Source organism: Momordica charantia (assembly GCF_013281855.1).
Source record: "Momordica charantia cultivar OHB3-1 chromosome 4 unlocalized genomic scaffold, Mcharantia_2.0 BLBB01000004.1, whole genome shotgun sequence".
Classification (NCBI taxonomy): domain Eukaryota; kingdom Viridiplantae; phylum Streptophyta; class Magnoliopsida; order Cucurbitales; family Cucurbitaceae; genus Momordica; species Momordica charantia.
In genome coordinates, this window is record NW_028275162.1 from 9,396,743 (window position 1) to 9,468,831 (window position 72,089).

A 72,089-nucleotide genomic window follows, 5' to 3' on the forward strand; every position below is an offset into this window, starting at 1 on the left:
CCTGGCTCAGATAAGTCTCTGCTAAAGAAAGGTATTTTTGGAGCCTGTGTTCTCAACCCGAGCTTTACAAGTTCGATCTTCAGCTTCTCAATCATCTTTGTCCCCTCGCGTTACGGTTAAAGCTGACTTTTTGTTACGTATCCATAATCGATGTGCGCAAGTGTATACTATTCTTGTCGACTGTAGTATAAATAAGGTCGAAATCTACAGGGACTAAGGATATTACTCTAAGCATATTTAAGAATGCCAAAAAAATTCAAATAAAAGATAATTAGTGTTTCTGTAACTAAAGCTAAATGAAGTAATATAAAAACACAGAGAAAAACTCTAAGAGAGAAAATATTGTAATTCAAAGATGCTGGGGTAGAGAAATGCTTTAGCAAGACGAATAGAACGGGGAAACAAATAATGAGATGGAAACAAGGGAGATCGTTATATGCCTTCACTCACTCATAGAAGACGCTGTAGTATAAAATCGCATGTTGATGCTTAACCCGACTAAAGAAAAGTAATCTAACCACAAATAAAGCCAAAGACGATACATATACACCCTTTCGAGTTATACAAGAGCAAATAAACTGATAAATGCCGCTGACAAAGATCAATAAGATGAAAATATTATAACGACTCTATTTAATAGCAGCAAAAATATGCTAGAAAGCTTCTGTTCACAAATTACAACAAGGGATCCCTCGAAATGGGGTTTAATTCATGGAAAATGAGGAAAATACAATAGGTAAAGAAAATAAACAACCCATTTCATGAAAGAGCGCTTTTAAACCCGCTGAAATCTCTAGCTCAATGAAGAAATCAACAACTCAAGTTTCCAATTGATAACTCTCCATAAGAGAGTGTTTTGAGGTCTAATTTAGGTGATATATGTGCGAAAATGTGAGGGTCATTGTTGAAATATCATGGAAAATAGTAGAAATCATCTAGCTAGGGTCCTGAGCTGTAAGAATTCTCGATTTTCTTAATTTGAATGAATTATGCTTAATTATTGATGTTTTGAATAGGAATTGTAGTGGTTGGAGAGGACAAGTTGAGTGTTTCCAAGTCTGTTAAGGGTGTTGCTGGAGTGTGGCTGGAGTGTGGCTGGATGAGCGTTTATGTTGGAGCTCAAGGCCGTTCGGATGCCCTAGTGCTTGTGACTGCGTAGTAACTCATCCTATCAATTTTTAACCGTGTTCGTACAGCTTCCAGGTGCTACCCTAGTTTTAAGGGTCCGATATATAAGGAAAATATACCCTAGCCGCAAAGGGGGGGGGGGGGGGGAGGGGGACAACACATAGAACAAAAGAGAGCATTGATTTCAGAGAACATTCCCCATCTTATCATCATCTTTCATTGATAAAGGAGCTGAAGGTGTGGCTGATTTTGCTTGACGTCATCATCGTGCTGCCAAAGAAGTCTTTATTTCCCTACTGTCTCCTTCACCGATGAAACCCATTTCACTTTCACCCACTGTTTTCTTTTCTTTTATTATGAACTAAACTTCACCTTCGTGGTGGAGGAGAGGGAGGGATGAGCTTGCTGTAGCTTTTTGTTGACTGTGCTTTAGTAGCCTTAAATATTGTTTTAATATAAGTATTTTTATTCTTTCATCTCACTGATTCGGTTTGACCAACTCTATTGGTGTGTTACCTTGCTTGAGGCTTGAGAGAGTCCTTGTTCAGCGTGATTACTCAAGGATGAGACTCACCCTATTTTGCCTATAAACTGCTTTTATTGCTTTCTTTCATTACAACGAGAGTTGGGTTTAAACATGTTTTGGTATCTTGAGAGAGAACCACGTTGGTTTGGACATTCAGTATTCTGGGTCTGCTAAACCATAGTTAAGAAAGGGTGAAAGCATCAGAGCGAATCCCCCGTGATTTACATTACAATCATTTCTTCTTCGCAATCTGTTTGTTGTCTTCTTTTATCGAAATATTCGGCACTTGTTTTCTTCTACTGTTTACAATTTATTTTCATCGCATTCACAATACTTCAATCAAATTCTTTTTATTTTACCTTTTGGAATTCTAAATTGTTAAGTCAAAATATAGCAACAATCTTTGTGGAAACGACCCTGTTTTGTACTACAATCGATTATTTAGTGTATATTTGCACTAATTTTCTCTTAGTTGTGACGAAGTGAACACCTATCATCAGCTTCCTCCTAAAAAATGGGTTATGCTCTCCTTGTCTTCAGCATCGAATTTTGAATAATTTATCTCTTGGGATCTATTCCCCCCTTGGGGATTGATAATGAGACAACCCACATTTTGATGCTTTTATAGCTCCCCAAAAATTAAGCAAAATCTGATAAAACGCGTATATTACAAACATTAGTAAAAATCCCACTTAAAACTTATTACTGCGATGCTCAGGAATTTCTACAGCAAGTGAAGCTCCAGTATTGTGGGGCTCTAGCATTTGAAAGTCTTAGCACCCTTCTGCTTCTATAGCTCTATTTCCAATACTTCTAAATCTTGTAAAATCAACCCAAAAACAGTAGAGATGAGCTCATACTTCTACAAAATTAAAAAAGCAAGGAATTCATATTTGACTTTTCTATTTCTCACTTAATTATTCATTTTGATAAGCTTCTATAGCTAGGATTCTCTCATTTGCACTCAATCTTGCCCAATATAATACCACAATAACTCTCTTTTTTAGAGTTATCACCTTCCTCGCCTCAACTCTTTACTGATGATGAACCTTGTTTTTCAAGATTTAAAGAGAGGTTTAATTTTTATGCATACTTTAGGGTTTAAATGATCCCTTCCGATCCATAAACTGCATATATTGAGTACATAATGTTAATAGTTGGCTAAGACACATCACTAATGCATGAGAATGGAAATTGAACAATGTGTGGAGCATATAGCACAAACTTAAGTTTTTCATTACGCAAGTCAAAAAACGTCTCGTGCTTCTTTACGACTTTTTTGTAAAACACTTCGTTTCGACTAGAGGGCAACAAGGTCATTTCCGAAGTCAACATATCCAGTCAAGTCAACGTTGTTGGGGTCAGTTTGAGTTCGGCTAAACAAAATCCCACCATTTTAGCACAATTCCTCCTATTTTGATAGTTAGTTGCAACCACACAAGCTCTTATAAATTCAAAGATTGTCTGAGTAGTGGACAATCTTGTTTTCAGCTTTGAATCGTTCTTTTCATTATTCTTCTTTAGTTTTAGGGTTTTAGGGTTCTTAGTTTTGCAATTTTTTAGCTTTATTTACTTTAAGTCTTGTCTTAGGTTTCTTTATATGCTTTCCTCTACGTTTTCTTCCTTGTATTTCTTTTATTTCAATTCTAAACGTTTTCTAGCTAGTTTTATCTCTCTTTAAGCTCGAAAGAGAAGAAGGTTAAGCTAGGGCTCGTTGTTACTTTGTTAAATTCCATTTCTTATCAGTGGCAAGTATTTCTTTAATTTCCATGAGTATTTTCTACACTTTAATCATACACTAAATTAGTTTCCAACCTCAGTGTGAAATGCCTTAGCAAAATTCATTAAAAATATAACACGATTGAAAAGCTCCAGGTAGCATCTAGCTCTACTAGTTAACTACTCAACATGTTTTCTCAACAGATTTCTTAAGTTGGCCGCTAAGAAGTTTAGCTAAACTGAAGCCTAGTACTGAAAGGGTTAGGTTAAGTATTTAATAGGGAGTTAATATGGGATGTAGCTTAGTCATAAGCACATAAAATATGATCCTAAACTAGGTCCTCTGACCCATAAAAGAAGACGAATTGGTAGTAATTTATAGGTTGTAATCATGTATAGACATATGACCAGTGGTTGTTCTTGGCTCTGTTATAAGAGTAGAACTCAGTTTCTAGTATAAATTAGAAAAGTATTTGGCGCATTTTTCATCTTTGAGTTGTTTGTTTTAAAACTAAGGCATGAAGTAGAGAGAGTCGTCCTTAATTAGAGAAGCTTGATATTTTAAAGCCAAACCATGACTCTCGCAACTATTTTTACCAATAAACCCGATTGCAATTTGGAACTATTCACATCATTTTTTTGAATCAAAGTCCCTGAGGAACAAACTCAGAATACCAATTCCCTATATTACTTGTGGCAGTGTGTGCTTGCACGTAACCTCTTATCAATTAAGGTAGAGGCTCGACAACTGACGATGGCCCTAATGTGAAAGGCGATACAATGAAGCTAGGTGATCTAATGATAAAAAACTGACGTAGTTTCCAGGTTTATCCAAGAATCACCCTCGTTCTGGTTCAACATTTGATTTGTGCTATTTTTGAACACCTTTAAAGTTGATTCTCGAATCATTTCAACATTAAAGCTGAACTTGAAGGAGTAACCTTCAATATGACCATCCTTCTCAGATGGAATGTTGATGGGCTTCAGTGGCGATCGGGATGACACTTCATCTAATCTTTTCCCCTTGTGGTCGAATGAAAACTAACCATTCTTCTGCGACGAGGAGGGAATCGCCAAAATCGTCTAAAGTGACTCAATGTAGAAAGGCCTAGAAGACTCCTCTGAAGCTCGCGGAGTAGAGGTGCAAGTGCTCTCCACTTTTCCTCGTTTAGTCGAGGCATCTTAGCAGCATGTGTCTTAGACAAGCGCTTTCGATTCAGCGAGGTGAAGAGCTTGGAAACCATTTTCTCAAGGCGTGAATATCGATTTGGTTTGAGCTTGACAATTTTACACTTAGTAAGGTTGATATAGTTGAGAAGGCCTTTGAACTAAAGCTCATCAAGATCCAACACGAGGTCGAGAATCTCCCAGGAGTTGTCTCTGATTGGTGGCGGTGGTATTGGAAGAGCTACACATGAAAGATCATAGTTAGTAAATACCAAACAAAGCTAGAAAGAAGACTCTATCCTGAATTGAGCTTACCTACTTCCCCAAACTCACTTGGGACTTGACAGTACGAATCTCCGTCCTTGGTGACGAGCCAATCCCCTTAGAGGAGAAACCACTTATCCCTCTAATGCTTATTCGACAAAGGAGTGTGCCCCACTTTGCCGAACTGTTTCCTAGACGATATATAGTCCTGACCTGGACACTTTTTGTATGGCTTCACTATGTGGGTGGCTAAAAACCAACCTACATCTAAAAGCAGGTTATTGTTGCCCATGTTGAATCCCCACCACATGTACCATAATCTTTGTTTATGCAAGAATTTGCATAACAGATCCAAAGCTCGAACCCGGTCTTCACTCCGACCCGAAAGACGACGGGAAGACCTGTACAAGAGGGCAAAATCTCTGACGCTCAAGTCAGTAAGTAGCTTGGACTCAATATCGAGTTTGAGAAGAAAATCGACACCTGATGGTGAAATGAGACCCTCTATTTATAGGTTTAGGTCTCGATAGGGGTCACGACAGGAGATTACCTTGGTCGAACGTGTCGGGCTCAGGTAGATCGAACTCGGATACTTTCGATGTTGCAATTCTGTTAAAGGTAATGAACTTCCCTCCTCGGAAGGTTCCGAGGAGGAGCTTTGTTGAATGATTCTTTTAAACCACCTCTTCTGAGAGCCAATCTCTATCCTCCACGTGGCAATTGGATATTTTATCCCCGAACAATCTTAGAAATGTGGCTCAACCGTTTGGTGCAAGCTGAGCAGAAGCAATGTTGGTGGTAAAGAGGAATGTACACCGAAAATTTTTATAGGAGTTTGGCAAAACTATCCTACTCTACTCTCCAAATATCTCTTGGGTATTAGATTGAAAATCTGACTCTCTCTCCTCCATAGTAGGTGATAAGAAAACCCTAGCCAATTAGGGGAGTTAAAAAAAACCAACAACTTGAATAACCCGAGCAACTCGACCCAAATAATAATAGTTGGATTGGGTTAATAAAGGCTTGGTTTTAGTTGGGTTACATTTTTCGCGAACCATGTGTGTGTGCATGCGCGCGAGTTGTGTGCAAGTCATGTGTGCGTGAATTGGGTGTGCGTGTGCGTGTGTGTTGATTTGAATCTTGGATTGCTTCAGCCAAGTTCACTGGTAATTTTAACGTTTCTAAAACCAATGTGGGGCATAATCAATTTTAGATAGGATAAATATCATTCGAATAAATGAGGAGGATTTGGAGTCCAAGTTGAATTCGTCGAATGTAAGTTTAACAAAGGTTTTAGTTGCTTAGATTCTTCCATCTCTCTCAATTAGTAGCTACTGTGAATAATAGGAGTAACTCGATGACCCAATGTTTGGCCATTATATTCAGTTCCATCAATTTCCTTATTTGACAAATCCGAATATTAAAAAAACCCCTAATGCTACCCAATCCAATACGTGGATACCACTAAATACAACAATCCTTCCCGAGACTTTGTGAGTAGCTAAGTTGTCTTAAGAATCTCTTATTGCTTGTATGGCCAAAATCAAAATGATAAAACACAATTCAATTCATTTAATTTTATAGGATAATGTGACAGGATTGGTCCATAGACTCTAAAAATTCCCTTTTGTAATAGGGAGACTTGTTAATCAAGTCTGTTAAACCACTCCCTATTTCTATGGGAGGGTGGATTGATTGGTTGAATGGGTAAAACAAAATAATAGAAATAAACTGTTTAAAATACCTAACAAAAGTTGTCAATTTCCAACTGTGGAGAAAGCTTATGGACAACGCTTGAACGTTTGAGTTTATGGTACAAACGGAAACGTGTAAAATACTGGAAGCATTTTTCTTTCCTTCTTCCCCTTTTTCTTTTTTTTTTCCCCTTTTTTTTCTCTCTTCTTCTCCCTGTCGCAAATAATGATGGAAGCATATATATTTATATATATATATATTGCAAATAATAATGGAAGCATTCCATCATAGAGAGGAAGAAAAAAAGCTCAAACAAACCCATTGGAAGAACAGAGAAGATAGAGAAAGTAAAAAGAGAGGAAGTAACATGGAAGAGAAATATAGTAAAAATAAATTTAATTGTTCACTTAAAGAAAATTGGATAGATTTAATTTTTACAGTGGAAGGGTCAGGTGTACAATTTTTTCTTTATCCTTTTTTTTTTTACAATTGAAAATTTATTTCATTAAGAATTTAATTTTTACTATTGAAAGTTTGGAGGTATAATTGTCACAATCATCATACTTTAATGATTTGTACAATTTGTTTAGCAACATATACGTATGAATGTTATTTTTTCCTACTTAGCCTCCCCATAGGATTAGAGACAGTGAAAGTTTGAACCTTTAAACTTTTGTAACAAGTTGAATTTTGTTGACTTTATTTTTATACAAATCTAAACAATGGACTAAACACATGTTTGGGAGTGATTTTGGCTATTTGTCATTGTTAAAATCACTTTCCTCTCCATTGATTATATTTGGTAAATTAAAAAATTGATTTTAAGAAAACTTAAAATCACTCTAAATTGATTTTTAAAGTATTATTTGATACTGATTTTGAAAAATTAATTATCCTTAAATCTATTTTTCTTAAATCACTCATTCAACATCACTCCCAAAACACACCTAAGCCACTTATGTCAATCGTAAGTTCAAATCTCCCCCGAAAAAAAAAACCTTACTTTTAGTTTTGTGAACCATGTTTAAAAGCTTTGTTTCTTTTTATCAAAAAAAGAAAAAAAAAAAGCTTTGTTTCTAAATCTAAACCACCCAAAGTGGTAAACCAACACACGTCTACTCAACACGATGAATCAACAATTCAACATGGTTTCGTTGGCCTTTGTGGGTCAGCGGCCCCCACTAGAACGCACCTGAAGCCATTGCCCTTTATGCTTTCCTTGTCGTCTAGTTCTCATTTTTTTCCCGACAAAAAGCAAAGGTATCCATAATCAGCTACAGCTCAGTCTTCGCCATTTTTATACTGCCCTTCCAACTTCGAATCAATTCCCTTCCTCTCCTGCCCACAGATTGTTGATTCGTCATGGTTCTTGATTCCTCTTCGTGCACAAGCTAGCCCGATTCCTTGCTCCAGCAAACTGGTTGTTGCCCCTTTTTTGTTCGATTCCTCAGCTCCTTTTGACTGATACAGATACATGTATTTACATGCCGTTCAATCCTACGATGAAAGCTCCTCATCCGCACTTCCAACAGTGATTTTCAATGGTCCAATTGTAGAGAGAGGGAGAGAAAACGAGAGGGTCGAGTGTCAATTCGGAGTTGGAGCTGTTGCTGTACAATGGGTATGTGCTGCTATTGCTTTTTTGTGTTTCTAATTTTGAAGTTGACGGAACTTGATGTGGGAGACAGGGAGTGAAAAAGGGGGTCGCTCTTGTTTTTTCTTTTTGTCTTGTGGGTTCTTATGGGGTTCTCTCTCACTCTTTCGATCGTAACTTCTTCGGTTTAGCTTCTAAGAGGTATCTGTTCGTATGTCTCTTGCTGATTCCTGGTTGGTTGATTTCTCCAATTCAGTTTGTACTTCTGTTTATTTCCTGGGCTGTTCTTTTTTTTTTTTTTTTTTTTTCCTTTTTCTTTTGTTTCTTCATGGTGAGTAATGTACATTGAATAGTTCTATGGAAACTTCTGTTTGGAGGACGCTTAAGAATGATGCTTGTCGATTTCTTGTTTTTCCGGTGAATTTGATTACCTGACTTTGTTGTGGTTTCAATATTCCCTTGATTTTTGTTCATGAGAAATTCAATGCTTTTCATTTGATAGCCGAATAATGCTTTAGTTTTATGGTTAATTAATTTCTCTGTTTGTTAGAGATTCTTTTTGTAATGGGGTTCATCACCAATAGAATGTTGGAGAATATGTGTTCATCTCCTATTGCAGTTTGTTGTTTCTTTTGTATTGGAGGCAGGGCTGGACCTTTGATTCGCTACTGCGTGTTTCTATGAGTGACCTTTTCTTAAATGGAAGAATCATTTCTTAACATAAATCTTCTCTACTTTCATTCACTTCCTTTTTTTTTCCCTCCCTATTTCCATCTCTCTCGTCATCAATCTAGAGAAAAAGGTTCTTGAGAGTTCTATATCCATTTTTTTCCTTTGAGGCTAGAAACATTAGCTTCATTGCATTAGCAAAAAGTTACAAAAAATTTCAATGCACCCAAGAAACCACAAAAAACTCAAAAGTGCACACCGAGAGGATGCAGAGGATTTTTCTAGATCCATCCACTCATCCCGATATTAAAATCTTTCCTTAGAAAATTCTCTCATTTCTTTCATACCATAAACCCCATGTGATTGCCTTCTTAAATCTTACCATGAATCTATAGCAGTTTGGCCCTAATCTTGAATCTGTACAGCATAACAATTGAAGGATATTATCCTTGGTTGACTTATCAAGAACCCAAGAACACAACCAAAAGAAAGAAACAAGAATCTCAACGTTTCTGGCTGCTAGAACAATGGAAAAACAGATGTTCTTGGTCCTTCCCTGACTTGAAACAAAGTACAGCAACTTGGACTTAGATCAACGGAAGGGCATCTTCTTTGCAGCCTACTAGCAGTATTCATACCTTCCTACACAAAGGTCTTCAACTTCTTGGGACCATTCATCTCCTAGATCCTATTCATTATAGGTTGTGATTTTGTGAGCTCTCAGAACGGAGAGTTCACAGTAAATATGGCTGATGAACGATGGTTGTAATTTTCGTAGTTTAGGATTTAATTTGAATTAAGGGTCGTGAAAGAAAATTTACAAATTTTGAAAGTCATACATTAAAGAATGCTAATTTGAAAGGTGCGAAAGGCATTTTACAATTGATACCAACCTTGATTATCTCCATATTGCATTCAATAAATTTTTTTAAATTTTTTTGATGAGAAACCAAGCTTTTCCTTGTGACAAATGAAACGAAAAGTATATGAACAAGGCATACAACAAAACAGCCGACCAGGATGGGAAGTTTTGATTTCCACAAAAGAATCTTTTCAAATCCAGCCACCATTTATTCTTGACAAGATTAATTCAACCAATGATGTGGGAAAAAAAAATTTGTGGATTCTATCAATTCGGATGACGAGGAAGATTTAAATTTAAGCATAAGTAGTCAAGATTCCCCATCTTTCTTAGAAAATTAGGACCATATTCAGGAGGAATTTTCGGAGTTTTCATTTGCGGAAGATTTTAATTCTCTCTTTAAGGAAGGCCCATTGCCATCTCCCTCTTTAACAATTCCTGTACACAACATCAAAAAGAAAACGTCTGGCAAAGAAGTAGATTTGATTGACAAAGAGGAAGCTTTGGGTTCTAAAGATCATGGGGTTATGTCTTATTTTGAAGCTGTTAGAATCTCTTTAGTTCCAATCTTACCAAATATGTGAAGATTTTATATTCGGGTAGAAGAGGGGTTTGGCTCTCTTGCTCTTAAGTTTCAGCACTCTGATACCTTTTTAATAACACTCATTTGATTCACATAAGCTTTCCCATAGCCTTGATGGAAGGTTTTTTTTCGAAGAGATCCCTTTGTCTTTCAAGAGTGGAAGTTCTGTGGTTTGTTCTGAAGAGAGGTTTATTTTGGTGCATTGATCCTCAAACTTCATTGTGATTGGTATTGGTTTTTGAGACGCTCGGTTTTGGTGTATTTGGTTTCCAAGGGTTTGTACATGGATGCTGCTGTCAAGTTTTTACTTCAGCTTTCAAAGTTTCTTGTTTGTTTCTTTTGGTTGTGCTCTCTTCAGTTTCAGTCTGCAGCTTGGTATTTGTTTTGGATTATTTTTATGTCAAGTTTTCTCAGGAACTCAAAGATATATTCCCAGAAGATAATATTGGCGATGTCGAAGCTAAAGAATCTTCTCATTGAGTCCTCACATCTTGGTGGATGGTTTTGTTTTGTAGTTAGCTCGATATTGTCGTTGACTTTTATTATTCTTAATGCTCCCTCTTGAGCCTATTCTATGTTTTGTTTTTTCTTTTTTTTCTCCCACTCCTCCGGGAGTTTGTATTCTCGAACGTTTTCTCCTTTTTATATATCAATGAAAAGTTGTTTCTTGTTCAAAAAAAAAAAAGTTTTGTAGCTAAAGCTTATTAGGCCTCTAATTTTTAGTTTTTCGTTTTTGCTTTGGCTTTTGTCTTTTCGGGGTCGTCAATTTGTATTTGATGGTCTTTGTCCTTGGCTCTCTGTACTTGGTGGTTACTTTTCTCTTCGATTCTTTTAGGAAGTTTGTATCTTTGAACAATTTTCTTCCTTTTCATATATCCAATGAAAAGATTGTTAAAAAAAAGAAAAAAAATTACAGAACAACTTTGAAACAGACCCCATAAAGAGACATTAAGTCTAATAAGATCCCAAACAGACTCCTTGTCTCTTTTCACTCCCCTAAAAATTCAATTATTTCTCTCAAGCCAAATCACCGACAAGATAGCTAAGAAACAATTTTATCACAAGAAACTCCCTTTTCCCAAAAGGGAGAAGACATAAGCACTTCCTCCAACATAGCCCTGCACTTCCTATTACGAACCCAAGCCACCTCAAAGGTCTCAAAGAACCGCCCCCAAATGCCCTGAGAGAAAGGACAGTGCCACAACAGATGGTCCAGGTCCTCCTAAGCATTCTTGCAAATAACATACCGTTGTAGCCCCAAGTAAAACGAAGAACTCCTTTGAACACGATACAAGGTACTAATTTTCCCATGTAAGACCTGCCCCATGAAAAGCTTAATTTTCTTTGGAATTTTTACTTTCCAAAGCGAGGTGAACAGTGGGACTAGGGGAAAGAGAAAGGGAGCACAAAAGCTTGAAGAAAGAACAACAAGAAAACCCCTTCGGCAGACTAGGGGACCAAACACGGAAATCCTTTCTACCTCAAAAAATAGGAGCACCTGTGAGCATGAGAAGCAGCTCAACAACTTTCTGAGACTCTTTGTCGGTCAAAGACCGGCCGAGGCCTAGAGAAAGAGACAACCCAACCCCCCCTAGAATCTAACACTATGTACCCTCTTGTCAAATAAATGATAGAGACAAGAGAATAAAGAACAAAGGGGTTTAACACCCAACTAGAGGTCCTCCCACAAGTAGGTATCATGGCTATCCCCAATTGTCAGAATTGGGAGAAAAAAGGGAAGCCAGAGGAGATAGCCTTCTAGGAGCCGTTTGGTTCAAGGTTTTAAAAAGATTACCTGAGAATAACAAGCCTGGGAATGAAAGATACCTGTGTTTGGTTGTGCATGGAAATGATATCAGAATCTACTTTCAACAATTAATTTATATTAACTAATTTTAAATAATTAATTGTTGTTAGACAATTATTTTTTATTAGGCAAATTACTTAAAATAATTTAAAACAATTAGATTTGAAATTTAATTTTCATTCATTAGAATAATTATTGTAAGTAATATATTTTTAATTTTTTGTTTAGCAATAAATCTTAAAATTAAAAAAAAAAGTTATTTAACAATTTTATTTAGGATCTTTTAATTATAATTAATGAGTACAATAATCAAATTGAAGAATTAATAGTCCATGTTATATTTCATAAATAAAATAGAATCTGTATCAAAGTGACCGCTAAATATAAACAAAATTAATCATTTTCCTCATAGTCGTACTATTGCAAGAAGAACAAAAAAAACCCTTCTATTTTCTTTTGTCCGAAAATAACCAAAAGAACAAATGAAGAGAGAACAACATAGAATAAATTTCTTCTCAAATTAAAATAACAAGTACAATAAGAAGAACAGAGGAATAGATTAAAAGAATAACAAAAAAAATAGTAGTTGAAAAATGATTCAGCTTCTTGTTGAGGAAGAAGAAACTAGGGGTGTTCACGGGTTGGGTTGGGTCTGGTCTGGTCGGGTTAGGGGTGTTTTTTGGGACCAACCCGAATTTTTGGATTGGCCATATGTGGGAACGTTGGGTTGAAAAATGATGGCCAACCCAACCCAAAAATTTCGGGTTGGGTTGTCGGGTTGTCTTACCTACTTCAAAAACGGGCGGTGACGATCAACGGGCGGCGGTGGTGAGAGGAGATGGTTAGAGCTTTAAACTTGGTTGAGTGGACAAAAATGGAGGAGAGGGTTTGGTGTTGGGTAACAATGGAGGAGAGGAAGAGATTAAAGAGGAGATTAAAAAATGAGGTAAGGAAGAGAAACCTTAAATGATAAATGGATGGTTGAGATTAAATCTCAACGGACGGCTGAGATTGAACATAAAAAGTAAAGGTATTAATTAATAATTATTATATATATATATATATATATATAAAACAGTATGTCGGGTCGGGTCAACCTGACTTTTTCAAGGGCCAACGCGAGACCCGACCCAACCCAATCGGGTTGGGATTTTTCCAACCCAACCCAACCCAAGGTTTAATCCAACCCAACCTCGTCGGGTTGTCGGGTTTTTTAACACCCCTAGAAGAAATTTTGAATGAAAGTGATGAGAGAAGTGGAAAGTTACGCAACAAATAAGAGAGAGAAATATGATTTCATAAGAGAGAGAGGAGGGTTTTCAATAAACCCACCTTTTTCCACGGGATTTATTGTCCTTCCATTTAGCCTCGTAATGATGCCTGGGAATAATCTTTTCCTAGGCAAACAAATTTTGATCCTCCATTCGAACATGGGCTCCCAATTAACTAAGTGAACTCCACCCCCCCGTGCACTCCTTCCCAAAGGAAGTCTCTCATCATTTTCTCCACACTTTTACTAACTGACAGGGGAACTTTAAAGAGAGAGAGGTAATACAAGAGAATCCCAATTAGCATTGATTGAATAACCGTTAATCTCCCCCCTTTAGAGGAAAGGCCTTTTACTCAAGGACAGGCGTTTCTAAATCTTCTCCAATACCGGGGCCCAAAAGGCAACACTTAGGATTATGATTCAAGGGAAGGCCTAAATAAGAAGAGGGGAGATCCACCACTTCGCAACCTACCATGGAGGCCCAATAGGAAAATTTCGAGGGATCACAATTAATACCCAAAAGCGAACTCTTACCTTTGTTAATCTTGAGCCCTGAAATAGCCTAAAAAAAGACGAGGATATTCAGATTGTTAAAAGCGACTTCCTTCCCCGATCAGAAAAAGAGAGTATCATTAGTAAATTGAAGATGAGATAAACTTGTCCTCCCCCTCTCCCTACCCACAGTAAAGCCCTCCAAAGCTCCTTTATCTACACTTGAAGAGACCAACTTGCTTAGAATATCCACCACCAGAATGAAAAGAAAAGGAGATAGGGGATCTCCTTATCTCCCTAGTGGCTTTAATGTTCCCCCTAGGTCTCCCATTCACCAAGATCGAAAAATTAACCGAACTTGTGCAGTTCCAAATCCAATATCTCCATTTAAAGCCAAAACCCTTCCTCCACAACACTTGGTCCAAGAAGTCCCAATCGACATGATCGTAAACTTTCTCAAAGTCTATCTTAAAAATGACACCCTCCTGCTTCCTCTTCCTATAATCTTCAATAGCCTCATTGGCGATAAGTACCTGATCCAATATTGCATTCAATAAATTATGGAACTCCTAAATGATTGTTGTATTGCCGTTTCTCACTCTGGGCTATGCTTGTGAACTATGGACCATTTTTCTTGATCCAATATTTGACACCAAGATGCAGCCAACCACCAACTCTCAACCTTATATGGTGCTGGACATTAGAAATTACACTGTAAAATTATTGTTGGTACTTGGGGAATTTATGGTGGTGGAGATTAAAGGTATGTTTTTAAAATTTAAAAAAGTTTATGATGTAGAAATTTTAATTAGTTGAATAATTTTTAGAAACAGTTTTAAGGACATAAACAACGGCAACAGCAATAGTATTTCGTGGTTTTCATATATTTTGTTTGATGTTTTTTTTCAATCAATTGTTCAAATATAATCACTAATTGTCATTTAAGTATTACTTGATTTAAATGTTTATATTGAGAAGAAATAAATGAAAACACAATAACAAAGCAGTTTTATAAGATTGGTCTACAAAGCAGTTTCTGGAAACAATTTTTTAAAATACACCCAAACAAGCCTTAGAGACTTTGAATGTAAATGCTTTCTTTTGGTTTTGTATATTACATGTTTGAAGTCTTTATTGCATTCATATGTGATGGTTTTTGATGTATTCCAGAGCTGCCCAAGTGGATGTTATAATCTCGTATGGGTGTTCAAGGTTGGGGTCGGGGAAGACTATTGTTTTGATGAACATAGATGAAAGTCATGGATGTCACGGTTAGAAAAATATGACCTGTGCTCATGGAAGATATTCAAGGGTAATTTTCATCTTTAACTGAGTGAATCTCTCTTCTCCATACACTGTCATTTAGTTGGCTTCTATATATATATTTGAAAGCATTTATTCTTTTCAGGCTTAATGAGAATGTGCTCTCAAATGGAGATGTATATATCGGCAGTTTTAAAGATAGGCTGCCTCATGGGAAAGGAAAGTACATTTGGTTTGAAGGAACAATTTATAATGGTGATTGGGAAGATGGAAACATGACAGGTAAGGGAAGGATCATCTGGCCATCAGGAGCAAAATATGAGGGTGATATCTCTGGTGGTTATCTTCATGGCTTTGGCACCTTCAACTATTCTGACGGATCTATCTATAGTGGAGCTTGGAGGATGAATGTTCACCACGGGATTGGACGAAAACTATATGGTAATTTAGACATTTATGAAGGTTCTTGGAAAGAAGGGATACCTGAAGGTTGTGGTAGATACTTCTGGAGTTCTGGAAATTCTTATGTTGGGAACTGGAAGGGTGGGAAAATGTGTGGTAAAGGGATTATGAAATGGGTAAATGGTGATCATTTCATTGGCTTTTGGTTAAATGGATTTAGACATGGATCTGGAGTCTATCACTTTGCTGATGGTGCATATTACTTTGGATCATGGAGTAGTGGCCTCAAGGATGGAAAAGGAACATTTTATCCATCTGGAAACAAACCACCGTCCCTGGAGAAGTGGCATAACTTTCTTGGTCATGATATTGATGGAAAAGGTTTTATATCTCGGACGCTGTCACTAAATTCAGAGAAAGAGAAAGCCTCAAAGCATGGTCTTAAGCACAGTTATTCAGAGAAGATTTCCATCACTGGAATTCCAAATCCAGGAGGACTATCAAATTGGCCTACATCAATGGATGAAAATTGGGGCTTAAGTGATCATACTCGAGAAGCTTCAGCCGATGAATATTCTTCCATGATGTCCCATGCCTCTGACCAAAGTCAAAGTAATGTGCTGTATAATGATAGAATGGTTTATGAAAGGGAATACATGCAAGGAGTCTTGATACAGGAGAGGATTAAGGACTATGAAGAACTATTGCAGACAAGTAAGGAACAAAAGAAAACTATGGTCAAAGAAGGAAGGAAAGCGAAAGTGTCATGTGTGAATTTCTTTCAAAGTCATCGGAGCTATTATTTAATGCTAAATTTGCAACTTGGTATAAGGTAAATCAGTTACTTTAATGACTATATAGGTTAAGTTTTTTACTTAATATGGTGCTAATCTGGACTAGCTGCCTCACATTTGCCTCAGATAACAAATCTTTTAAGCAATGAAGGTAGAAAGACTTTAGATTGAAAGTATACCTAGGTGAGTTAAATGCCGATGATATTTTAGTAATCAATCTTTAGAAATAGCACAAACTGAACTTTTGTCTATGTTATCAGCCACATTCCCTTTCAATTTTATTTGACAAGAAATTATCTACATGATTTCACAACATTATTTTTCCTTTGTTGATATTGAAAAGAATGAGAAATCTATTATTTATTTTGATAAAAAATGAGAAATCTATTGTTTCCAATCAAGGAAAAAAAAAAGAATGAAAAATCTAGAAAATAGAATCATAAGAGTAGCTTGCAATTTCTAAATTATTACATGATGATTTTTGGGATCGGTAGACTCTTATCTCAATGACAGTATACGAATAAAGTTGGTAGGATCCCCTTTTTATGCGCCCATCTCCCCCTTGTGTGGCAATATGAGGGTGAAAAAAGAAATAAACTCTTACTAAATGAACATATTATTATAGAAATTAATGATTTTTTTGGCAGTGATAAAACACGTGTGTGGGAACAAAATGGGTATTTGTGCGTTCTTATACTTTCTACTATGCCAAGAGGATCAAGAATGTATCCTGTACAATCTAGGAAGCAATAGTAGATATGAATTCCAACATCTTGGATTTAGTTAAATTTTTTTGTAAATATAACTAACTACTATGGTTTGGTTTAGTGGCAACAGGGATGTGAAAAAAGATAAGAGTAAAGGAACCTTAGGGGAATGGGTCCAACCTGTATGACGACTACCTATCTAGGATATTAAAATCCTACGAGTTTCTTGACAACCAAATATTGGGTGTGCTCGAAAAAAAAGAACCAAATATTGGGTGTTAGGCGCTCGAAAAAAAAGAACCAAATATTGGGTGTTAGGCGCTCGAAAAAAAAGAACCAAATATTGGGTGTTAGGCGCTCGAAAAAAAAGATAAACTGATCAAGATATGTTCAAAATCAAGTAACAATCTTATGCAGAAGGGAATAGCAAAAGAGTGTAACCTTAGGAAACAAGGGATATAAGTTCTTGCTGTTCCTCTTGAAGCATTCCAGTATTGAAAGGCTATTGGAGTTTTTCTTTAATAGGATACAAACTTTTCATTGAGGAAGAAAATTTTTCAAAAATACAAACTATCAAAAGAACGATGGAAAAAAGAAAAAATAAAAAACAAAAAACCCTACTAAAAGAAATGAATGCATTCCAAATTGCACAAATAACAGTGGGCTCAAATAATTTTTTTTTTTGAACAAGATACGAACTTCTTATTGATTAATGAAAAGGAACAAAATGTTTAAAGGATACAAACTCCCGTAGGGAGCAAAAAAAGAAAAGATAAGAGAAAGCAGGATTCTAATCAAAGTGATACAACGCAAAAGAGCCGACGAAAAAAAACTACACAGTCCAAAATAGCTGCTGTCTAAAAGAGCCTCCCAATAGCAAGGAATCGTAAATAAAAGCTTCATGAATCTTGATCATCAAGAACATCGGAAAGGTCATCTTCTGGAAAAAGAGCTTTGAATTTCTGAGAATATTTGGCTCGAATATTTCTAACACCTTCAGAAAGCTCTCTTTCTCGCTCAGCTTGAATTTCCATCTTTCTTATAGAGTGTGCGTCAATACAAATATCCCTTTCTTTGCAAATTTTTGCAAGCTCGGACAAAAAGAGAACAATTAATCATCCATTTGAGAGGAAGATAAGCTTAAAATGAGCATGAGGGAAGAAACAATGTCTTCTTTAGAAACTTTCAGGGGAAGATTCATGAAGCCAACAAAAAAGTCCTCACAACAAGCCGAGAATAAGCTTCTGAATTAGAACAAATCAACCATGGAATCCCTACCATTAAATAAGAGAAGCAAAGGCAAAACAATGGAACCCCTACCTTTAAATAAGAGAAGCAAAGGCAAAAGAAGGTTCAACTTCTCAAAACACCAAGGATAATAAAAGAAGGAGATAATTTCTTAGAGAATTGGAACTAGCAGCCTTTGGAAATCCAACAAAGAAGAAATAAATTTTCCAAAAAGGTCTCCTTGAATCCCGCAAAAACCACCAATAAAGACGAACATAAAAGCTGTCAATGGAGAAATGTGAGGAGGCATTTTGGAATAAACGCTTCTTGGAAAATTGAACCATCAAACTGCAAGTATTCAATGAACTAAGATGAAAATTGCCTTCGCCATGAATGAACCTGCTTCTGATCTTCTTCGGCCCCCTCATACCACCTCCCATCCGCACTCACCTTCCTGCCCAATTGGAACTACACAGTTTGGAGATTGAGAGAGACCTTTTCCATCAAGGTGGATGAACACTTTTAGAGGTAGTGCCAGTCATACTTGGATCACTGAGATCGGAAAAGATTCCACCTTCTCTCTCTAACCTGGGCAACCTGGCTTTCCTCCTCCATCACACTCCTCATTGCCTCCCCCCTCACACACAAGTTCTTCAAAGAGCATCGAAGTGATGATTATGTTCTTTGGGTGGAAAAGCTCAACAACAAGAGGGGCTATTGGCTAGAGATTAACAAACTTGATAACAATGGGGGAAAGAATAGGCTGATGGTTCCATCGAGTGCTGACAAAGATGGATGGAAAGCTTTACATAGCCTTGTTGTTGATTACCCTGATTAGAAGGAAAAACAGGGTTGGTTGATACCATAAAAACCCATAAAGGAGACCCCCCTACTCACTGGACCCCAAGCCACCCATTACTCCACCTACAAGTGTTATTAATGATAAGCCACCAACTCGCTCATAGAGCCTTTACAAATCAGTTTTATTTCCTGAGATACTGGCTAGAAGCCGTTGTATACAACGACACTCCCTATACTATGACTGGCATACTATTCTCCAGACATTACAAACAACGTTTAGTGAGTTTTGCTCCTTAAGCCCCATCCTTACTCACAAAGCCCTGCTCATATACAAAAGCAGCGAACAGGTCGAAGCTCTTTGCAACCACACAGATTGGCAGATTCTTGACTCCATCAAGTTGCGTCTCCCCTCCTACGACAGTTGGATAATCATCTGGAACCTTCCCCTCCATCTTTGGAACGATGTTGTGGTTTCATACATCGATGACTAATGCGGTGGTTTTGTGGTTTTGTGGAGGTTGCATGAAAGTCTTCCTAGCTTATGGATCTGATGGAATTAAAGATAGAAATTAAGGAAAACAGAATGTGCTTCATCCCAGCAATGGTCAAACTTCCACCCGCCATAACCAAGGAAGATGCTCTTGTAGTACACATCGACTCTTTCCCATCGCCACCAAACTGACCACACGAAACAAGCTCCATCGCGGCCCATCACGACAACACAATAGTCGGAATAGTTTTCCTGGCAACAGCTACAATAGTCGACGGAGCTCTCCTAGAGTAACGGATGGAATGCCAGCCATTGTCACTTCCAATCCATTAAGATTAGACCCTTCAACTTGTTTTCGGCAATAAAAGGAACATTGGTTTATGTGAGAAGTTCACTTCCAAGGCTGAAGCAATATCTTTCCACTCATCATGTGCTTTGAGTCTTGTCACAACCTTAACATTATCCCACTCTAAATCAAGTACTTCGTGTTCTTTCAAGACCCGAAACAACGTCTTCCTCTCACTATTTTTTGTATTAATTTCAGGATCAATAGCTTTATTGGACAAGAAATCGCTTATCATGTCCTAGAAAACTACCCAACCATTTTTGTTGAACCTATAAAGCACAAAAATAAACTCTCTACGACCCGAAGAGGGCCGTACAACAAGTTCCAGAAGCCAACAAGTTCCAGAAGCCAACAAGTTCCCGAAGAACTTTGAGTGAAGGAGAAGACACAAGCATTCCATTAAAGCACTCTCAACCCAATAGAGTTGGGACACATGAAGAGGAAGATGAACGTTCTTATAATCTTTAGTAAAGTAATGGTCACTTTCTCACCAAACCCAATAAAATTTATTTGCAACATTGCAACTATTCGAATCCATGCTTTCGAAACCTTAAACTCAAACTTAAATTGAACCGACCTTGAAACAAATTTGAAGTGATAGACCAAATTGAAGAAGAAAACAAGCTTTGATCCCTAAAACCGCCTTTCTTATTTCTTCTGGAGAGAAAGGGGCCTCCAACCCTATTCTCTCTCTTGGGTACTAATTGAACCCATCCATGAAAGGGCCGAAACTAATGGAAGGAGAATATTGTTCACACGACATTTTTAGAGAAATTATATTTTTTGGAGTTGAACTTTTATGTTGTTGCGTGTTTGTGTAGTGGATTCAATCTCTAGTCTTTATCTTCCGATTCTCCTCTCAAACTTGATGTGAAGATTGAGATGCTTGTTCTTGAACTTAGATCAAAGTTTTGTGTTATTCGAAAGTCTTCCAGTCTTCAAAGTCTTCACGTTAGTCTTCGAATCTTCAAGTCTTCAATTTGACGTGTGAATTCTCTCAATTCTGGGAAAGAATAAACCCCTGGGGCCGGACGGTTTTTCACCAGAATTCTTTCTTAAATTTTGGAAGTTTTGGAAAGAAGCTTTCACAAGACTTTTTGCTGAATTCTATAGGAATGGACATGTGAATAAATGCCTCCGAGAAAATTTCATTTGTTTGATTCCTAATAAGGATAAAGTGGAAATGGTTAAAGACTTTAGACCCATAAGTCTCACAAATACCACCTATAAGATCTTAGCTAAGGTTTTAGCTGAACGACTTCGACGACATGTTATGCCATACACAATTTCTGTTAATCAGAGTGCGTTCTTGAGTGGTAGGCAAATTCTTGATCCCATCCTTATAGCTAATGAGATAGTGGAGTATTACAAAGTCAAAAAGAAGAGTGGTTGGATTCTTAAACTTGATCTTGAAAATGCTTTTGGCTCAGTTGATTGGGAATTTTTATCGGAGGTGCTTAGTCGAAAAGGCTTTGGAAGTAAATGGGTCTCATGGATTAATGGGTGCATCAAAGACACTAAGTTTTATTGATGGGCGTCTGAGAGGAAGAATCCATGCTTCGAGGGGATTAAGGCATTGATTCCCTCTCTCCATTCCTTTTCCTGCGAGTGAGTGATGTTTTGAGTAGTTTGATGGATCATATCTATTCTAAAGGGGTTTTTGAGGGATTAAAAGTGGGTTGGAATTGGTTGCACATCTCCCATCTACAATTTGCAGATGATACCCTTCTATTTTGGAAGGATAGTGAGTCTATGTTGGCGGTTCTGTTTGATACAGTTAAAGCCTTTGAGTGGCTCTCGAGGTTGAAGGTCAATTGGGAGAAATCTTCTCTAAGTGGCGTGAGCTTAAATTTGCAAAGAATTCAACAGATGGCTTCAAGATTTGGATGCAAAGCTGAAAAATTACTGATTCTTCATTTGGGAATGCCTCTTGGGGGAACCCAAAACATGATAGCTTTTGGAGCCCTATTCAAGAAAAAATATCGAAAAAGTTAGACTGGTGGAAGCGTTATCAATTATCGAGAGGTGGAATATTGACTTTACATCAATTGGTTCTTGAAAATCTCCCTTTATGCCCCGACCCGAATTAACAAGATTTTAGAGAAAAGTATTCGTTGCTTTGTTTGGGGGAATTCTTCCACAGGATCAGTGAATCATCTTGTGCGTTGGGATGTGGTCACTTTAGCTCGTGAAGATGAAGGTCTTGGCATTGGAAATATATCCAAAAGGAATTGCGGCTTGTTAGCCAAATGGGGATGGAGATTTAGTACTGAAACTTCAGCTCCTTGGAGATCGGTGGTGGCCAGTATTTGTGGCTCTGATTATTGCGGTTGGAGGACTTTGCCTAAGATGGTCGGTTCTTGTAGAAGCCCGTGGCATAATATTTTGAAAGCTTGGTATAAGGTGGAGTCGTTTTCCCATATCATAGTGGGAAATGGAAATAGGAGTATTTTGGCACCACTTGTGGATTGGAGATGTTCTGCTCAAAGATAAGGTTTCCTTCACTTTTTAGAATATCTTCTTCTCCTTTCATTTTGGTTGCAGAAGCATGGGATTCTACTGGCTCTTCTTGGAGACCACCTACTAGGAGATCCTTGAAAGATGAGGAAATTGTTGAGTTGGCCAATCTTTTATCACTACTCCCCCCAGTTTCCCTAATTGAGTCTTGAGGATACTAGATCATGAGCCTTGGAGGCATTGGATATCTTTTCGGTTCGTTCTTTAAGCAAGCTAGGGGATTTTGTTTCAAAAATCCCTAAGGAAGCACTTTCTACCTTTTGGAACGCTCACTCCCTGTGGAACGCTCACTGTCCCAAGAGGGTTAACTTGCTGATTTGGATCCTTATTATGGGCAAGGTTAACACAACGGAAACACTTCAAAAGAAAGTGCCTTCTATGTTGCTGCAGCCGTCGATTTGTTTGTTGTGCTGTAGAAAAGGAGAATCTCAAAGACGTGTTTTTTGCCTGCACTTATGCGGCCGATTGTTAGAGGCGGTTTTTCTTGATGTTCAACATCTGTTGGGTTTGGGACTTAATGTTTCCCACATAATCCTCCAGCTTCTTTGTGGATTGCATGCTCATTCAAAAGCTAATCTTTTATGGGTCCACAGTTTTAAAGCTCTCATCTCTTAATTGTGGTTTGAAAGGAATCAAAGAGTCTTTGAAGGCAAAAGTCATTCTTCAGTGGATTGTTTTTCAATAGCTAAGTTCAAGGCTTCACAATATTGTGTTCGCTCTGATCTCTTCTCCTCTTATTCTCCCAGCATGCTTTGTATGAATTCGGAGGCATTCATAACTCCCCAGTAGTGTTGTTTTTATTTTTTCTTTGTTGTCTTTACCTTTTTATCGCTTCTTCTATTTTTTCTCACTCCTTTTGGAGTTTTTATCTTTGAACAATTTTGTTCCTTTTCATTTATTGATAAAAAGTTCGTATCTTGTTTGGGAAAAAAAAAACTCTCAATTCTGAAATTCTGAACTCCTGAAAATGAGGAGGCCTCTCTATTTATAGAGGTTTCCACAGGCTTAATGGACTTTGAGCTTGGGTAATTTTGGACCCAACCTATGGATTTGGGCTCTATTTGGGTTACGAGCTCAATTTAATTTCGAAAGATTTAGGCTTGGGTGATTTTGGATCCAACCCAATTCTTTAAATGGATCTAGATTTATTTAAATTTAAATATCAATCCACCGTAATGGTCTTATGTTAATTTGGGGTTCAGGCCAAAATACCATCCAATAGATTTGTGAACTAAATTGATTTTGGTCCCAATTTTGTATGACCCAATTCAACCAATTAAATCCAATCCAAAGGGTCCAATTGCCATTTTTTGTTTTAATTTTAATTTAGAGATAATTTATAATTACCCTAAATAAAATATAGTTTTGTCAATAATGACGTGACCATTTATGATTGGCCCAAATTTATGGTTCTGCAAATACAACGATTTGAAAAAAAGACAATATCCTCTTCAACCTCTTTATCTCCCTCAATCATCCCCCGTCATCTATAACATTGTTATTCCTCTTCCCATTAGCAACCATGTGAAAAAAGGGATTGTCACAATCACTATTTATCCCATCTTACTCTAGCCTTTTGTCTCCAACTTTTATGGTCTCCTTCCTGATTAATTCTTCAAAATCCTCTCACCTTTAAATGTTCCTCCCACGACACCTTTAAATGGGACCAGCGCCATATTACGCGTTACTCTTAAGCTCGCTCTCTCCATCTCTTTGAATAGACCTTTGACCTCTATGTGAAGCTCTCAGAAGAGATTCTACATTAGGAACAGAAATGGGGCTGCCTTTTGCAAAGCTTTTTAGTCTCCTTTTTGCCAAAAAGGAGATGAGAATTATGATGGTTGCTCTTGATGCTGCTGGTAAGACACCATTCTCTATAAACTCAAGCTTGGAGAGATCGTCACAACTATTCCTACCATTGGATTTAACATGGAGACTGGAATATAAGAACATTAGCTTCACTGAGATTCGTCCATTGTGGAGGCACTACTTCCAAAACACTCAAGGTCTTATATTTGTTGTGGATAGTAATGATAGAGACCGAGTTGTTGAGGCAAGGGATGAATTGCATAGAATGCTGAATGAGGATGAGCTTCGGGATGTAGTATTACTTGTGTTTGCTAACATACAAGATCTCCCCAATGTAATGAATGCTGCTGAGATTACTGATAAGCTTGGTCTTTACACTCTTCGGCAGCGCCATTGGTATATCAAGAGCACTTGTGCAACCTTTGGGGAAGGGCTTTGTGAGGGATTTGATTGGCTCTCAAACAACATTGCTAACAAGGCATAAAAGCAGTTGAGAGTTGTCTTGTAGACCGGCGATCCTGGATGCAGGGGTGAATGTTATCTATCTTTTCTTGTTTTTCGAGTAATAGTCTCTCCTGCCTTTTCTTTAGGGATTGATCTTCCATAGTATCAGTCTGTCTATGGTTATATATTGTAATGGTTGTTCGTGTACTCTTAACTCATCTGGGCTTTTGTGTGTTTAATGAGATGGTGTAATTAAAACTTATCCCATCAAAAAAAAAAAATGTGTGGTGGGACAAAAAATTGATTATATCATTTCCTTCCCTTCACTTATATATGACCAGTGTTTTTGAGGCGCAAGGCGCACCGCAAGGCGACAAGCCCTTTGATCGTCTTGAGGCAAGAGGCGATACAGTCTTAATAAATAAGTAAAAATTATATATATAGTGCATAAATTACCATAAAAAATCAATACCAAAATGGTAAATGTCAACAATACAAAAAATCAATACCAAAATACCAAAAATACTTTAGGTGAAAATATTTGGTGGAAATAAATTTTAACTTAAATAATTAAGAAAAATTAAAAATTTAAATTTAAAAAGAAATTAATAAAATTAGTGGTTAAGTAGAATACTAAAATTAAATCATAAATTAACTTAAATAAAAAAAAATTATTTCCATCTTTCCCTTTTGCTTCCAGATGGCAAGATAAAATTGCATGCAATTAGTGTGCATGCCTTGAAAACGTAAAAGGAATAGGAAAAGTCTCAACCAAGCATCAAATCCCGATATCTTTTATTCTATTTTTTAATTCTTCTTCTACTTCTACTTTTCCAATTCCTCTTCTTCTTCATCTCTAATTCTTCTTTCCTAATTCTTCTTCTTCATCTCTAATTCTTCCTTTTCGAGCACCTACGTTGCCCTGAATACACATTCATAGGTGAAACTAAATATTTTGATTGTCTACGAGGAAGGAGAAGGAAGGCATGATGGCTTTATATCGTGCAATGAGTGGGGGCAAAGGCGGTAGCAACGGCAGCAGCAAAGGATGAAGTGGCGGTGAAAGAGGAAGACTTTCGGGTGGGTGTTTCGATTTTTGGGTGTGGGTTTTCATCTGTTTGGGCTTCTTTTGTGGGTTTTCTAAAATTATAACAAAAAAAAAGGAGTCACCCCGCTTCAAAGATGCGCTCGCCTCACCTTATGGCGATGGCGCCAAGGCGCAGCAAGGCGCACAAAGGCGAGCGCTCGATTGAAGGCGCTCGCCTCGACGTTGTTCAAGGCGCGTCCAGGCCAAAACGCCTCGTCCTCCGCCTTAGGTGAGCGCCTGGGCGCGCCTCGAAAACACTATATATGACATGATTTGGATTTGTGATGCAGATGCATCTAGTCTTTATTTGGTGTATGATATATGAGATACTATGATTGAAAAGGTGAAGACAATAATTTATAGACACGAAGAAAAACGTGGAGATGAAGTCTCCTCTTTTTATAATGTGGGGTATAATATTCTTGTTGATCGTTTAAAAACAAGAATAATACACCTTAATAATACACCACTCCACTGTTTGACACATTCTTTGAATCCAAGGTACTTTTTCATTATTACATATTTCTGTCTATTATTATTTCATTTGTATTGATTTCTATCTAAGAGTTCAAAATTTTCAAATTTTATATTTAGGTACTATAGTGAGTCATGACTTAAAAATGATCCTAATCGAGTACCTCTACGTAAAGATATTGAAGTAATTCGTGAGAGGATGAAGTGTCTTAAGAGATCTTTTTCAAACTCAGAAGATCGTGCAAAACTGAACAATTTTTCAACGAGGTCAAACAATTTTTTTGATTGTGACTTCATAGCTTATAGGTATCTTATGGATGTTAAAACTGGTAGGCCATCCATAGTGTCTATGCATCTATCCTTCAATCAATTGCTCAACCTTCCCCATCTTCATGTTCAGAGCGAAATTGAAGCACATACTCATTTATTAACTCTATTAGATGGAAGGAGATGATACCACAAAGTGCAGATGATTTGGTATTTAACATAGTAATCTGCCTCTTTTATCAAGACCAAGTCATGAGATATTACTGGAGATTCTTTTGAGGACGTTGGCATGCTTGAAATAGCTAATTTATCATTGGATGAACCTGATTTAGAGGCTATTATTTTTGCTGATGATGGTGATGGCAGTGGACCTAGTGGTGATGAGATTGATGAGAGTTTTGGTTTTTTCTTGTATGAAAGATGAATTTTATATCTTTTTAAATTCGTATTGTAATGTAAGTTAAATAATGGATTTTGTGTTACGCATATTTTGATTTGTTTTGTTCAATTTGTGTGGTTAATTTATCTAGAAGTATTACTATATCAACTCATTTGCATATATTATCTTAAAAAAAAAAAGTGTCCCCAACGTGTCCGTATTCTATATTTTTAGAAATTGACATGTCGTTGTGTCCATGTCGTGTACGTGTCCATGTCCGTGTTCGTGCCTCTTTGATCGAGAGATTGTGGAGTTAGTTTCATTTTTGTCTTTACTTCAAATTGTGGTTCTTTTCCCAATGTAAAGATTAATGTTTACGGCCTTAAACCATCAGTATCCTTTTCCCCACCACCACCGGCCTAGGGATACAAATAGGATTCCCAATTGCCCTAATATGAACAGGATCATAATTACCAAATGCAAAAATCCTAATGGAATCATGAAGAGAGGCACAAAGAGATCTCTTTTCTGGTAAGTCTTTTCATCTTCGACTCTCATCTCCTCATTCTTTCTTCTCCTCTTTAAAATTAGAAATCTCAAAGAAAATTTGACATTTCCACATATCAAAGAAAACTTGGCTCTTTGCTTGCTTGGCTGTCTTGGGAAGAATTAATACCGTCCAGTTTTTGTTTTTGTGAAAAGCCTCCTCTTTTGTCTCAAGCTTGAATGAGTATGTTCAGGATTTGAACCATTTATGGTAAGTTATATCCTACACTAGAATATGTAGGTGGCTTGAGTAGGGTTTTAGTTTAGCCTATGTGTAGAGGCCAAGTTTTCGTGAAATGTTGGAGGAGGTTACTTAGGACCTTTTTTTTTTTGGGAGAGGGGTCGTGTTCTTGGCAGGTTGGTTTCTTTGCAATCTTATAGTTTATCTAGCTAACAAGGAGTAGGAGATTGTTTCTAGGGAGAGAGAGTTCGTGGGAGGATGCTTGGAATTTGGCACATTTTAACTTCTCTCTTTCAGCTCTCAATTTAAAATTATTTTTTTATTATCCTTTGGTTTTAGTTACTAAAAATTGGGGTTCTTTTTTTCTTTTTGATAAAAGGCAGAAACTACTATATCCAAGAAAGAACCCACAAAAGGGAGAGAAACTCCTAAACTGGGTTTTTGTTTCTTCTGAAAATTTTGTGTGTTGTTCTCCCCTTTTTGGCTGGACCCTTACTTTTATGGACTTCTTTTATAGTTCTTCCTAAAGAAAGTTGGTTTCTCATGGAAAGAAAAGAACAGGTAGGTGGGACTTATTTTCATGAAGAAGCTTGAGCCAATTACACATTCTTTAATTCCATGGAATAAGCAAGTTAAGAAGCACGGACATGGACTCGACATGATACGGACATGGTGACACGCTATCTAAAAATATAGGACACAGACACGTTAGGGACACATTATTTTTATTTTTTATAGATAATATATGCATATGAATTGATATAGTAATAATTCTAGATTAATTAACCACACAAATTGAACAAAACAAATCAAAATATGCTTAACAGTGCAAAATCCGTTATCCAACTAACATTACAATACAAATTTAAAAAGAAATAAAATCGGCCTTTCATACAAGAAAAAACTAAAACTCTCATAATCTCATCTCAAGTTTCCACAATGTCTTCATCTTGATCACCACTAGGTCCACTATCATCACCATCATCAGTAAAAACCACAGCCTCTAAATTAGGTTCATCCAATAATAAATTAGCTATTTCAAGCATGGCAACATCCTCAAAAGAATCTCCAGCATTATCCCATGACTTTGTCTCTCTACGTAAATATTATGGAGTTCTTCTTGATAAAAGACGCCAATTATTTTGGATAAATACCAAATCATCTGCATGTTGTGACATCATCTTGTTTCGTTTAACAGAGTCAATAAATGAGTACGTGCTCCAATTTAGTTCCATTGTGCATGTTAGAAGACTTTAGTTTCACGAAGTTTCTGAATCATGGTTTGAAGGAGTTGTAGAGTTGCAAATAATTTTTTTTCATTCATTCGTTGACAAATGGTTTTTTCAAGTTGGAGGAGATTTTCGATAACCGGCAGTTTCATTTTTCTTTACACAAGAAGCAGTTAATTTGGTTTGGAGAGGTTATCATAGACTCGATGCAACATCCGTTGGGAGTTAATTTTTTCAAACAAGCAAATGGTAAATTCGGTATTTGTAGAATCCTGAAAAGCTTTAACAGGCAAGGTTGTTATTTCGAATGTATTCTGATTCCTAAATCAGGGCATGAGAGGGAGGACTGGTCCTCGTAAGACAAAAGAAAAGACGTTGGTTAGTCTTATGGGAAATGATAAAGGATGCCATCTCTCATCCACTGAACAAGGATGATGTCTTGCAAAAGTCTGATGCCCCGAATTCTATAGTCAAAAAGAATTCTCGTGAACTTCTCAAATAAGTAGGAAATGCTACTTCATCTAACAAAGAAGATGCTCATCAGGGTTTCTGGGTTAAAAAAGAAAAAGATGTGGTGGAAATGGAGTGGAATTCTTTGATGGTTATCTTTAGACTTAAAAGCGCATGACAATTGGGTTGAAGAACCATTTTGAGGTTGACTGTTTGGTTAACCCTTTTATGGTCGATAAGGCTTTGTTAATGGAGGATGGGAAGATCCTTTTCATTAATCAATGAGAAGTTCGTATCTTGTTCAAAAACAATCCACAATAATATTATACACTACATTATAGAAAGAGGAGACTTCACCTCCACGTTTTCCTTCATGTCTATAAATTGTCGTGTTCACCTTTCCAATCATAGCATCCCACATGTCATATGCCAAATGAAGACTAGGTGCATTTGTATCACAAATCCAAATCATGTCATATATAGGTGAAGTGAAAGAAATGATATAATCAATTTTGTTCCACCACACATGATCCAACACCAACTCTCTTACCTATCTTACTTTTCCCACATCATCCTCTCTATAACATGTCCATTTGTCACTAATAAAGATCGCTTGCAGACCACAATTTAAACCTCTTGAGCATAATAATGATCAATGCAAATGCGTTTCTGCCACGGAAAGCAATTTATAAACTCATTAAAGGTTGCACACCTCATCGAATGATTCATAATATAGTTCTTCACCACCATTACATTACCAACAATTGTAAAGATCCAACCACATTCTTCATATGCGAATTGGTAATATAGTTCTTCAACATTTTTTGGTGCACATATATTTTTTTATTCAATAGTGAGAGTATGAACTACACATGGTGTACATATAGTTGCCGGGAATGTGCATCAATAATTTGCCCCACAATCTTGCAATTAGCAGTATTATCAGTTATTACTTGAACTACATTTTTAGGTCCAACTTCATTAATGACTTCCTCAACAAATTGGCAATAAAATATTTATCTTTGATCTAACCTGAGCAATCCACTACTCTTAGAAACATTGGCTTGCCATCTGAAATTGCCATAAAATTCATCAAAGGTCTTCTTGGAGAATAACTCCAACTGTCGCTCGCAATACTTGCGCCCTTCTCACATCATGTGTCTTTAATAGACTATAATAATCTCTCAATATTTGATTTTTATCTCTGAAGAAGAGTTATCCTCACCAAATTATATCTAGAAGGCAAATATCTTGACAAAAAATCATTTGCCGCATAAGAAAATGCATCTATAAAATGTGGATTTCTTATTGGATGAAAAGGCAACCCCAAAGAATAAAACATCCGAGCAATTAGTGCACGTAACTAATCCCTTACGCCATGTTAAGGCCAATCAACTCCAACTAAGCCTTGGAACACCCTAAAAGAACATGAAGTAGGAGCATTTCTCACACCAAACTCTACCAATGGTTATGCTTGAAGGTGATAAAGGAATGGTTTTAGGAGTCTTTTTAGTTTCACGATTCTGTCTCATCTTCCCATTTTAGCATATCGGCAATATCTTTTAGTGTAACTTTTGGACAAATTCCAATACCTTGACCACCTATCTTCAATAAATGAGCCCTAACCCTTGTATAAGAACTTTTCTCTGTACCATGACTAAAGTTACATTACCGTGAAATATTTCCATCTCGTTTGTTCAATTTTTGATGCTTGGTCACATATTGCCAAAGTGGTTTTGAATCAACCTCAATACTAGAATTAGAAATTGAAAGCTTGGTTGGAGTTGATTGGCTTTGACTATTATTGCTAGAGGTAAAAGATGTCATCTAATATTAAAAAAAATAAAACCCAAAACACTTTGGTATATGCGGTAGTGAAAACAGGCGGCAACTACAATGGTGAAAGTTGCCAGTGACGGCAGCAAAGGAAGGAAAATGGTGGTGGGCGGGCTAGCATCTTGTTCGTGGTGAAGGCAGACGGTGACTGGAAGGCAGAAAAAGAAAAGAAGATTTTAGGATTTCTGTTATTTTTTTTTTTCATTTTTTTTCCTTTAAAAAATTTTGGGCCCATTTTAGGCTTGTTTTCAAATCTATTGGGTCGTGTTCGACAAAAAAAATTTGGGCCCATTTAGGATTGTTTTCAAATATACTGGGTCGTGTCCCAAAAAAAAATTGGTCATGCAAATTTACGTGTCTGATACATGTCCGGAGTGTGTCCAGACATGTTGGTCTCCGACACATTTTTGACACGAACACTTTGCATGAAATGGAGTGTTTGTACTTTGTGCTTCCTAGTAAGCAAGTATTCTTCACTTGGAGGGAAAACATCCAAACTATTATTACTATTTTTTAAAACGGTGACACGAATCAGTTGGTGCACCTACTAGACATCTAACACATCCTTAGCTCCCTTTATCATCTTTTCCCATCCCAAAATAAAATTGAACTTTGGGAGGTGTTTTTGTAAGAGTAAAAGATTGTTGCAATTTGGAAACTCCCAAGGAAGAAAATGCCATTCTAAATCTCAGAGATTTCTCCAATACCTTGGATGTCAATCACATCAAAATGGTGATCAAAGATGAAGAGTCAAGCTTTGAAGTTGAAAAGTCTCAAACCACATGTTGGTTTTATATATTTTAGATAATTATTGTAATATTTAGTCTTTCATTTTTTATATAGGAATTCATAGTTTCCGAAATTTCCTTCAGGGGGAGGAATCGAGTTCTGAAGATAATTTTTGGGACATCTCTACTTCTCTCCCGAATATCATTTGTCCTGATATTCTTGATTCTTTAGTACCACGTGTGGAAGATTTTCATCCAGGGAGAGAAAAACCACCACAAAATGACCCTATTGATATAAATCACGAGCTTCAAGTTTATACTAGGAGACATTTCAATCAAAGAAATGAAGATCAAGGAGCTGACTTGTCACCCCATTCTACTACCCCGAGGAATGATATTGAAAATCCAGGTAATCAATCTCCTATTCCCAATGAATCATCTATCTCACTTGATATATCTGATCTTGATGTTCCTATTGCCCTTAGGAAAGGTGTTCGTACTTGTACTAAATATCCTATTGCAAATTACCTTTCATATAAAAAACTGTCAGATAGTCATAAAGCCTTCACTTCTAAAATAAATAACTTGATTATTCCAAAGAACATACAGGAGGCCCTAAATGATTCAAATTGGAAATTAGCAGTTATGGAAGAGATAAATGCTTTAAAACAAAACTGCACAAGGGACATTGTGGATCTACCTAAAGAAAAGAAAACAGTGAGATGCAAATGAGTTTTCACTATAAAATGCAATGCTGATGGTAGTATTGAAAGATACAAAGCTCGGTTGGTAGCCAAAGGCTTCACTCAAACTTATGGGATAGATTATCAAGAAACATTTGCCCCTGTTGCTAAGATTAACTCTATTAGAGTTCTTTTATCTATTGCTGTTAATTTAGATTGGCCTCTTCACCAATTAGATGTCAAAAATTTCTTTCTCAATGGAGATCTAGAAGAAGAAGTATTTATGGATTTACCTCCGGGTTTCGAAATGGATATTGAAGATAACAAAGTATGCAAATTGAAGAAATCTCTCTATGGCCTTAAACAATCTCCTAGAGCATGGTTTGAACGTTTTGAGAAAGCAGTCACTAGCTATGGTTTGCTTCAAAGCCAAGCGGATGACACTATTTTTTATAAACACAATGAAAACGGCAAAATGGTTGTTTTGATTGTATATGTTGATGACATTATCCTCACAGGCAATGATGAAGATGGATTGAACACTCTTAAGAAAAAGCTTGCTAGTGAATTCCAAATTAAAGATTTGGGTACTTTAAAATATTTCCTAGGGATGAAATTTGCTAGATCAAAACAAGGGATCTTTGTTAATCAAATAAAATACATCATTGACTTACTTAAAGAAACAGCTTTACTTGGCTGCAGGACTGCTGAAACTCCTATTGAACCTAATTTAAAGTTACAAATTGCAAAAGAGGATGAAGTTAAAGATAAGGAGAAATATCAAAGACTTGTGGGTAGACTTATATATTTGTCTCACACACATCCTGATATTGCCTTTGCTGTAAGTGTAGTGAGCCAATTTATGCACTCTCCTAGTTCAGTTCATTTTCAAGCAGTTTACAGGATCCTAAGATATCTGAAAGGAACTCCAGGCAAAGGTATATTATTCAGAAAACATGACCATTTGCAAGTTGAAGTTTATACCGACGCGGACTGGGCTGGTAGTGATACAGACAGACGCTCTACATCGGGTTACTGTTCATTTGTTGGAGGTAACTTAGTTACCTGGCGAAGCAAAAAACAAAATGTAGTAGCAAGAAGTAGCGCTGAAGCAGAGTTTAGAGCTTTAGCTCATTGTATTTGTGAGGGTATATGGATCAAAAGGCTACTAGAGGAATTGAAGTTTACTCGGAAAGAACCTATTCGTATTTATTGTGACAACAAGGCTGCCATCTCCATAGCTCACAATCCAGTTCTACATGACAGGACAAAACATATTGAAGTCGACAAACACTTTATAAAAGAGAAGATCAATGGAGGAGTAATATGTACCACGTACTTGCCAACTACAGAACAAATCGCTGATGTATTAACTAAAGGTCTTCCGAAAATGCAATTCGACAAGTTAATTGACAAGCTGGCAATGGAAGACATTTTCAAACCAGCTTGAGGGGGAGTGTTGGTTTTATATATTTTAGATAATTATTGTAATATTTAGTCTTTCCTTTTTTATATAGGAATTCATAGTTTCCTATATTTTATGTAATTAGGAGTTTATGTTTTAGTTTGCTTGTTAAGGAGAGTTTCTCACCTTTATTTAAAAGGTGGCTAGGGTTTTATTTTCTTTAAGTAAGAAAAACAATAATATTTTTTCTTCTTCTAAAATTGACTCCACACTTTTATACAATTCCTTAGAAGAGAAAGTTACCCAAGATTCGCATACTTGAGGTTGGTGAAATAGGAATTAATGAGGGGTTTAATGAGTTTAGGTTGGATGTTGCAAATGCTTCGAAGGACGGTCAACTAATGACAGAAATGGAGATCATGCAGATACCTTGCAATAATGAAAATTTTTTTAGAATTCCAAATATCATTACTGACCCCAATGGCCTTCAAGGTAGTAAGCTTAAGTCTAAAAGAATGAGGAAGGCTTTTTCAGTCATGAAGGAGGCCAAAAGATTTATTAAGTCTTTTCCACTTTTTTATACTAGGCGTAATTACAAGACATGCGCTTTTAATGTGGCTGGGTCTTCAAATGTGATTGAAGATTTGAGGATAAACTTGAATGGGACTTTTAATGATGAAGGAGATGCAAATCATAAAATTTTGGAAGGTAATCTAAGTAAAGAAATAGTGCACATTGAAATTCCATGTCCTCTCTCGCTTGGGGTTATCAATTCTACAAACAATTCCTTGGAACATGGCTTTAAGACGCTATGTCTCTCAGATAATGATGAGGAAGACTTAAATGTTAATGTCAGTAGTTTGGATTCACCCAATGGTTTGGACCTTTCAAACGTCAAAGTTGTGGATTTTTCAGAATATGCTTTTAATGAAGAATTGCATAATCTCTTCAATGAGCATAAGGGAGTCGTAAAGACAATAGAAAAGACATAAGGGGTTGAGGGGTTGCCCCTTTTCATCAAAAGGATTGGATGGAAGATGAAGAGTCCTAGAACGGTGAATGTTTTGCTTTGATTGGTGATGCAAGGTAGGCTTAATGTGGCTGATTGGCTTCAAAGGAAGTGTCTTTTTTGTTGCAAGTCCGAAGGTGTGTGTTTTATGTTCAAAAGAAGGGGAAAATATCAATTACATTTTTTCCCATTGTCTGGAAAATGGCAAAATTTGGTCAGAATTGTTTCAAGTTGTTGGTTTTGCTTTGGCCTTCACTATTGGTGCATCCAATAATTTAGTTCCTCCTCCGGAATGGTATGAGCTTGGAGGAAAGGAAAGTCTTGCCGATCAATTCTAATTGGGAGGCTTTTTTGTGTAATGTTTAGTCTTCCTTTCATTCTCTGTACTTAAAGTTTGGCTTGATTGTATCTTTATTTTTATTTTTTTTCCTTTTTCTTCTTCCTCCCCATTCATTTTTCACCGTACCTAAGTTTGGCTTGATTGTATCTTTATCTTTATTTTTATTTTTTTATCTTCTTCCTCCCCATTCATTTCATCCCTTTGGGAGTTTGTATCTTTGAATAATTTTTGTTCCTTTCCATTTATGAATGAAAAGTTCGTTTCATGTTAAAAAGATTTTTTTTTTTGTTAAAGGCTGCATTGTGGCCTGTGGGGCATTTGGAAGGAAAGAAATTCACTTTCGAAGATAAAAGCTTTATATGGGAGGAGAGGCTTCTGTCAAGGTATCTTATTAGGATAATGGTTGAAAAGAAATTGGTGAATCTTTGAAGATAAATTTCTCTTTTGGAATGAGCGGTTGATTTGATTAAATTCAAGTCCTCAAGATGGTGTTCTTTGTCCTCTATTTTTGATAATTATACTAGCAATAGCCATCGTAGGTGACTCATTGGTCCAAAATGACCGGGGTTAATTAAGAGAGAATGAGTTTAAACCCCATGATGGCGACCTATCTTAGGAATTAGTAATTCCTAAGTGTTTCTCGGCACCAAATATTGTAAGGTCAGGCGGTTGCCCTGTGAGATTAGTCGATGTGTGCGTAAGTTGGCTCGAACACTCATGGATATCAAAAAAAAAAAAAAAAAAATTATACTAGCAATAATTTTTGTAACAATTGGAGGGCCTTCATGTGGGTCTAGGGTTCAATTTTGCTCTGTTTTATGCTTTTATTAGTCTACTTTTGGTAGACTTTTTTTTTCTTTTTTTTTTTTGGTATCTTTTCAATTATCAATGAAAATTTGTTTCTTTTTAAGAAAAGTTTGTTTCTTTTTTAAAATAGAAGCTGCTTCTTGGGGTATTCTCTCCAAATATTTCTAGAGAAATTCAATTTCTGAAATTTATTCTTGTTATCTAGGTTGATATTTTGGTCTTTGTGGTTGGTTGCTGATTTGAACGCTTTTTGAGAGAGGTTTACTATATATTTGTTGGTGAGAGAGTTAGGGTTTTTATTGCTCCCTCCAGGTAGGGTTTGAGATCTGCTCTTTTGTTTGTTTGTCTTTTATAGAGGGTGCTTTTGCTTCTCTGTAGGGAGGATTTATGGTAACTTTTGAATTACTTAATGAAAAGTTGTTTCTAAAAAAAAAAAGAAGAAAAGAAAGGAAAAAAAAAAAATCAAATTTAGGGATCAATGTTTTCCCCAAAAGAAAAAAAAGCTTACGAAAGACCCTAATAGATAATAATGCTCCCTAGTTGTCTGAAGTTTACTGTAGGTCGTTCACGAGATGTCTAGACTAAATTCAATAATAATGCTTACTAATAATTCTATTTGAAGTTTTTCAGGTATACTGTTGGTAAGATTACTCCAGTTCCCATGCGTGAAGTTCGATCTTCTGATTTCGGAAAACGGGCTAGAATAGTTATGTACTTTCCTCGAAAGGGCTCTCAGTTTACACCTCCACACTATTCTGTCGACTTCCATTGGAAAGACTATTGTCCTATGGTATTCAGGTAGTTAATGATCTACTGCACATCGTTCTTTCATTTTTCTGAATGAAAGCTTGACTTTTCATGAAAATGAAAATCTATTGCACATCATTCACATTTATTTATTTACAAGAGTGCTGCAAAAAATCATGCATTTAAAAATCTGGTGGTAGTTCTGATTGTTAAGGGTGCGTTTGGTTTGTGACTTGAAAATAAAAATTTGAAAATAAGGGATTCAATGAAAAATAGAGTTGTATTCCACGCTTTCAGTATTTTCGAATATGTGTTGGGTAGCAGATTTGGAAATTGAATTTAAATTTAAAATATTATTCAAGGTGTTTTTAGTAATATATTTTTTTTTAACAAAATACGAACTTTTCATTGAAATGATGAAAAAGAACATTGTTCAAAGATACGAACTTGCAAAGGAGTGAGAAATAAAGCAATAAAGACTTAGAGTAAAGAAAAAACAAAGTCACTTAAACAAATTCAGTTACAACGGAGAAATAAAAGCCTCCCAATTCCAACAATCAAACTAGGTGAATAAAGATCAAAAGAGTTGGAAAGAGCACGCCAATGTAAGAAGACCTATTTACATGTATGAATATGAAAGAATATTTTTATTCTCTCAAATCTGGACTGTTAATCACCAAACGCCAAAGAGAAGAGGGCTCTTGACAAAACTTCCAACCCCCTTTCACAAGAAGCACTCTGTTCTTTGAGCGAAGACCTTCCAAATCCAAACCACCATCTTCAATATGAGCTGCAGATCATTTCCAGCCAGCTAGATGCTTCAATTTCCCATCAACGATTCCTTCCCAAAAGAAAGTTCTCATATATTTCTCAATTTGATTGTGCACAACCAACGGAATTTGAAACAAAGACATAATATGTTGGGAGATTGGCCAAAACTGCAGAACATAGAGTGAACCTTCCTCTTGAGATCTGAAATCACCTCCATCTTTGCAGTTTCTTTGAGATCTTTTCTAAAATCCACTGACAAAAATATGATTAATTAATTTATTAACATACATGTTATAAATTTTGTATAATAATTATTTTACAATATTATATAATTTGTATAATTAAGAGATGTCTTAGCTGTCCACACTGAAAACAGTTGCCCAAATTAGGTCTGTTGTAAGGGTTAGCTAAGTTTTCAAGGTGGAACTTTCAGTACCTTTAGCCCCTAGTACTAGTTTTGGTAGTAGTCTCCTCTTCTAATTCTTTGATCATTTGACGTTGAAAGGTCTCCCATAGGTGGTAAATTTGTCTAAATCCTTTTATCCTTATCTAAACCTTTTGTTTACTGTCATTAATTTGTTGTACATCTTTCCTTTCACAAGTTTCTTATATATTACTATATTATCTTACTCATTTTCACTCTTTAAAGTACTTGTGTGTTTTTCTTCGTCCAAGTAATGATCATAACGTAGAACCTTTTTTTGGTTACTATTATTTTGCATAATATTAGGAATTTGAGAGAGATGTTCAAACTAGATGCAGCAGAGTATATGATGTCCATATGTGGCGATGATGGTCTAAGGGAACTGTCTTCTCCAGGGAAAAGTGGAAGTATCTTTTATCTTTCTCATGATGATAGATTTGTGATCAAGACTCTGAAGAAATCTGAGTTGAAGGTTGGAAGTCATTAAACTAAACATCCCTGGGTTGAATTTATTAGTTAGTGGATTTCACCTTCTCTATGATATTTCGAGCATTTTTTGAAAAAAATTAATTATGATGGTTTGGTCTTAGGAAAAATTCCACTAAGGTTGCTACATAATTGCTTCTTTAAAATATAGTTTTTATGCATTGCAGACACATCCTGAAAATGCAGTTCTGCTGTGCTTGCACTAATGTTATGTCTTAAAAGATGAAATTTCTTCATAAATATATTAAATATTTCAAACCCGAATGGGACAGCTCTTAATGGGAGACCTAAAGAAGTTCTCAATGTTAGTTGCAACAATCGGTGTTGATTCTACTTAAAACTCGAATTAGGAACAAGTTTGTTTCTTAAGCTTATATCTTCTACTAACTATAAATCACCCCGTGACCACTGAGAACTTTTTTCTTGTCAATGATGGTTCAGAAATACAAGTTTACGTTATAGAAGGCTATAGGAATCTGAATGGAGATGTTCAAAGTAGGGGTATGAACAAGTCTAAGAACTGATGAGAACGATAGAAAACATACAAGTTGTCTTATCAGGAACTGCACATTGAGCAATGATGTCTTCTTCTTGGCAAGATCAGATCATGTCAAAACCTCACTTACAGTCTCATTGTATTTCCTCTATGCAGGTTTTGCTCAAAATGCTTCCTAAATATTATGGGCATGTAAAGGAACATGAAAATACTCTCATAACAAAATTTTTTGGTCTCCATCGCATAACAATTAATGGTCGGAACAAGGTACCTACTCTCTGCTATATGCCTATATGCCTATATCATCTTTCCTGCTGAACATGTTGGTTTTCACTTATAATCACATCATCTTTCATCTTTATCAGGTACGCTTTGTGGTCATGGGAAACATGTTTTGCACAGAATTAAGAATTCATCGTCGTTATGATCTGAAGGGCTCTACTCTTGGGAGATATACTAATGGAGATAAATTGAAAGATGGTATAACAATGAAGGATCTCGATTTGTCGTATGAATTCCATATGGACAAATTATTGCGACAATCCCTTTTCAAGTAAGTTCCTTCTCTTAGAAGCAAATCTTTATAGGTGGCTCTTGGGTTAAGTTCTCAGGAATATTTTGTCCTTATGAAGTTGTAAGTAAATTATGTATTTAACCGAACAAAAGTGGAGATTAAATAAGCTCTAATTTTTTTAAAAGATTATGATTGTAGTTGGAAAATTTAAACTGTATAAATTCCAAAACGAATTACATAGACTAAAATTTTGAAAATCATCACCTAGAACGCTGGAAGTTCATTTTAAATTTATGTTGCATTTCCATGGATTGTTTAAATTTTCATTTTAAATTTGTTTTAAAATTTCAACTTAGTTCGGAATGCTTTTCAGGTTTTAATTTTATCCCTTTTCTTTGAGTTGTTTGGGGTATATCTTGGGCTCGTTATACGGATTACCAGACCCTGATGGAGGGGGATCTTGATCGAGAGAAATAGTAGAATGTTTAGAGGGTGGAGAGATCTAGGGGAGTATGTTTGGGAGCTTATTAGATTAATACTCCATGTGACGATTGATTTCTAAGTTGTTTGGTAACTATTAGTTAGGTATTATCCTTTTGGATTGGAGCCCCTTTATTTATGCGAGCCTCCTATCGTAGGATGCTTTTTTTGTATGCCCTAGTACATGCTTCTTTTTTTTGTTTTTCTTTTTAATGAAAAGCTTGGTTTCTCATAAAAAAAAGTATCCCTTTTATACCAACACTTTTTTTACTACATCCGAAACTTTTGAAACATTAAAGATACAATTATACAATGAGGAAATTATATATTTAGTTTGTATTTTTTCTCTGCAGATGGACATATAATGTTCACAGAGAATGAGCTGAGTATCTTATTCTAATGTTATTTATGATTTATGTTATGAGTTATCAAACCATTATTTAATTCTTGTTTACTCTTTTTTATGCCAGACAAATTTCTCTGGACTGCTTGTTCTTGGAGTCTCTGAATATAATAGACTATAGCCTACTGCTAGGAGTGCATTTTCGAGCTCCTGAGAAACTGAAGGCTTTGTTGGAACCTCCTGTTACAGTTCAAAATCATGAAATTTTACTCAATGGTGGTAAGTTTCTTCTACCTAGACAATAATAGCTTATGATCTTGTTCAGTTCCACTTGTTTATTCATCGTTGTTGTTAATGAACACTAGTAATTTGGATATTTTGGCCATTGTGGAACTTGGTAAAAATAATAAGTTTCCCAAACTCTTTTTTCATTCTTCTTATGTCATCCTGCGAAACACAATATTGCTAGTTTTGTGTAATCCACTGAGATATAATTGACTCGGTGTACCCTACTTAAACTTTCTTTCTTTTTCTTCCTGTTAATGTCTCGAGATGGAGGATGGATTAAAATAATCTTTTTCTGAATTTAAGTATGATAGTTCTGTCACTGAAATCATTTTGCTTGACTAACAAAATGTTCGAGAAACAATTAGATTATAAATTATTTACTTGTAAAAGTTTTGGAGTAAGTTTGCAAGCACGGTGAAAAAAGTCACTACTTAATTATTTACTGTAAAAGTATTTTGAAGTACTTTTAAGTGTTCTTAGAATTATTTAAATAAAATTTTGACTATATTCTCAAATGTTAAGGACAATGGTATTTCTAGTACTCCTAGTATCTTCACTATAGTATGATATTGTTAGCTTTGGACAAACTCTCATGGCTTTACTTTTGGTTTCACCCAAAAGACCTCTTACCAATAGAGATAATTGTCCTCATCTATATACCCATGATATTCCCCTTATTTAACCAATGTGAGACTTTGGTCGCATTCCCAACACGAACACCATGAAAAACTTTAGAAAGGCTTTTAGTTAACTCTTCAAAAAGTCATGCCAAACTTCACCCTTATCCCCTTTATTTCTTCACAATTCCTCTTACCAATATATAAATATTTGTTGATAGTAAAACAGAATTTTCATAGAACCAAAATAATAGACAATCCAAGAAAGTGAATAGTTTCAAGATCCATTGGTAAAGAACAAAAGGATGTTGGGAATGAAATAGATCCAACTACTGTATCTGTATCTCTCTAGATCTTCCATTAATCTTCATTTCTCTCAATCAATCCAGAGAAAAGAAGAGCCTTAGGGGCATTAACCCAAAGAATTTTCAGTGTTCTTCCTAAGTGGTGACTACAGAGAAGGAACTTTAGCTTTCTTCTTAGAGGGATGGCCACAAAAATAAACTGCGAGAACTCAACATTCCTTGGACTGCACCTCAGAAGACAAAACTTATGAACCAGTTTCACAGGCAAAAATAAGTAATAGTGTATGAAGAACTGGTTCATGTGTGGAGAAAGGCAAAGAGTTGGTGCTTTCCTAAATTCTATGCAAAGTATTAACCCTCTCAAGTGCAATTGTCCGTAGGAAAAACTTCACTTTTTGGGATATTTTGCTTTCCACATTGCAAGAGGAATATCCTTGGGGAGCGGTAAGTTACTATTAGAGACTTGGAGGAACTAGTATTATGGGAACCAGATATTTTTTTTTTTTAACAAGAAATGGACTTTTCATTGATCGATGAAAAGGAACATAAAATGTTTAAAGATTGTACTCCCAAGGGATTGAAAAAACATAAAATAAAAAGATACAATCCAGAATAGCAAATATAAAAAGATAGAGTATATCCTGTGTATGTCTAACTAGGGAAAATGAAAGCCCCCCAATTAACATATATCATGTTTGGAGAATAATTAGCAAAAAGATTGGATAGAGCACACCATTGAGACGCTTTAAACTTAGCCAAGTTGAAGCACTCCACCGAAGGTCTTCTTTTTTCCTAAAAAATCCTTTGGTTTCTCTCAAACCAAATCTCCAAGATGATAGCTTTGACACCATTTACCCAAAGAAGGCTCGCTTTAGGAGGTAAAAAAGGACCGAACATCAGCTGGGTAACAATCTTTGAAACATCCGCATCCATTACTCAAGAGATATCGAACATATGGAGCAAGGAGAGCCAACAATCTGCTGCATATGGACAAGAAAAGGTGTGCACCTGAAACTCATAATCTGCCATGCACAGCACACAAATGGATGGTTGCAAATGCATATGTGGTGATTTTTTTTGAAGAACTTCTGCTGTGTTGACTTTTCCATTAATAAGAATCCAAGAAAGGATATTAACCCTTTTTGGGCAACCCTTCCGCCATAGCCTGTAGCATTGATCATTGGTCATCAAGAAAGAAGCCTTTCTAGGGGTTGCATAAAGAAGCAACCGAAAAAGACCCTGAAGGTTCCAAACTCCACGTCAACTGATCTTCCTCCTCTTGCAAGATAATTGAATTTAAACTTGATAAGAGTATTAAATAATCATCAAATTCTTCATCTTTAAGATTTCTTCTTGTTTCAATTCTCCAAGAAGAAGAGCATCTCATACACAATCTTCTCTCCTTTTTCCTTATGAATCTTGTCATTTTGAGTATTCCACTGTTTAAGCACAGCTTTCAGATTCCTTAGCTTTGTTGATATCACAAAACCGGCCCATCCATAAGAACGATCCTCCGAAAGCTTGGATTCAATTATGCGAACGCACTCTTTATTCTCTAGCCAAGAGTTGAAAAAGCGAAACGATGAAGGGCCCCAAATGCAGTCCCCTGCATCAAGGATAATAGGAAAATGGTCTGATGTTATTCTTTCCACTCTACTTACCTGTGAGTTATTAAACAAGTTATCTCATTCTTTGGATAGGAAAAATGTGTCCAAAAGTGAATGTATAGAGTCGTTTCCCATTCTTGACCATGTGAATTTGCCATTAGATAAGGAGAAAATTAATACTGATATTGGTAAGAAAATCACAAAACTCCAAACATTTCAAGAAGCCTCGTACTCTTGAAACTATTCCCAAATTTTGTGTACCTCAACCGAACTTTCTCTTATGTATAACATAAAACTAATTTTCTTGATAATAAAATCCGTTCATTCATGAAGTAACGAACAGGACATCTGTAAAAAAAATAAAATACTGATGACACTACAGGAATTCTGATGAGTACCACTTGATTTAGAGGCATATAGCACTGTGAGGTTCTTGACTTCCACTACAATATGTTAGGGGATTTCTGTCCTTTTTCCTTGAATTACCCTTCCATTAAGTTAGAATGTTCCTAAAATAAAATTGTGAATATCTGCTTTATGCAGATTTTGGTGGACTATATAAGTTTCCAATCCATTCTTTAAGCTAGTTCATTTTCAACATGGCTATCTGGATTGATTCATCATGTTGCCTCTACTTCCAAAGTTCAAATCATGTGATACGATCTGAAAAAACTTATGATATCATTATTCTTAAACTTCTCGTTCGTGGTAGTATCCGGCCGTGTCTTTTACAACATGGTTTAATTATTCGATAGGTTTTTGCTCATGAGCTCCTTCCAGCAGGTGAATCATCAGAAAGCGAGCCAAAAATTCCTCCGAAAGGCCTAGTACTTGTAACACATGAACCTAGCTCTGTAACCACTACCCCAGGTCCTCACATCAGAGGAAGACCATTGAAGGCATACTCATTAGGTGACAGAGAAGTTGATGTATTACTGCCTGGTACAGCAAGGTCAGTTTTCACTCGTGCTATTTGAGATAATAATTTTTTTTTTTTTTTTTTTTTGGTTTTAAATTCTACATATACCTATATCTTCTTTATTTAGTTTTTCACTTTTTAAAAACTCTTTGGAATCTTAGCCAAATTTCAGTAATAGAAAATAAGTTTTCAGAACTATTTTCTTTTAAATATTTTAAATTTGGCTATGATTTTAAAAATGATTTTGCAAATAGCTTTAGAAAACAAAGAAAAAGGGTAATAAATAAGCACAAGTTTAAAAAATAGAAATAATGAAAAAAAAATTATCAACCGAACTATAAATTCTAACAATCTATTATCAAGTATTACTTTTCTTTCCCTTTTGACGGACATTATCAAACATTACTTTCTCTTCTTTGGATGGAAAACATTACTTAATCTTGCATGGGCTTATAGTTTGTGATATCTTGCCTATTTTTTTTTTTTAACAGGAAACGAACTTTTCATTGATAAATGAAAAGGAACATAAAATGTTCAAGGATACAAACTCCAAAGGAGTGAGAAAGATAAAACATAAAGTTGAAAGAAAATAAATAAAAATACAATGGAGAGCTAAAAGCATCCCAATTAGAATCAATCATGCTAGGTGAGTAATTGACAAAAAGATTGGAAAGAGCACACCATTGAGAAGCTTTGAATTTGGCAATGTGAAAACATTCCAACGGATGCCTTTTTAACCCTTCGAAGGTCCTTTGATTGCGCTCGAACCATAATTCATAAATAAGGGCTTTAAGACCGTTGACCCAAAGTAATGTAGCTTTAGGATTCATGTGTAGACCAAACAGCAACTGAAAAACCAAGTTCGAGACTGACTTGTCCATAACCCAAGGTAGATTGAAGATACCAAAAAAGGCAGACCAACAGGTTGCTGCAAATGGGCAGAAAAAGAAAGTGTGCAGCTGATTTTCGCTTGAGTTTACACAAAAAAAACACAAGCAGATGGCTGGAGAAACATATATGGTATCCTTTTCTGCATAATTTCAGCTGTATTGACCTTGCCAAACATAAGAATCCATGTAAGGACATTAACCTTCTTGGGGCTACCAGAATTCCAGAGCTTTGAGCAAAAATCTTGTGGTAATGCAGCAAAGGGAGCCTTAGAGTTACATAAGGAGCTGACAGAAAATGTCCCATTTTTATTCAGATTCCAAGAAAGTTTGTCTTCATCATCATTTAACAAAACCGAATTTAGATTGTCCAATAATTCAATATATTCAGCAAATTCTCCATCTTTTAGTGACCTTCTAACTTCAATCCTCCAAGAGGAGATGGTTGAATCCCAAGCTTCATGAACCGAAAGGTAGGAGTTCGAGGAAACCTGAAACATAAGTGGAAACTTGTCCTTTAAACAAGACCCGCCCAACCACAAGTGATGCCAAAACAATGTACGTTTGCCATTTTTTACTGATAATGAAGAGAATTTCTGTACCTTTTTCCACTGTTTTTGAATGTTGTTCCAAGGGCTACGACACCCCAAATTCTTCTTTTCCAGAGTGTTCCAATCAAAACAATCTGTTTCATAAATGCTGGCCACAACCTGACGCCATAGTGCAGAAGTTTCCAAACTAAACCTCCAACCCCATTTCGCAAGAAGAGCATGGTTCTTATTCAATAACATACCAATGCCCAAGCCACCATTTGCACAAGGGCGAGAAGCTAAATCCCATCGAGCCAAATGCTTTAAAAACCCATTTGAACCATATCCCCAAAAAAATTTTCTGATATACTTTTCAAATTGCTTGCTGATATGTCCAGGCATTTGAAAAAGCGATAAGTAATACAAATGGATGCTACCCAACACCGCTTGGCACAAAGTCAGTCTACCTCCTCTAGATAATTGATATCGCTTCCATCTATCGAGTTTCTTTAGGATCTTGTCCTTAATAGGGAACCAAAAGGCTTCAAGCTTTGGATTTCCACCTAAAGGAAGCCCCAAGTACATAATGGGCAGATGTTCAATTTTACAATTCCACTTTGCAGCAAACAACGCTACTTTTTGGGTATCAATATTAATTCCACATAATGATGATTTATCCCAATTTATTTTTAGGCCAGACAACCATTCAAATGCCTTAATAGTATCGAAAAGAATCTCCAACATATCATCATCATCCTTACAAAACAACAAAGTATCATCTGCAAACTGTAGATGAGAAACATGAACATGATTTCTGCCGACAATAAAACCTTCAAAAATACCCTTCTCATGTAGGCGATCCAACAAACTACTAAACACATCACTGATTAAGAGAAAAAGGAAAGGAGAGAGAGGGTCTCCTTGCCTTAAACCTCAAGAAGTTGAGATTCTTCCTCTCGGTCGGCCATTGATGAATACTGAAATTTTGTCCCCCTGATGCAACCATTAATCCAGCTAATCCATTTCTCTCCAAACCCTTTCTTTTGCAGGACAGCACCAAGAAAATCCCAATCCACTCTATCAAAGGCTTTTTCTAAGTCAAGTTTTAACATCCAACCATTCTTCTTCTTGACTTTATAGAAATTTACAAGTTCATTTGCAATTAACACCGGATCAAGGATCTGTCTTCCTTCAATAAAAGCACTCTGGTTCATACAAATTGTGCTAGGGATCACCTTCTTGAGGTGCTCGGTGAGAACTTTGGCTCAAATTTTTTAGAGCAGACCAAACCTCAGCTTCCTCAAAATTCCTTTGTAACCAGCTACTGTCTTGACAAGAGATAGGCCTCCAAGAGATGTCTCTTGGAGTAAAACGTGAAATTCCTTCACTACAGTACAAGGCGTCGAAAAAGCTGGAGATTTCCTTCTCAATTTCTCTTTGGTTAACAAGAGATACACCATTTCCATCCTTAATCTCAGAAATTCGGGCCTTCCTTTTGCGGGCAGCTAAGAATCTATGAAAAAAATTACTATTTTCATCCCCTGCCTTCAGCCAATGTACCTTACTTTTTCGTATCAAGTTTTGCTCCTCCCTTACATACAAATTAAGTAAGTCTGTCTTCAAAGAACCTCTTCGTTCGATTTCATCCAAGGAGAGACCAAAATTCTCATCCTTAATATCCAATAAGGATATTTCAGCTACTATTTTATCCTTCGCTTCCTTTCGCTGCTTTTCATTCTGAGCCTGCCAAATTTTAAGTGAAGATTTTACGTTACGAAGCTTTGTAGATATTACAAACCCTGCCCAGCCGTAAGATACATCTTCTGAGAGCTTGGATTCAATTATTCGAACACAATTCTTATCTTCTAGCCAGGAATTAAAGAACCTGAAGGGAGAGGGGCCCCAATGAAAATCCCCAGCATCAAGAACAATAGGAAAATGGTCAGACGTTCTTCGTTCCACTCTATTTACACTAGAGTTGCTGAAGAGAGTGTCCCAATCTTGCGAAACAAAGAACCTGTCCAGTAATGAATGAGTACTATTGTTGCCCATTTTCGACCAAGTGTACTTGCCATTAGAAAGTGGAATTTCCATCAATTCTAATTCTTCAATTATACTATTAAATCTCTTCATTCCTTTTGTTATTCTACCTCCTGAAGACTTGTCTGATACCCACCTTGTGATGTTAAAATCTCCCCCCATACACCAGTATTTGTCTCTAAAGCCGGATATATTTCGTAATTCTGACCACAGATGCTTCCGACTTTTGTAATCAGTTGGACCATAGATGTTAGTTATAACAATTTCCTTCAAATTAAAGAATGAGATGGAGATTGACACTGAATGGCTGCCCTCTAATACTTCCCGAATCTGAATTTTAGTCTCATCCCAGAGGGTAAGAATCCCCCCCGATCGACCTTCTGAACCTTCTGCTTCAATGCTGGCCCACGCTACATCTTTAGAGCTCCATAACGATTTAATTGTCTCTTTGTCAATCTGCTGTAACTTTGTCTCCTGAAGCATTACAACATCTGGATTGAGTTTCAATATCATCTTCTTAACTTTCAGCCTTTTTTTATAATCACGAAGGCCTCGGAAATTCCAGGAAAGTATCTTCATCAATCTTTCCTAACAGGTGAGAGAGCAATTCCAACCGAGTCAAAGAAGGAAGGAATCTGAATTTTACCCTCAATATTCGGAGGGTCCCCTCAAAAAACTGACTTGTCTTGTGTAGCTGGAGAAAATAGGGGAGGGTCGAAAAGATTAGTTAACTCACCATTCAAGGAAAATTCAGCAAGATCCGTTGCACATTCTGCGTGAATATCCAAAAAAGGTGGAGAATCCTGACTACTGATGCTAATGTTTAGACCTTCCTCATCATCCGAGAATAAAGATTCAGTCATATTTAATTCAGATGGCTGCTTTTTGGTTGAATAAATGCAGCCGAATTTTAGGTATGGAAAATTACTAATTTTCTCTTTCTTGTCCAGATCCTGCTCACTTCCCATATTAAAAGAATTCCGCAAACTCCGTTGTATAATACAAGGGTTTGGATCATCTTTAGGGTTTGAATTAGTTGGCGGTAGTTCAGAAAGTTCCTCTTCTTCATTGGTCCCCTTATTTAACATCGAGATAGTCTCCTGATTTGAATAAATAAGATCGAGATCCTTGGTCAATCTAGATTTTGATTTTTTCCTTGAATAGGAAAAGGGCAATGGTGGGATACGATTATGTGATGATTTGTCACAGAGCGCTATCGGCGGGATTACTGAATTTAAAATAAGAGTTTCCTTGGCTCTTTTCTCTAAATCTCCATCTGTTTTGTTTTTAAAAGAGGAATTCAGATCTGCCGAAATCGTAATTTCATTGGCCAACGTATCAGTCTTTTCTCTTTCTTCATTAAAGTTCATTACTCTCTCTTCAATAAAGGCTGCATCCTCGAGGATATCATTCGTCGTAATTGAAGGTCTTTCCAAATTCTCAATATTTTCCAACTGACTGTCAGGATTCTCTATAGGCCATTTCGAATTCTTTACCTCCTGATTTGGAAAATCCAGCACTGCATCCATAATAATATTATCAATCTCCATAAATATCGCCGAATTTTCGTCTGCACAAATCAAATCCCTTACCTCGGAATTGCAAATAGTCGCCGTCAATCCAACTTCTGTTTCCATAATTGGGTTTGCTTCTACCTCTTGAGACCCTTCATCTCCCACTTCAAAACTTGGAGAATTTGTCTGTTCATCTTCCAAAATTCTTCGAAATCGTTCAACGTCCAAAGGGTTTGTTAATGATTCATAATCTAGGCTTGCATCAGCCGAAGGCATTGGTGTTGGAAGGCGACTACCGAAAATCCTAATATCAAAGGATCCATATTTCTCATCAGCAATAGTCATGGTGGCCGGGATAAAACCACAAGAATTAGGTTTAACTTTGATAAAAGCATCTAAGGCGTTCAACATATTAAGAGTCTTTGAAGAAATTTCCAACAACCCACCACATTTTCTTCCAATGGCTTCAAAGGTTGAACTGGTCCAGTAGTACAAAGGTAGGTCCTTAATGGTTAACCAGCCCCCGTAACCTTGAGTGTAATCGCTTCTGTTATGCAAATAAGGGCTCCACTTTTCTAATTTTAAATGAAAATTCCCTATCCTCCTCCATTTTCCGGAAAGCTCACAAGGCTTGAGAAATCTATCATCTGTGAACTTCAAAAGACCCTTATCAACCATGATGGGATTTATCACACAGTCAAGTGTGTATTTCTCTTTTATAGCTCTGGTGATCGCCTTCCAGTCATCATGTGAACAGGCCTTAGAGACAACCATTAGGCGATTCCAATCCAATTCTAATACCTCAGCTTCTTTTTGAACCCAATAGCCTTGGGTATGGACTGTCTTAAGCTTCCTAGGTTCTACTGCGATGCTTCGAATTCAACATTGAAAATGTCTTTTTTGATTATGTTTTTCATATTGAATTTAAATGTCTCTATAAAAAGTTTCTTCCCTCTCGAAGATTACATTACTTTTTTACATACCTCTCTTTTGTGATTACGTTTTTCATATGGAATTTAAATGTCTCTATAATAATAAGAGTTAGAGACTAAAAATCTATAAATACTTAGAAACAAACAAAATGACGCTCTCGATTGATTTGTTAACTTAAGGCCTCGAGGATGTGCCCTTGTGCTTAGTTACACATAATGTGAAATTGTTAGCTATATTCTAGCATATAGTTAACTGTCAGTTTCTTGTTATACATGCACAGATTTCGTGTGCAGTTGGGAGTAAATATGCCTGCCCATGCTAGTCACAAGCTTATTGAGGACAAGTCAGAGTCTTCAGAAGTAGAACTTTTTGAGGTTTACGACGTAGTTCTTTACATGGGCATTATAGATATACTGCAAGAATACAATGTGAAGAAGAAGGTAGAGCATGCATACAAATCGTTAAGATTCGACCCTCTTTCGATGTCGGTCGTGGAGCCTCGTTTTTATGCCAAGCGTTTCAAAAATTTCTTGGAGAAAGTCTTCCATGACTTGCCATGAAATGTAAGTAAAATATCTTGTATCTTGTGTGAGTTGTGTTGCCTCTTTCCTTTGTTTTGGTTGTGGTTATTGTTTTCTGGGTTAGATAATGTACTTAAGTTGCATGTGAAATTAGGGTACAAAATCATTTGGGTCATTCATTGTAAAGTTATATATGTATGTCTTATTCAATAAATTGACATAATTTTATTCCTTTTTTTTTATGGAAGAGAAATTAGTTTACGTGTCTGCATATGAGATGTGAGTTTGATATGACTTGCAATGGTTAAAACATTTGGTGAAATGGTTAGTTTTTTAGTTTTCTTTAACATTCTAAAAGTTTCAAGTCTATCATCCTCTTTTAATTTCTTTACAGAAGGAAAAAAAAAACCATAGGTTGTCCATCCCTAGACTTAAAAAAATATATGGGATAAAATTTTTAAGTTAAAATAATATTTTGGTCTCTGTAATTTTAGTTTTCGTTCATTTTAGTCTCCCTACTTTCAAAATGTTCATTTTAGTATCTATTTTTTAACTTTGGTTTATTTTGGTCCCTGTGTTTTTAAAATATCACAAATATTCGTTTTAATCCTTGTAATTTTAAAAATGAATAATTTTGGTCTCTTCTTTTTTTAATCTCATTTTTTTCTATCACAATTTAAACACAACATTGTCCTCAATATATTTCTTGAAATTTAATCATTTTTTATATGAAAGAATCTTTGTTAGTGTAGAATTTTGTGTTAAAATTTTTCAAATAGGGATCAAAATGGTTACTTTTTAGAACCACAGGGATCAAAATGAACATTTTGAAAGTACCTGATCTAAAATGAACAAAAGTTAAGTACAAAGACCAAAATTCATTAAAGCGGAAAGTAAAGGGATCAAAATAGTATTTTAACCAAAATTTTACTTAAAATGCCCAACTGTAATTAAAATACTATTAATAAAATTGAAATTTAAAAAATGTTTGGCACAAATTAAATTGAAACCAATTTTACGTTCTACAACTATTTAGTATAATTCAATTTGTTTTTAGTTTTTCTTCGTTAACTTGTATAGGTTTTAATTTTGCCCCAAAAGGTTCATTTATAATGGAAATTGCCAATAGTATTTTTGTTCTCTTGCAACAAATTTGAATATTGTTGGAAAATTAGAACTTTTAAAATATTAGAAGTAAGATTAAAACTAGCTACATAATTAGGTGCATTTGTAATTTGCATAATTTAACTAATATTATTAATTAAACAGTAAAATTAAAATTAAAATTGAGGTATTATCATGACAATCGATAACTCTCTTTTTTATTTTTTACTTAAAATCGAAGAAAGAGTAGAGATTTGAACTTGCAATTTTCAGTAGTGACTATAGTGACTATAATGCTAACTAGACGAAAATTTCTAGTACTTCTATAGTACTTCCTTTAGTTATCCTTAAATTTGCTTTCATAAAAATTCTTTGATATTATTAGAGCTTACATAATTTTTAAATGATGTTAAACATAATAGACGATAAAGAGTAGACAAGAAAAAATTTTCCTTATGCTTAAGTTGATTGTCAATGATAGAAATTTAACATGGTATATTTCTGACATAAAAAAAAGAATATTAATTAATTGAAAAAAAAAACAAAACAAAAATTTCCCACACTGGTTCTATTAACTCTTGCATCATCCTACTTAGTAATTCTCTCATGTTACATCACTCTTATAACGTCGTAAGAAATTTATTATTATTTTTTAAATATCGCGCAATAAAAATTGTACTGTTTGGACATAAAATAGTGAATTTGTGAATGGAGCTCTAAAATGTTATTTAGAAAAATAGAGATTACACAAAAGTTAAAAGAAAAGGAAAAGGAAAGAAAAGGAAGAAGAGGTAATTGCGAATGGCCTAATTTTAGATTAAAAATAGATTTAAAATATAATTTTGGTCCCAAGTATTTATTTTGCTTTAGAGTTTGGTTTAATCTAATTCAAGTTTTAGTAGGCTGAATATTCAGGTTTGATAGTCTCTCTCAATTTAGTTCTTATTTGTCTAAATAATCTAATGGGAAGATTTTCCGACTTTCATATTTTTAAAAGGTCAGCAGAAATTTGACTTTTCCTCTCTAATTGGTTTAATTCTTCTTTAAAATTTTTATTATCATTTAGTATCCTGTCGTCAAAGTTTATTATTAGTCAATTTCAAAATTTATCAATGAAAATGATACAATTGAAATAAATCTTAAAATATAAGAACTAAGTAATTGACATATATCTCGATCGAAAGGCTGTGAGTTTGATCATCCACCATCAATATTGTACTAAAATAGAAAAAAAAAAGGTTAAAATATAAGATACAAAATTAAAAATTTTTAAATAATAGGGACTAAAATAATAATTAAAAAAGAAAAACCCTCAAACATACTAAAACATATATTATCCTTTAATATGCAATCTTTGTCATTGAAATCTTTAACAACAAAAGTACGTCTTTTTGTTATTTGAAATCTACGATTCTTTGTTTCAAAAATTATTTTTAAAACAATCAAAATTTTTAAAAAATACTTTTAATTTATTACCAAACGTGGTAGATTTTATAAAAAGTAACTTTAATGATCTAAAATAACTTAGAAACCTATATTTAGGCTTGTTTAGGAATAATTTTAGAATGAATTGTTCGACAAATTAAATAAATCCTAATTCATAATTATTCTAGAATAAAAGCCATAAAATTTCAGAACAATCAAGACTAAGAATCTAAGCATGGAAGAAAATCAAAATCTTTAGAGATATTAGAATTATCTGGAACCATTAGAGATAAATTGACGACAACGACAAGAAGTTGTGGTTTGTGTTCTTCCTCAACTATGCAACCCGGATCAAATATGAACAATTCTCTTTATATGAAGGGGAATAGGAGGCTCAAAGCAACATAGTGGATTGAGGACCATAACCATATATTTATAGGTTAATCCTAGATTTCTCATAATCCCCTAAGATTAATGGGCTGATTTATCCTCAGCAAACTACACCACTAAATGTAAAGTTATGGGCCGATAATCAAGATCACTTACCCATTAAATAGCCCACATACAATTGCTCTTTAATTTGTTACCCACATATGAATTAATTATAAAATTAACTCCCACAATCTCCCACTTGGGTAACGATTTTCTTTACTAGCAATTATATTAATTTATTATTTAGTGCACAACTCAATGCTATTAAAATAAACTTCCCTTTAATCACAATCCGATCCATCTCGCATATCGATGAGGAACCAAAGCGGCTTTTGTCACATGTATAGTTGCGACTCAGCCTTCAATGATCACCACACCAAATATACTCAATGACATGGGTCAAGTGTGGAAGAACAGCATGAGAATTATATGGAATGTGATCTAAACATGTCTATTTTCAACTGGTCCAACTTTATTCTTTAGAGAGATAAAAATTTATGCTTTCTAGCTTTATGTCAAACTATAATTAGAAAGAAAGTCATTTAGAGTAACAAAATAATCCATCTTCTTTATTCGGTAGAAAAATCAAAGCACGTGTCTGATTTAAGAAATCACAAACTCCCACTCAACTAACATACCATAATTTTCACATCTATATCAACATTATGCTCGTAAAACATTCTGTAAAAGTCCTTAATGAGCGGATCCGCAATGATAGAGTTACATTTCTTTAGACACCAAAATACTCTGAATTTTCTTTATCAACTAAAGCTTAAATATTCATGCAAAAGCTTTTGTTGCTATAACATGCAAAAAAACAAATTCATGTCAAGACAACCTGATGACAAGGTTTTATAACCATAATCCTTAAGTTTGTTGCCACACTCAAAATGTTATGAACACAAACTTCAATGGTGATCAAAAGGACTAAACTAACTCTCTACCACTCTATTGAGATAGTAGTTTCATTTAACCTATTGTGAATATAGCCTCAAATGTGGATCTAGATGGCAACTCAAATTATTAAAATCAAATAGTCTTATGATTTCTAAATAATTTGATTTTGATGAGTGAGCATGTAACCTTTTTTGTTAAGCACCTTATATCTCTTTAGATCCAAAATAAGAGTTATAAAAAATTGCCTTTCATTATTGATATGAATATTGCAGCAAAAGCATATAGACTTTAAGCATGAATTTTTTTATTTTACTTTATTATTTAAGGGACCTCTATTGAACTTGTCTCTACTAGTGATTTCAATATCGCTTAGTGCATAAATTTTTATGTCAGATAACTTGTAATACCTTTCAACATAACTCTTTTGTGAATTCTCAATGTTACTTGAAATTGATCTTACAATATCATTTCACAATATAAAAAAGATATGTTCATGTAAGTTTTCATCTTCTAATGAGACATTTATTATGTCGCAGACATATTACACTATGTTCTCCACTAAACCTGTAATTCATAATTATTACCCTTATTACCTTCCGATATTACATATGATAATATCAATATGTAATGAGACTTATGAAATTACAGAATAAAAATTCCTCATTAAGATCACAGATGAATATAAACCTTTTGAAACTTTGTGTTATTAGATCAAAAGTCTCCAAAATATACAAACTTATTGATTTCATAAATTATACAATTGAGAATCAATTTTTATATTAATCTAACACAATTCAAAAAAGTTATAGGTATTGTCATTTACTTAAAAAAACTTTTCGAGAAGCTATAGAAAAGATCTCTAAAAATTAATGTCAGTCTTACGAATTGAAACAATAACAACAAGATGAGCCCTATATTTGTTAGCATTGCCTTTTAAAAGCAATATAACAAACTGTAAAATATCTTCGTTGTTTGTTGTTTCAACACATTCTTTATGACATTTATTTTTCCTTTTAAGAGATAAGGCTTTGTTTGACTGTAGAGAATATACTCTTTTTTATCAAACTTAAATCTTTATAATCATATTTCTTCTATCTCTTCTACTTACTTTAATGACATTTTTAATGATGTTGAGTTTGTTTTACTAAAATAAGGAAAATCTTTACTATCTTTACTAATGTTGTTATAAAGAAAATAACTATTCTTTACTAATGTTGTTATAAAGAGAAATAACTAAATTTCTCTTAAATGCAACGTTCTTTACTTTATCTTCCCCCAAACTCAACATCTTTAAGAAATTTTAAGATCGCATCCACATCAATTCTAAGTGGGAGCAAACTTTAAAACTTATATATATTGAAAAGACTAGTGTATCTAGTAGAGTGACAACTAAAAACCAAGTCTAAGTCTCGCAAAACCTTGAATTGCAAGTCATTTTAGTTGTTCCTTTATTTGGTACACCACTTACACTTTTTTATAACAATCTTAGGTAATTTCTCCAAATAGACTGAGGGTAAGAAAAAATGATTTGTCATACTTCTTACCACACCTTTTTGAGCTTTGAATCATTTTATAAGCAGCATACATCTCATGTTTGCCTTAAAACATATATTACTTATTAGCTCTGTAAATTCTTAAAGGAGTTAGCAAATATCCTAGACCTTATCTTCCCAATCCATCATATTTTATAACGATTTCATTCACTATGAATTGATATGATGACTTTTAAGATATCCAAGAATAAAGACCTCTCCTATATCAAATATTGGTGCCCTTAATGAGAGTAAATTTCTTAGAACTTTATGCAATGTTGTTAAACATTTAAAGAAAAAACATATTGAATAGGCTATAAATGACTGTTCTAAAATACTAAAGCTCTCAATAGCACCTTATTTGATAACTTCAGGTACGTCCCCTTGATCATTCCTAATACAGACTTGAAATATCTGTTTAATCTTGAGAACCAACAAGCAATGAATAGAAATACCAAAGTCTATCCAACAATAAGATAAGTTTTCATATGCAAGTCTAGCCTGTTAAATACCCTAAGTGAGAAGCCCAATTTTCTTTATACCTTATCTGGCAATGTATTTGGAACATATTTTTTCTATATGTTCAAATTTTCTAAAAATGTCAAGAGAAGTCCTAAGCTTGATTCTTTTATGATTTAGGCAAACATATGTTCCAAATAAACCTTAGTACCAACTTTAATTTCTTTCTGTAAGAAAATAATTTATTATTGAGTATATTTTGTAGTTTCTTACTTAATTAGTTTTCCAAAAAAACATATGGTCAAAAATTAGGTTATTAACAGTTCAATATCTACATCTATAATTATCATAACCCACTATATACTGACTGCATAATGTCTCAAATAAGAAACAAAGACACAAGTAAATCCTTGAATATTTTAAATTTATTGCATCTGATCATTTAGTGTACTCCGTAGTGGTTCTTTATTCTTTATTAAGACATAGTAATCAGGAAAAATTAAATGTCTATTCCTTGTGTAACAATCCTTATACCTAAAGGAATTTTTCTAATTATTTCTTCAGTAAACATAATCCTCAGGGCACTCCCACTTTTCAAGGTTCCAATTAAACCTTAGAGGGATATTGATTTGCAAATATTGAAGTGTTTCCTTTTTTTATCAAAAAATTCATGCAAACTTGAATAAAAATTATTCTTAAATACATAATAAGGCAATTAAATAATATTTAACAATAACTTATTCAATAATAAAATATGCTCGAAATTAACCTTAAGTATTTATAAAAATACCTTATATTTAAAATCAATGAGGATAACAAGATACCTAGGACAACATTGATAGCCTTCCTTTCTGCCGACAATATCAACTTGCAAGTGGTACTCTTAATGTGGTGATCAACTTTCCCAAGTCTCTCAACTACTCTCTATTAGTAGTACATAAGACCTGATCTCAAGGGATGTTGACCTACTCTCAAGGGGGACTTACTCCACTCATGATTAAGTCTAATATGAATTTAAAAATTCATGATTCATTCACATATTTAATATATTATGTATCTTTCAAATTCATATATTTGCATTTAATACGGTTCATGTAGGGAGATTTGATAGGGTGTATGCTGAATTCAGACTAGTTAGCCAGGGGTTGTGTCTTTTCATTTGTGTCTTTTCAATTACTATATACATGAATGTACATTTTCTTTTGGAAAACAACATTTTGATGAATGAAATTTCAGATTAAGTTTAATTTCTCTTAAACTTTAAGATTTATTTGTATTCTTGTGTTTAGAATGCATGTTTAGAACTTTCAATCTAGTTTGATCAATTAGGTTGTGGAGAGTTCGAAATCTTGAAGTTAGGAACAATTTTCTTTTCTTCTTGACCATTGATCATCTTTCCAAGTGTAAATTTGTTTAACTTTCTTGGAGTTGGTCTATCATCTTGTTATTGGGGTTATTCTTATTATTGTTGTGGGGGTTCATCTTGAATAAAGGAGTTCTTTTATCATCTAAGTCTGTGGCTTATTTCTTTACACTCTACGTTTCTGCTCCCATTTAAGTATGTCCAATGCCTCAACACTGTGTGCACTGTTTGCCCACAGCATCGCACTTGCCTGCACGTTCCCGTGCGTTTCTGTGCTTGTTTGTGCAATCATGCGCTTGCCTACACGCATGCGCCTGCCGACTCCTATTTGCACACACCCATTCGACTGCATGTCCTGCCCATACGTGTCGTGAGGCTTGCTGAACGCCCTCCTACACCCAAGGCCCACAATGAGCATTCCCTATGCCAACCGCATCATGCAACTGTGCTCTAGTATGTCACCCTCACCACGTTTTGATCCCATGTTGTATTCATGATATGCTTGTGGTCGAGGCCACATATTCTACCTAGTCAACTTATGCTCATTTTCACCCTCGTAACAAACCTCCCCCACTTAAGCTACTCGACGTCTTCGTCGAGGCCAACTTCATTCTGTCATAGATGAGCAGAGTAGTATTTCACAAACCTCCATGCAATGAACACAATTAATGAAATTAATGAACAACCAAAAACATAAGAACCCGAGAACAAATATCCTTTTCCTTGGATCACAAAGTATATTTTACTCCTCCATTATGGATAGTGTGATGTTCAAAGGAACACAACATGATAATGAATATAAATAAATACAGCATGCACACACAGAAATATGTAGGGGCAACGCCTCCAATTTTTCTTACCTCACTTCTATTAGTTTACAAATTAGAATACACAATAGAATAAGATGGAATGGGATACTTGGACACTCCCCGAGTTCTCATTTTTATAGGCTTCTATCAACCCTTTATATTGTCACAAACCCACTTTATTTAGCTTGACTAAATTTAGACACTCCTAAATTTAGTCTTTAGTTGGAGTGAACTCCACTCCTTTAGCATACCTCCCCAAGTCTCTCAACTACTCCCTATTAATAGTATATAGGACCTATTCTCAAGGTATGTTGAACTACTCTCAAGAGTGACTTACTCCATTCATGACTAAATCTAAGTTCGCAACTTATTACTTTGCACTCCACGTTTGTGCTCCCATTTAAGTATACCCAATGCCTTAAGAGTGTGCAGTGTGCACCATCTGCCCACAGCATCGTGTCTGCCAACACATTTCAGCACGCACCTGCACTTATTCGTTCATGCATGCGTCTGCCTGCCCGTGTGCACAAGATGTCGTGCCCAATTGTGCGCGTGCCTGTCGGATCCCATGTGCATGGGTGTGTGTCCACCTACATGCACTTGCCTTTGCCTGCCACCTACGTGTCCTTCGCATGCGCTCATCTAGTTGCATGTCGTGAGGCTTGCTCAATGCCCTCCTACGCCCAGCGCTTGCAAAGTGCATTGCCCATGCCCGCCGCATCGTGTAACTTGGCTCCAGTATGTTGCCCTTGTCACACTTTGATCTTATCTTTTGTCGATGTGCATATGGTCTAGGCCACATATGCCTAGTCACATTATACTCGTTTTCACCCTTGTAACACTATGCTTCTTTAGCCTTCTATTCTCCATCTGATAGATAGTATTGTCCATCTTTGGTCTAAGTTGCATAGTTCAAGAAGACTCAAACCACAGATTCTAGTACAGAAAGTTTGGAATCTCATATCATGGATCCAAGTAATTTGAAATAACTTGGTAGTTCTTTGACCTACTTCCATGCTTAGATCGTATAATAAAATTTTGTTTTCTCACACAACTTTGCTTAGAAGGGTCATGGAAGTAAATCATAACTGCATAAGATGGGAAGTAGAAGATGAAATCCCCCTCTACTAAGTTTGGAAATGCAAATAAAGAAGTAAGAAGTTATGAGGGTCCAAACCTTTCCCTTAATATGGAATGATCAACAACTATTATGTCTATGGCACCTGATATGGGCTTTAACGGAAAATTTACTAAGGACATTTTTCATCTTTTTCTAGTTATGTGTTGGGCAATGTGGCATAAACAAAACTACGATATTTTTTAGAAGAGTAGTGGTTGATTTGGAATAGAAGAAGATTTTCGAGAATGGGTTCAATCCTATATTGCTAATTAATTTCAAGCGGCCAAATTGAAATGATATTGAAAATTATATATGGACAGTTTGTTTTAATTTTGTTTCCTTTAATAATTCGTTATGATTATTTATTCTCCCACACCTTTTAAAAATAACTTTTTAGGTTTTTGGAATGTAATTTTTCACCATATATAAATAAATAGTGATTTATGATCTTGATTTTAATGTTACAAAATATGTAAATAAATGTTTAAGATATTAGCATTTACTTTTTTTATTATACAATATTTTGAATGACCCAAATAACCTGAATCAACTCAACTAAAATATTTCATGATTGTATTCATTATTTAGTAAAGGTTGTTCTAATTAAATAAATTTATAGTTGAAACAATTGGGTTGGGCTCTAAAAAATACCTTGAATCTTGCCCTTTTTTATTTTTAAAAAATATATCCACCACAAAAATTGATATTTTAATTAGCCTCCCCTCCTTTTAATATATTTTTTGAAATTTCTACTGATTAAACTTTTCCTTTGTCTTCAAAGAACTAAGTTTATATTCATTCGTATCGATTTCCTTATGAATTTTCCTCTTGTTATATGCTAACCAACTTTATTAAATGTTAGGTCATTACGATTTGATCGTAGTATATTGATAGACTTACCTAATTGTTTCTTTAACTTAATTCATCGTTCTTGAACTTTTTAAGTGCTTTTAAACTTCTATTTCATTAGGTAAAGATACTTTATACCTAGAATGATCAATCATACGAAAGAAGATGAAGTATTGATTATCTTTTTTTAGCCCTTTATTATTCACCAGACCACATGGGATCCAAATATATCAGTTTAATGGTTCTTTGACCTTGTATCTTTTTCTAGTAAAAAGCTTTTTGATAATCTTCCAATTCTATCAATGTTGATGTGAATCAATCTCAAGAGTAAAAAATAATTATCATCTTTAGGAAAAAAAATCGTCTTTGTATTTTGGACTCATCTTGAAAATACATACTTTTGGATGTATTAATAAAATTGAGTGTTTTTACTCTACAATTGTTGAGTGCATTGTGTCCTATGTAAGCTTTGTTTTAATCTTGCATGTTTGAAACATTCTATTGGGTTTTGGCAAAATTCTATAATTGAATTTTGTCCCACATCAAAAAAACACAAAGAAGGAGTGTTCTCCAAATGCTAGAAGTTGTCTAACATCGGAAAAGTACAAGGAGGGAGTGTGTTATAAGTGCTATAAAAAGAGCCCATGGTCTTGGATTTTAATCATCTCAATTGAAATACTTCAAGACTGGTATACCAGCTTAACTCAGTGATATTTGCTTTGAGAGAGTATTTTATGTAATTGGGGTCCGGGAGAGAAATTTATATGATTGTAATAATTTTTCACATAGTGGATTTTCTCTTGTGAGTCGTGGTTTTTTCTCCGATTTGGAGTTTTCCACGTTAATTCTTGTATTTTCCTTGTTGTTGTTATTTCTTTTAATTTCTGAATTATTTTCTGCTTAATCCTACGGTAGAAATAGATGAGTTTTTTCCCATCAAGTGGTATCAAAGTTTTAGGTTTGTAGATTTTAGAATTTTTTAGTATGCTTTGTAGTTGCAGTATTGTCTGAACTTCCACATCAGAAAAGATTTATTGAATCGAGTTACGGTTCTGTGAAAAATGTGGGTTCTTCACTATTTACAGATTCGCTAGGAGTGTGAAGCAAAAATGTCATTTTTTATAAGTCCAGTGAAGATTGACGTGGAGAAATTTGATGAAATGATCAACTTTGGCTTGTGGCAAATGCAAGTCAAAATGTGCTAATATAATCTGGGTTACATAAGGCGTTGAAAGGAAGACTAAGGGAATGTGCTTCTGAAAAGCTAACTAGTGATGGTGGTCTAGTGCAGTCCAACGGTGGTTCTAGCAGAGGTTCTAAGAAGTCTAGTATGAGTAAGGAATATTGGGAGGAAATGGATTTGATGGCTATAAGTGCTAATCGAACAAGTTTGGCTAAGAATATTCTTGTAAATATGCATGGAATTTCGACAGCCAAAGAACTTTGGAAGAAGATCGAAGTGTTGTATCAGGCGAAGGACATCTCAAATCGACTGTAACTGAAGGAGCAGTTTCACATGTTGCGAACGAAGGAAGATATGAAATTTCAGATCATTTGAGTAATCTCAATAGCACCATCTTTGAGTTGAAGGTGATCAAAGTGAAGATTGATGACGAATATAAGGCACTCAGGCTTATCTTGTACTTCCACCTTCTTATGAACATATGAAGCCGATCTTGATGTATAAAAAGGATATTTTAAATTTTGTCGAGGCTACTAATAAACCGTTGTCAGAGGAAAGAAGGCTAATAGTGACGGGCGTATTTCACATGAAAATTCAGCACTAGTAGCTAGCAATTGGAAGAAGAAGAAAGACTTCGTGCAAAAGAAAACTTATTGCTGAGGATGCCACATAGTCTGGACACATGAAAAAAGATTGTCCTAATAGAGTTGGTTCGTCAAAGGACTCTGGGCCCGATGCTGACAGTGTGCTCTCGTTAAGGGAGATGATGATCTCTTCCTTTGAAGAGAGATAGAAATCATCCTCATGATATTCCCGTTTTACCATGATAGAGGATGTGATGTTAGTGGTTCCACAAATTTACACATGGACATTGACTTGGCGATTATGCAAGGTGTGTGTGGTGGAAATTATGTCGATGGCTAAAAAACTTCCAGGTGAGTCAAGTAGGTGGAAGTTGCATCATAAATTGCAGCAGGATTTATCGACATGTGATGAGGAAGAAAAATCTTGGAAGGCGACATTCCAAGTGGTCTAATTTTATGGTGAAGTAGGTTATTGTTCTTTGAACTGAGAATTATATTATTGTCGGTGTAAACAATGAGTGTAGTAGAAGCTGTGAATTCTTCAATATCTTGTGCCAAAGTGAAATTTGTTGGGTTTTGGTAAAATATTAGACTTGAATTTTGTCCCTGGAAAAACAATGGAGTGTGCTCCACATGCTAGAAGTTGTCCCACATTGGAAAAGTACAAAGAGGGAGTGTGCTCCAAATGCTATAAAAAGAGTCTATGGTCTTGAGTTTTAATCATCTCAATTGAAATACTTTAAGACTGGTATACCAGCTTTAGTTAACTTAGCGGTATTTGCTTTGAGAGAGTATTTTGTGTAATTGGGATCAGGGAGAAAGTGTTTTGTTTAATTATATCAAATTCAACTTGAAGTGTTTGCAATCTTACTATTTTTTTACTTTTCTTATTCTTCGTGAAGAATCTGTAACGTATGTCATATTGCTTTTGCAATTGAGGCTCCTAAAATTCTTTCAAAGCTATTTTCATCTACAGCTAGGTAATTCACAAACACATTAATTTTTATATTTCTTTACGATCTTTCAACTCATTGAGTTGCGAAAGACTCTTTCTCACGTCACAGATCCAAATATCCTCTTTTAGCAACGTCTCAAAGATCTTAAGATCCACATAAAAACCTTCATTTGCTTAATCCAATGTCTATAACTCTTTCCTTTTCAAAACAATGAAATTGAGGCTTAAATATGTAATTGGATGACATTTTTTTAACCTTCGATCTAATATCACTTTGTTAGAAATATTGATGACCCCTACACTCATATTTCACTCTAAATCTCACAAGGTTGATAGAAAAAACTTGGTTCTCTTAACTCAAGAACACACAAGAGAGGAAAAATTTTCTCTTGAATAACTCTCTTTTTAATTTTTTTTTAACTACTTAATTGGCTGGAGTAAAATAAATTTTTGGTCTTTGAAGTTTGAGCTTATTGTTTATTTGATTCTTAAGGTTTCAAAAGGGACACCATGAAAATCTTCTACCGACTGAGTTAATTGTTGAAAATCTTACTAAAATGTCTTTGAGGTCTAAAAATATTCTAAATATTCCTTGGACTCATTTGACTATTGGTTGACCAATGATTGCTTGACATGGCAATTACATGTTGATTGGACTACATGATAATTTTAACTTAGGTCCCAAATATCTTAATATATTAACTATTATTTTCTATTGATTTGACTAATGATGTGGCTACCTCATTCTCATTCCTCCTCTTTTCTTCTCTTCTTATTCATCCTTTCTACATAGACTTTATCGTTGTTGTCGCTTTCTGTCGTACGGCGCTCGCTACCACACCACCCATGTGCCTAACATCCTCTCTCCTTTTTTAGATTTGGAAGAATTCGTTCCAAATTTGAAATGAACTCATTCCTTATCGAACAAATGGTAGAATGGACAACTTGTTTGTTCCATATGGAATGTGTTCGTTCCTCGTTCGTCGACTGTAACGTGTTTGTTCTAGATCTGGAATGAATGAGCAACAATTGTTCGTTCCAGTTTCTCATTCAAACACTTTGTTTTCATTCTAGATTTGATTCCAACTCTATTTCAGAATCTTCCGATCATCAATTCTAGAAGGAGAGAGAAGGGTTGGCATGGGTGTGATGGTTGCTAGTAGCATGGCGATGAGAGTCATATGAATGGTGGTTAAGCGTCGGACGACAGTGGCAAAGTTAGTTGGAGAAGAGGGAGAAGAAGAGAAGAGGAAGGTGAATGAGGCTGACATCATTAGCCTAATGAGTACAAAATAATATTTTATTAAGATATTTTGTCACGTATGTTAAAATTTACAAGTCATAAAGTCCAACCAACATGTTAATTTCCTATGTCAACATTATGTTAGGTCAAGGATTGTTTAGATTAGTTCAAACTAAGAGAGCAAAAATGTATCTTATTGTTTATGCAAGAATATGCACAACAGTGTTTTTCTGATCGTAGCTCGAACCCGGTCTCCGGACCGACCTGAACATTTGGGCGGACCTACACAAAAAGGTGAACACTCCGACGCCCAAGTCAGTATAGGTCGGATTCCCAGTTTAGTTCGAGGTAAAAAACCATACCTGAGTGTGGAGTGAGGTCCTCTACTTATGGGTGGTAGTCTCGTTAATCTCGCGACGGTTACACCTAGTAATCTCGGGACCGACGGTTACACCCGGTAATCTCGGGACCGACGGTTACACCCGATAATCACGCCACTGACAGTGGCTCACATCGGACCCGCCGAGCTTCCCGATAGATCGGACCTTGACCAGGTCGCACCTCGGCCCTTATACTTAGCACCTGTCAATGCTAGTGGTGGTAATCTCGGCGGTTCGAGTTGGGCATGACTCATGAGTCATCTTGAAACACCAATAGCTATCCTCCACATGTCCAGGGTATTTTCTCCCCCAAACATCGGCCCCCTCTCTGTCCGGTTCGATTTCGACCTGACAGAGAAGTTCATTCGATTCGCTTTGGACACGCGGCGACTTCCTATTCGTGGAAAAATACAACTGTTGCGGTAGATTTATCGTCGAAATATTCAAATATTCCGACGCTTCGGATTTTGGGAAGATCCTAGCCGCACGTTGATTACACGTATACGGTGGGGAAATTTTTTCGATGAGCTATAAATACCGCCAATCCTTCAGGTCATACCTTACGCTTCCTGAATTCTGGGAGTTCGATCTGAAGGCAGCTCGAACCTTTGGTAGATCGGTCTCTTCCCTCACTTTCTCTTTCGAGCATAGTTTCCATGTCGTCCTCCTTTAGTAGCGACTTAGGATCCGATGAGGATTTAGCTCGTAGGCTAGAGTCCGAGCTCGAGGAGATAGAAAACTTTAGGTTCTCCGACGATGGGGAGGATAGTGATGCTTCCACCTCGTGTCAGGGTTTGGAATACCCTTCTAGGATACCCGAGCACTACCTCGGACCCCTTCGTAGGGGGTTCGCTATCCCTGAAAACATCCTCCTTAGGATTCCGGAGGAAGGGGAGAGAGCTGACAATCCTCCAGAAGGATGGGTCACTCTCTACTTCAAAATGTTTGAGTACGGTCTCAAACTTACCCTTCACCCTTTCGTCCAAGAGTTTCTTTTCCGAACTGGGCTGGCTCCGGCTCAAATGGCCCCCAATGGGTGGGGTGTCATTTTTGCTTTGGCCATTCTTTTTTGGTTACGAGCTCGGGACAATGAAGAGGCCGAGCTATTGGATGTTGACCAGCTCCTCGCGTGCTTCAAAGTGAAAAGGATAGCCAAGAAGCAGGGTCGGTACTATATGTGCGCAAGGAAAGGTGCAGGAGGTATAGTTAAGGGGCCAACCTCCATCAAATGATGGGTGAGGAAGTGGTTCTACGCTTCTGGGGAATGGCTAGCAAAGGACGAGTCAGGTCGTTCCTTCTTTGACGTTCCCACTAGGTTTGGGAACCTAGGTACGGAGTAGTTCTTGCTTTTTATGATAAGCTTTCTTTCTTGTTATTCAGGTCTAACTCAGATTTTGCCTTGTGCAGTATCAATCAGGCCAGTTCCTGAGCTTACTCAAGCTTCCTTCGACACGCTGAAATACTACAAGGAGCACTTTTCGAGGGGCAGGAAGGTCAGAACCTTGGTGATCGACCAACTGCTGCTCGAGTCCGGGCTGTTAGATTACAACCCTGTAGTTCGTCCCATCGAAACTTTAAGGCCGAACTCCAAACTAGGTATGCCGAGCTTGCTACCCCCCATTTTCCTCTAACTTTATGCTGACTCTCTGTTCTTTGTTTCGCAGCCATGGTGTGCGGATTTGTGAGTAACGTAAAGCGCAAGTCCAAGGGCCGAGCCCATGCTCTCGAGGCTGCCCAGAGTTCGGAACTTGCAGCTCTCGCTGTGGCAGGGCCAGCCTCAGAAGATCCAACCCCAGTGATCGAGCTGGAGTCTTCTGGAGGTCCTTCGCGGGAGAAGCGTCCAAGGGGTCAGACCGAGGCGGTGGACGTCTCGCCCTTGGGCGAGGAGGTGGGGGAGGGGGCCCCTCTGAAGTGGAGGAAGAAGAAGAAGAAAACCACCTCCCCCTTGGAGGTCGGAGCCTGTGGGGTCCTGCCTGCGAGCTTCGTAGACCGGGTGAACGATCCTGAAGCCAGGATGGGCGGGACGTCCGATGTGACAGCATGGTTCAGAATTGAACCGTCAAGTTCTAGGGTGAGGGACCAGGTGTCCCGCATCTCAGCTGCAAGTTTGGACTGCTGCCTCAGAAGAGCGTCTAAATTTGTAAGTGACCCGGGGTCCGTTCTGCAGAGAACCATTGACTACAATGCTGAGGTGAGATTGGTTTCTTCATTTTGCTCAATTTACCTAACAGGTAGCTCGGTCTAATTTTCTTCTTGGTGTTTTTCTCAGGCGTTTGTTGCTTCCATTCAATCGGCCCTAGCTGTAAAGGCCGAGCTGGATGGGAGGGAAGTTCTGGCGGCCAGGGAGAAAGAGGAATTCTCTGCTGCCTTGGAGGCTACTTCCTCCACCATGAAGGATGAGCTGCTAAGGGCTCACTCTGAGGTGGACACTCTGAAGGCCGAGGTGGAGGCCAAGGCCGAGCTGTTGAAGAAGGAAGAGGACAGGCGCAAGGCCCAGCTCCGAGCTGCCCATGCTATCACCAAGGGCCTGAAGAAGGAGAAGTTCCAACTCCTCAAGGAGAAGAACGACATGCTTCAGGCGCTTGAAGCGAAGGACGAGGAGCTGAAGCGTGCGACTACCGAGCTAGAGACGGCGAATGAGCGTCTCAGCAACGAAGCCCTGTTGGAGGAGTCTTTCAGGCAACATCCTGACTTCGACGAATTTGCCAAAGACTTTTCTGACGCGGGCTTCAAGTTCCTCATGAAGGGCATTACCTCCGACATGCCTGACCTTCAGATCGATCTCAGTGGTCTGAAGAAGAGGTATGCCGAGCAGTGGGCTTCTGGGCTTAACGGCACCCCTGGCCCCCAACCGTTGGTGAATAAGTATGTCAGAGACCTGGACTCTGACTACTCCGATCTCAAAGAGGACCAGGTCGGCACCACTCAGGAGGACGCTCCTCAAGCAGGCTCTTAGGAGATCACCCTCTTGGGGTCGCAAGGCGAACGTTCCCCTCACCTCGGGAGCAGCTGAGGCCTTTCTCTGTCTTTCTTCTCTTCTCTTTTGTTTGTAAGCGTTAGGGCAGAGCTGCAAGGCCTATAAGCCTTGGCTCTGCTCTCCATTCAATGAAGAAGCTCTTATTCGTTTTTACTTTGGTGTTGGCAACATCGCTCCTTTCTTTGCTTTTTCTTTAAACTTTGTAGCCAACGTCACCTCGCACCTTTTACCTTTGAGGTCGCGCCTTCCATTAAAAGTATTAAAATTTTGAATTCAAATCTCTGTCTAGTATTCGATGCATTGCACCAACTCTGGACTTTTAACATCGCACCTATAACTTAAAAAAAACGTTAAAAGGCTAGAATCTTAAGTCCGTAGCTGTCCTTCATATCGCACCTCGTACCCTTAGGTTCAGAGGCTTGATCATTATGAACTTTTCACATCGCCCCTTTACCTTGAAGGTTTGAATTTTAAGTTCATCAGTGGTTTTGGCATCGCACCTCGTACCCTTAGGTTTTGGAGGATTGAATTTTAACCGACTGCTGGAATTTGATCGTGTGGGAGTCCGTAACCCCCATTTAATTTCTGGTCGAACTCGGAGTCATGAAATTAAATCACCACATCTATTCCGACCATAATCCTATTGAAAAAGTTTTCACAGGTCCATTGAGAACCATTTTGGCATTTCAAGGGTAATAACGCTTCAGGTGTTCCACGTTCCATGGGTGCGCGAAGACGTCTCCTTTCAGATCGGCCAATATGTACGTCCCAGGTCGGACTATTCCCTTGACTTCAAACGGCCCCTCCCAGTTCGGGTCAAGGGTACCCACATGGGTTTGGGCCTTCCTTAAGACCAGATGTCCGACTTGGAAGGTTGGAGGTCGAACGCGGGCGTTGTAATGTCTGGCCATTCTGCCTTGATATTCCGTCAGGCGTAGCTGGGTCATTTCTCTTATTTCTTCTAATAAGTCGAGGTTGAGGAGCAGCTCTTCCCCATTTACTGTGGGCTCGTAACGCTCTACTCTGTCAGATGGCATGCCGATCTCAACCGGGACAACAGCTTCAAAGCCAAAGGCCAGAGAGAATGGGATCTCACCCGTCGACTCTCTTTGGGTGGTCCGGTATGACCATAGAACCTCTGGTAGCTCTTCGGCCCACCGGCCTTTCCTAGAGTCCAGTCTAAGTTTGATGCCTCGCTTGATGATCTTATTGACTGCCTCCACCTGCCCATTTGCTTGCGGATGTGCAGAGGACGAGCTAAGGTGACTTATGCCAAGCTTGCTGCAAAAATCTTTGAACTTCGCGTTGTCGAACTGCTTCCCATTGTCTGTCACAATGGCCTTCAGTATACCAAAACGACATATGATATTTGTCCATACGAAGGACGTGATTCTGGATTCCGTTATGTGGGAGAGCGCCTCGGCCTCGGCCCACTTTGTGAAGTAATCCACAGCAACCACAGCGAACTTGGTCTGACCTTTGCCCAAAGGGAAAGGACCAATAATGTCTACCCCCCACTGCGCGAATGGCCACGGGACCGAGATGGGGGTGAGCAGCTCGAGAGGTTGGTGGATTACATTTCCGTAGCATTGGCAATTGTCGCAAGTTCTAACGAACTTCTTGGCGTCCTGGCTGAGAGTCGGCCAATAGTATCCTTGTCGGACCACCTTGGCCGACAGCGACCGGGCGCCTGAGTGATTGCCGCATACTCCCTCGTGGATTTCTCTGAGGACGTATAGGCCCTCTTCAGGGGTTAGGCATCTCAGTAGAGGCAGGAAAAAACCGCGTCGGTACAACGCTCCACCTCAGACTACGAACCGAGCTGCCTTCCTCGCTAACTTTCTGCGCTCCTTGGGGTCTTGTGGTGAATTGCCCCTAATGAAGTCCATAATCGGGTCCATCCATGAGGGCTCTAGAGCGCCAATCTCTATCAGATCTGGCTCCAAGATCGAGGGATTATCCAAGATCTCAACGGGGATCGACCTGGCCAAGTCGGTAACTCGTACGCTGATGCTAACTTGGCCAAGGCGTCGGCATTAGAATTTTCTGCTCGGGAAACCCGGCTTACTTCATAAGTTCGAAACTGGGCGAGGTATAATCTGACCTTGCCCAAATACTTCTCCATTCGGGAGTCTCTGGCTTGGTACTCTTCCTTGATCTGGCTCACAACCAGCTGGGAGTCGCTGAAGACCTTAACACAAGAGGCCCCCAATGCTCTAGCGATTCGCAGACCGGCAATAAGTGCTTCGTACACAGCCTCGTTATTAGAAGTTCGGAAGCCGAACCACAAGGCATATTCAAATCGCTCGCCTCCTGGTCCGAGCAAGAGAACCCCGGTCCCGCACCCCCTCTCATTGGAGGATCCGTCGACATAGATTGTCCACGGTAGGTCGGGCTCGCTCAGCTCGGAAGGTGGTGTGAGCTCGGCTATGAAATCTGCCATTGCTTGTTCTTTCAACGCAGTTCTAGGTTCAAACTGGATGTCATACTCACTCAACTCCATTGCCCACTTCATCAGGCGTCCAGAAGCTTCTGGCTTATGGAAGATGTTTTTTAGGGGCAAATTAGTGAGCACCACCACAGTATGGGCTTGGAAGTATGGTCTAAGCCGTTGGGCCGAGGTGACTAAAGTGAGAGCCAACTTTTCCATTTGAGGGTATCTGGTCTCGGCCTCGGCCATAGCCTTGCTTGTGTAGTAGATTGGGCTTTGCCGCGTTTCCTCTTGCCTGATTAGAGCCGAGTTGATGGCGCTGTCAGACACTGCTAAGTACAACTGGAGCTTCGCCCCTGGCAGGGGCTTGGCGAGCAAAGGTGCCGAGCAGAGGTAACTCTTCAACTGCTGAAATGCTTGTTCGCATTCCGCTGTCCATTGAAACGGCCCTTTCTTTCGTAGGATTTTGAAGAAAGGAAGGCACTTATCTGTCGACCTTGAACCAAACCGGTTCAGGGCTGCAATCCTGCCATTGAGGCATTGAAGCTGCTTCAGCGTTTTGGGTGCTCCCATCTCGAGCACGGCTTTAATCTTTTCGGGGTTGGCCTCGATCCCCCGGTTGTTCACCATGAAGCCAAGGAATTTTCCCGAAGAGACTCCAAAGGCACACTTAGCTGGGTTGAGCTTCATTTGATATGTCCTTAGAACCTCGAAGGCTTCGGTCAGATCGGAAAGATGCGACTTAGACTGCTTGCTCTTGACAAGCATGTCGTCCACATACACTTCCATATTCTGGTCGATCTGCTTGGCGAACATTTTGTTCACCATTCTCTGGTAGGTCGCTCCTGCGTTCTTTAAACCGAAGGGCATGACCTTGTAACAATACAGACCTTGGTCTGTTATGAATGCGGTATGATCTTGATCTGGGACATGCATATTGATTTGGTTGTACCTAGAGTAGGCATCCATGAAGGTGAGCAGTTCGTGCCCGACTGTGGCGTCCACGAGCTGATCGATCCTAGGCAGTGGGAAGCAGTCTTTCGGGCATGCCTTGTTTAGGTTCGTAAAGTCTACGCACATTTTCCACTTCCCGTTAGATTTTTTAACTAATACAACATTGGAGAGCCACTCGGGATACAAAATTTCTCTTATGTATTCAGCTTTCAATAGTTTGTTTACTTCCTCAACAATTACATCACTCCTCTCCTTGTTTATAGGTCTTCTTTTTTGTTTTACAGGTCGGAATGACGGGTCTATGCTGAGGCGATGCGTCATAATCTTCGGGTCAATGCCAGACATGTCCTCATGAGACCATGCAAAGACGTCCGAGTTGGACCTGAGGAAGTGGATTAGCTCCTTTCTGTCGGTGGCCCCCAGCTTAGTTCCTATGCTTACCTGTTTCTCGGGACTAAGCAGAGGAACAAGCTCGAGCTCCTCAGTAGGCGCGAAAAACTCCCTTCTCGGCAGGTCGGCCTCGAACTCGAGCGGCCCATCCCCACTGGCTTGACCTTCGAGGGCGCATACCGATGACCCTTTGAGTGCGGAGGCATAGCATTCCCTCGAAGCGGTTTGCTCTCCTCGGACTGTGCCCATGCCATTAGGGGTGGAATTCTTCAAAACTTGATGAAGTGTTGAGGGAACGGCCCGAAATGAGTGGATGATGGGTCTCCCAAAGATGGCGTTATAGGCCGATCTACCGTCAATCACCACGAACTCGGCCATTTGGGTGACCTGTGTTTTTTCTTGCCCAAATGTGACCGGCAAGTCGATGCAACCCTCTGGGGTGACCGACTCTCCAGAGAACCCAACTAGTGGTGTCGGGCTTTTCTTCAATTGCGACCTTGTCCAACCCAGGGCAAGGTATGTTGGTAGGGACAGGATGTTAGCAGACGCGCCCCCGTCTACTAGTACCCTTCTGACCACCACA

At 36.9% G+C, this 72,089-nt stretch overlaps 1 protein-coding gene and 2 pseudogenes across 5 annotated transcripts; 2 read left to right on the top strand and 1 right to left on the bottom strand.

The window, feature by feature from the left end:
- Nucleotides 1-7,758: 7,758 nt before the first annotated feature.
- LOC111023784 (phosphatidylinositol 4-phosphate 5-kinase 7) lies at nt 7,759-50,690 on the top strand. 4 transcript variants are annotated; one of them, XM_088122800.1, is made up of 10 exons: nt 7,760-8,120; nt 14,947-15,088; nt 15,185-16,273; nt 36,628-36,795; nt 38,246-38,411; nt 39,078-39,188; nt 39,287-39,474; nt 40,386-40,537; nt 43,856-44,027; nt 50,179-50,690. In XM_088122800.1, the coding sequence occupies exons 2-10, from the start codon at nt 15,072-15,074 to the stop codon at nt 50,456-50,458; spliced, it is 2,343 nt and encodes a 780-aa protein (XP_087978926.1). In that variant the 5' UTR covers nt 7,760-8,120; nt 14,947-15,071; the 3' UTR covers nt 50,459-50,690. The 4 variants fall into 4 exon arrangements, with proteins under 4 accessions (XP_087978929.1, XP_087978926.1, XP_087978928.1 ...); XM_088122802.1 differs by having other exon boundaries at nt 7,761-8,120; nt 43,859-44,027; XM_088122801.1 differs by lacking the exon at nt 7,760-8,120 and adding an exon at nt 8,164-8,294.
- On the top strand, nt 24,270-36,766 carry LOC148211751 (ADP-ribosylation factor 2 pseudogene; annotated as a pseudogene). The gene is made up of 2 exons (XR_015790283.1): nt 24,270-27,314; nt 36,628-36,766. The product of XR_015790283.1 is annotated as an ADP-ribosylation factor 2 pseudogene (transcript).
- LOC148211752 (uncharacterized) lies at nt 28,437-30,721 on the bottom strand (annotated as a pseudogene).
- Nucleotides 50,691-72,089: the final 21,399 nt, after the last annotated feature.

Coding starts and splice junctions, on each gene's coding strand:
- LOC111023784 (XM_088122800.1), top strand. Junction 36,796..38,245: donor TATTGTCCTATGGTATTCAG/GTAGTTAATGAT, acceptor GCATAATATTAG/GAATTTGAGAGAGATGTTCA. Junction 44,028..50,178: donor TTACTGCCTGGTACAGCAAG/GTCAGTTTTCAC, acceptor ATACATGCACAG/ATTTCGTGTGCAGTTGGGAG.